The sequence below is a fragment of the Catharus ustulatus genome, chromosome 5 (assembly GCF_009819885.2).
Source record: "Catharus ustulatus isolate bCatUst1 chromosome 5, bCatUst1.pri.v2, whole genome shotgun sequence".
Classification (NCBI taxonomy): Eukaryota; Metazoa; Chordata; class Aves; order Passeriformes; family Turdidae; genus Catharus; species Catharus ustulatus.
The window spans coordinates 68,819,362-68,891,061 of NC_046225.1; the positions used below are offsets into that span (position 1 = coordinate 68,819,362).

The 71,700-nt window shown below is 45.7% G+C and overlaps 1 protein-coding gene across 3 annotated transcripts; it reads right to left on the reverse strand.

Moving 5' to 3' along the window:
• Positions 1 to 3,580: 3,580 nt before the first annotated feature.
• On the reverse strand, positions 3,581 to 58,678 carry LOC116996619 (fibroblast growth factor receptor 3). Of its 3 annotated transcripts, none has more exons than XM_033060473.1 (17): positions 58,483 to 58,678; positions 37,611 to 37,874; positions 32,692 to 32,745; positions 26,599 to 26,768; positions 22,139 to 22,262; positions 21,520 to 21,710; positions 16,881 to 17,025; positions 14,144 to 14,331; positions 13,143 to 13,288; positions 12,929 to 13,050; positions 11,656 to 11,766; positions 11,308 to 11,498; positions 10,515 to 10,637; positions 8,889 to 8,959; positions 7,335 to 7,472; positions 6,805 to 6,910; positions 3,581 to 6,719 (listed from the first exon to the last, which is right to left on the reverse strand). In XM_033060473.1, exons 1-17 carry the CDS (start codon positions 58,661 to 58,663, stop codon positions 6,555 to 6,557), a joined length of 2,490 nt encoding a protein of 829 aa, XP_032916364.1. In that variant the 5' UTR covers positions 58,664 to 58,678; the 3' UTR covers positions 3,581 to 6,554. The 3 variants fall into 3 exon arrangements, with proteins under 3 accessions (XP_032916364.1, XP_032916363.1, XP_032916362.1); XM_033060472.1 differs by having other exon boundaries at positions 13,143 to 13,291; XM_033060471.1 differs by having other exon boundaries at positions 14,138 to 14,331.
• Between the last annotated feature and the right edge of the window lie 13,022 nt (positions 58,679 to 71,700).

The window sequence follows — 71,700 nt, forward strand, 5'->3', positions numbered from 1 at the left end:
GAGATTCCCTGTCAGCCCTACTAAGCAGGTTTAATAGCAGGGTCTTATTTATATTATTTGTTGTTTGGGAGAAAATTGGCTTTTTCTGCCTCCTCTGTTTTACTGGTGTGAAAGTGGAAAAATTGGCTGAAATCAATAAATGTGTTTTCTGCCTTGCTGAGCAGACTGAGCAAGTGTCTGATGGAAGGTCAGCAGAAAGACTAATTTCTTTACTAAGTTATTTTCTCTACTGGGGGAAAAGATAACTGTGCTACCCAGGAAAGACAAGGAATTATTGTGTTGGGTTTGGGCAGTTTTGGCAGGATCTGAGCTACCACATAGAGCAACATGCTGGTTCCTGGGAAAGTGGCAAGCTGCTGGCTGGATCCTGGCTGTCCAGGCAGCTGTTTTGGCTGTGCAGGAACACATCAGGAGTGCATGACAGCCCATCTTCAAGGAGCTCTGTGCTGTGTCTGTGCAGGATGTGAGCGCTAAGTTATTCTCCAAAGCGTGTGGTTCCTTGAGGCAGCTTCACTGAGAACTTGCAAGAATTCATTTGGGTTTTTTCTCCAGTTCTACCAGTCTGGCAGAGCCCTCAGGGGATGTGCTATGTTTTATATTGTTTTTCTCAGCGTTGATTTTCTGCTGTCCATACTTCAGGTTCTGCTCCTCTCCTATTAAGAGGTTTTTCTGCTATGAGTCAAAAGTTTCACCACTCCTGCTTGTAACCTGCTCTTTAATACAGTTTGTAACATCTGGAAGTCTCTCATTACACCAACATCCATGTTGCCTTTGGCTCAGAGCTGGCTGTGGGCAGACCCAGTGCCTAGCTGGTGTGGAAGGCAGGGGTTCCACCTCCCACCCATCTCAGTGAGCACACAGAGGGCAGCCAGGCACCCCAGGGGTGAGTGCATGGCACTTAGCTAAATGCCAGCAGCAAAGGCAAGGCAGGGGGTGTTATCACCAGAGAGGATGTGTGCTGATTATCCATCTTGTTCTGCCCAGCATCACTTTGTGCTGCCTGATTTTCTGGCCAAGTGTGTAGGGAGTGCACCCTGGTGTCCTGGAGATGGGGAGGTACCTGGTGGTCTCCTGGTGCCACATTTCCTCTTGCTTTTACTGCTTAAATTTTGTGCCCAATGCCTACATGAATGTAGCACTGAGTTGGAAGATGCACTTGGCTTGGTCCCTTATTTCTGTTCTCTTCTCCCAGCTGGGGTCCTTCCTCCTTGATGGAAATGCCAGTTTTTCCTGCACTGCTGAGGAACCTGGAGCAAACCAGACTTTGGCCTTTAGCAAAATCATTCCTGTGCCAATCCCACTTGCACATTTCCTTCTGCTTGCATGTTATCCCATCCCCTGCTCCTGCCAGACACCACCATCCAAGAAAGAAAAATATCTGGGACAGGGCTGCTCTTCAATGGGCACCATCAGAAGTGGTCACACAGAGGTGTGTGGGGGCAGAAATGTCCCCACGAGACTCTGATTGCAACACTGCACACTACAACAATGATTTCTTGGTTTTAGATAATAATCTTGTTGGGACAGGGCACAAAGCTTTTTCAGCTTGACATGTTACTGACACCTGAGATGCTGTTTGTGAAAAACAACATGATGGTTATGAAACAGAGAAATGAAATGAAAGCTAACATGTCTGAGAAAGTGAAGGAAAAAGAGGGTATAAACAAGAGTGACAAATCCTTTCCCTGTCCCTGGTGAGCCCATGGTGCTGGGCCACAAAGCCCATGAAAGCTTTTCAGCTCCTGGCGTCTCCTCTGGCCGCTCCCTCATGCTCTCCTGTTGGTAGCTCTGTGTTGAGCAGAGCCATCATTCACCCTTTATTCTCCTTTTTCATACAAGCACAACACATGCCTCCATATTCCCTTTTCTGGAGATGATAAAGCCCCTGGGAGGGATGAACTTGCTCAGAAGAGTCACCAGCAGGAAACACCTCCTGTGAGAGTTTGAAATGGCACCAAACCACCAGGAAACTGCTGTTATGGTTCTAGCTGCCTTCTCCTACTGACACTTGCAGGGCTTCAGACTTTTGTTCCTTTTGCGAAATCCTCCCTGTCTCACCATGGAGCCATGACCAATGGAAATAAATCACAATTTTAGGAATTTATTTGAATGTTGCTATGAAACAGGTCACGACAGCCAGTGAGAGGCTCTATTTGCGTAGTCACCCACAGAGGAAAGAAGACATCTGTTATGCTTTGAAAAATAACTCTTTCATGTGTAAAGGGCATTTTGGGTTTGGGTGGAAGGCTGCAGCCACTGGAGGGGAGATGAGCTGCAGTGGGAAGTTCACTCAGTCACACAGCCCAACCAAGTCAATCTGGAAATTTTCCTTGAGATCGTTTTGTGCGTTGCTCAATGCACATCACACGCTGCAGCCAAATCTCCATCCCAGGCTTAGAACTGGATGCATTGTAGGGCAATTAAAGTAAAATATTACCCTCTCCTCCCTAGGCCACAAGCAAACATGGCTGTGGGTGAAGGCCAGCAGAGGAAGAATGACATCATGAAACCCAAGAGGGAAAGCAAACACCAAGGCAGCGCCATGTGCAGGTCAGCCACTGCACCAGGACACGCTTTCCTCTTTGTCACTTGGACTTCTGAGCTGTTTGCCCAGTGGACTTCTATTGGAAGGCTTTCAAGCACAGGTGTGCTGCACACCACAGCTCACTGCAGAAGGATCTGCCCCTCTCCTGCTTTTCCAGTCCTGGTGGTGGCAAATGGAGCACACCATCCCCAGCAGCCTGCCCTGATGAAGCAAGTTCCTCAAGAGCCAGCAAAAGGTCATTTAGTGACACTGCCTGCAGCCCTGGATGGCCAGGGCTGGTCCTCTGTCCAGGCTGCTCCTGCTGGGACAGGGCTCAGGGCTGGCCACCAAAGTGTCCTTAAAGCATGCAAGCAGCTCATTCCAGGTGCAAGACTCCTCTCACAACGCTGTGGTGCCAAAAGAATAGTGTCTGTTCTTGCAATGGCAAGGAAATAACCTGAACCCCATGTAATTTATTATTTATTTTTTTTTAAATCTATGATGGAACAGTGCTGCTGCCAGTCCCAGTGCCACAGACAACACCTCCCTGGATGCATGCCATTCCATGCCCAGCTACCTAAAACACCAAGGTTTGCTACTGTAGGCAGGCTGTGCATAGGGAGGCAGACTTGCATGCCAAGATCCAGTGTCTGGGATGCAGCTCAACAGGATCATTGTATCAAAGTGCTGGGAAGACTGGCACAGGTTTTCCTAAGCTGCAACATGCCCTGCATCATCTGCTACCAGCAAAACCAGGTTTTACTGAGCCCCCAAAGTCAAAGCCAGGGCTGGCACCTTTGGGCACACAATGGCTTGTGTGGCTATAAATATACCCACTAACAATTGTAGAGTACTGCCCTTCTACCAAAATTGCTATGAATTTATTATGAATACAAAACCTGAACTGGCCAGGACTCGCAAAGCAGAATTATAGAAACAAAACCTTCCTGGCCTGGAACACTTAGTTTTGCAAAGGACCCTCACAAGTGGGAATAAACCCCAAAATGTATCAATTTGTTTATTTTTTTTTTTTTTGGTAGAAGTAAGTTTCCCATGTTAACAAAAGCAGAATAGTTTTATTTAGTGTTCATCTCACACCTTCGACAGCTGCAGCTGTCAGGCACAGAAGTACAGTATTAAAATAAACTGAACAGAGTTGCTCATTGCAAAAATCACACTATGCAAACCTGTGGATTGTAACATCAACAGTATAAAATGTAACAAAATTGGAACTTTTAATTTTTTTAAGCTTTTAAAGATAATAGTCCAGGCTATAAAACTATATAAGCATTGAATAAGAAATGTTAAAGTCAACAAGTCTACAACAGATACATCTTGTAAAAACTCAATAAATTATATATATATTTATAATATCTAGTAACATTTAAAACCATGCACAGTTTTGTACATTTTCTTTTTTCAGTACAGGAAAACTTTGCTTCGAGTACTTGGAATGTACACAATTAGCAGACATTTGTAAGAAAATACCAAAAAATTCTTTTTTTTTATTCCAACAAAACAAAAAATCTATAGAAATCTACCTTCTCAAACTTCCATTGAAGTAACCTCAAACTATAAATTATTTATTTTAGGATAAGGATTCTGTGGCTCTAAGAAGAAAAAAAAATCTTTAAATGAGATGTTGTCATCCTGTTTTCTGCAACATTGATATGCAATATGCACCAGAGAAAAATGAAAAGAAGGAATTCAGGATGCAATTTGCTTTGCCTCTTTCTGGTATATAAAGAAGTACATAAAGAAGTACTTTCTGGTACATAAAGATGTCTTCTGGACAAAAAAAAAAAACCCACCCACAAAAAATCCTCAGCCCAAACCTCCCCCACTGTCAGCTTGATCCATGCTAACCTGCTTTAGCTCTCTCCTGTGCTTTTCCACAGCTATCTGGCATTGAGGAACAAAATAGCACAGCACTCTAGACACCAAAAATCACTGGCACTTTCCAATGTGTCAGATGCAAAAGAAGTATGCAGCTGTAGCAGCTCTCCTGCAAACAGTGTCACTATTTTGCTCACATGGCATTTCTGAAGCCCAAAATACAACAGGACTGGCAAAGGGGAGAGAAAAAAACCTACCCTGCACCATCCAAAGTCAACATTTCACTTTGCTGCATACTTGTTATTAAATCGACCACAAAGAATACCTTCATTTGAAAATAGAAAAATAAACACCCACACCCCCTTAATGCACAGTGGTTAAACTGATGGAAGAATTCTTGGCCCTGTTTTTCTGAAATATGTAAAAATCATCTCTCTGCTGCTATTTGTTTGGTTTTAACCACTGGTGATGTATTGAAAAATAAACTTACCTTTGCTCACTGCAATCCAGGATAAACTAATATTTTTTTAATGAATACATATATATATTTATAACATTAAATGTAATTTGTTAAAGGACTGTACATCTATACATTCTTTCAATATTTCCCATAAACACAAAGGAAAAACTTGATTAATATATTTTTTCTCCATTTTTAATAAGTTAAAAAAAACACCCTTAAGTTTGGTGAAATTTAAAGTTTACAGTAACACTATGCTATTTAAACCAATGAACAGATATGTTAATGTCTATAAATAACTTTACAAATATACATGTTAAGGTACAATTTTTAAAACAAAACTGTGAAGATATAAAACAAACAATCAAAAACATCTTTTTTTTTCCCCAGATCAGTATATCCTAGATTGCAATGCTCTTATTTTGAGACACTCTCTCTCTCTCAGTACTGCTTTATGTTGCATTAGTATTATACATTCTTTTCTTTTAATATATTTATTTATATATATACACGATATATTTATAGATATATACACAGATTCTCTGGAATAAACCTTTTTGATATAAGTTAAAGGCTCTTGCCTACAGGTACCCGTAACTTCTTTCTCCGAGTCACTGCACGTGGATGGAGCCAAACCTCTGGCGCCGAGGGGTGCACGGAGGAGCCGCTCCCCCCACTCACCCTTGGCAAGCAAGAACAGGCAAACCCCAAAAAGAGATTTATTCCTTTTTTCCCCCCCAACTGGCTGCTCTCAAAGGTCAGGATGTGAGTTGAGATGTTGTGTGGGCACCCAGGAGCCAGGTGTCAGGGCACCCTCCGCTCTCAGGTGGGTGATGCTCTGCTCCCCAGGGACCCCACAGGGTCTCTGCCCATCCCTGGGCTCTGCTCCTGCCTTGGCACGGACCCATCGCTGCCAGCCCCGCGCAAGGGCCAAGGCTGACACTTCAGATGACTTCACCATCTCTTTTTACTATTTTTACTTTCGTTTCTCCATGACAATTTGCATTTTACTTAGCTCTGTTTTCTCTTCTTCCAAAAAGGATTCCTTCTATGTAGCTGGGTAGTACGATCATGAAGCTATAAAAACGACGACAACAAAAATATAGATATTTTTATAAATATATGAATCCCTGCAGGCAACGTGGCTTTTCAGCTCCACCAAAAAGGTTCATGTACAGATTGCATAAGCGAAGAATTTCCACATTCTTTACACCTTGTTTTTTTTTTTTTTGCATGTGTTTCTTTTTTTTTTTCTTTTTGAAGGAAGATTTCTTTTTCTCTTTTCTTCGTATTGCAGGCACAGAACGGTTACTCTGGCACTCGGGAGGTCAGCACAGCACCCCCCAGGTTCAACATTCTGCGTGGTAAAGAAAAATCCCTAACAAAATGGAAAGTAAACAAAAAAAAAACCAACCAAACAAAAAAATCATCTAGGATAGATCATCTTGGCAAGAGATTAGTTCCTTCAGGCCAAACAGTGCTTCTTGACTTTTCATACAGCAATAGGGAAAAAAAAATTAAAAAAAAAAATTATAAAAAAAAAAAAAGTTATTTTTTTTTGTTTTTTACCCTGAACAGCTTGTCAACAACACAAATCTCCAGGCACCATGACAGAGTTCCACTGGAAGATCCTTCACTACGGTTTCACGCTCGGCGCCCCACACTGGCGCCTGCACGGGCACACTGCCCACCCGCCCGTCCGTCCGTCCGTCTGTCCGTCACGTCCCGGGGCGCTCACGTCCGGATGACGCCGTTGCAGGGCGGGTGCTTGGGCAGGCAGGGCTCATCGGGCAGCAGGTCATGTGCAAAGACCGAGTCATCCCCTGAGGAGCAGGTGCTGTGGGTGTCCTGGCCGGCCGGCGAGTACTGCTCAAAGGGCACCGAGAGGTCCAGGTACTCCTGAGGGGTGACAGAGCCATCAGTGCTGGCTGTCCCCGTGCTGGGGACACAGTGACCCCTCCCACGCCCACCCCACCACACTCACATCGGTGGATGTCACGGTGAGGACCCTGTCCAGGTCTTCCACCAGCTGCTTGAAGGTGGGTCGCTGCGAGGGGACGGCGTGCCAGCACTCCCGCATGATCATGTACCTGCACACGGGGACAAGGGACACTCGCACGTGCTCAGGCCGAGTGACACCCTCCCACCTGCCCACCCTCCTCCAAACCGCCTGAAGGGACAGCTGTGGCCAACACAACTTCAGCCACGGGGAAGGGGAGGGTTTTGTGGAGCCATGGTTCGTTCTCATTACAGACAGCTGAGGCATGACCCTCAGGGCAGGAGGAGGACCTGTCCTGAAGGTGACACACCAGAGCTACACCAAGTGCCACCAGCCCAGCGAGGGGATGTGCTGCGTTCACTCAGCAGCAAGGGCTGAGGAAAGTCTGCCTGGAGATGGCCAGGCAATTTCCCAGTGGGAATGTCCCAACAGCCTAGACCCAAGAGCCCAGGGGGTGCGTTTGGCCTCAGAGGAAATGGGGCCAGGAGCAAGGTCAGCCCCCACCACACACTCACAAATCATGGGTGCAGTTTGCAGGCTTGTCCATCCGATGGCCTTCCTTCAAGAGCTTGAAGAGCTCCTCAACGGGAATTCCTGGGTATGGAGACCCTCCCAAAGTGAAGATCTCCCATAGTAGCACTCCAAAAGACCAGCTGGAAACCAAAGAAAGATCTTTAAAATTCAATGAGGTTTTTTTTTTTCCAAGCCCCCCCATATCCCATCCCCCTTGCTTGGCTTTATTTCTGTGCAGCCATGCATAGCTAACAAAGTCATCAATAGCATGACTAATTGCCTAGGCCATTTTTACTAGTTACTTGGAGATCTCTGCTGATCCAACTCAATAGCAAAGAAATCCCAGGCACCAAGTCTGAAATTGAAATGAGCATTTAATCAGATAGGTGACAGCCCATCTATCACCGCCAGCTCTTTGTTAGGTCTTCCACCAGCTCCACTGAATGGAACAAATCAAATTATTCATGCACGGCTTCACTGAATTGCAGGCTTGGAACCACAGGCCACTAATTGTGCAAGCTGATACCAAAACTTGCTTGTTACAACACTCATTTCACTGGCCAAGCCGGGAGAAAAATACCCCAACAAAAATCAGCAGAGCACTAATGTTACACACTTCAGTCCTGCAGCTGTGCTCTGGTTAAAAGTCCTTTTCTTCAAAAATATCTCTTGCCTTCCTTCATTTTCTTTCTAAAAACAGGGATTATCTGTCTCTGTTTCGCTTTCACGCACACTCACTCTCCCCTTCTCTAGCTTTGATTTATCTGTCATGCTCTCTGCAGCATTACCTAAGCATGGAAACTATGATTTAAGATTAATAAAAGCCAAAATATCTGAAAAATACAGAAATAGAAAAGATTCGTTTGTCCAGTTGCGAGCGGTGAGCTCAGGGGAGAAGGCAGGCTGGCTATAAAAATGCCATTATTGATCAAATATTACAATAAAAAGCTAGTGTACATGTGGAGCTGCTTTAGCCCTTGTAAAATTCAGATGTGTTACTGATTTACATGTAACAAGTGCTCTGCTGTTTGCTTACTGTGCAGAGGCACTAGAACAGATGAGATAGGATTAAGAAAAATAAAGTAAATAAATGAAATGGCAAAATTAATCTGAGACTATATTTGCTGAATATTCTTTGAACAATTCCAACAGCAGACAGAATATTTCAGGCTCATTCCACATCCTTGCTGAAGTATAACTGTCTGGGGCAAAGCGTGGAGAATGCCAAGGGTCATTTTTTTTTTCATGAGGTTTTTTTAGCACAATATTTTTCAACTGCTGGATGAATCACCTCATCTATAAAGTGCACAAGAAATACCTGCCTGCTTCCCAGTGATTTTTCAGCAGCTCCCTAGAGATCCTCAGATGAAAGCAACCCAGATAACAGCAAAATAAAACCACGTGTGTGAAGATGCAGCTTGGAATCAATTCCTGTACTTCTGCATCCCCAGGCACTTCAGCAGGGAACAAGCCCTGGTCATGCTTAGTCTGTAATATACTATAGGTGTTGATTTCCCTGTTGTATTATTTTTTTTTATAAGTGTGGGTTTGCTTACACATCGCTCTGGTGAGTATAGACCCGGTCAAACAAGGCTTCTGGAGCCATCCATTTCACAGGCAGCCGACCCTGTAATTAGGAAGACAATGGGAACATCCCATCAGCATATTCCCCCAGCCACCACGGCACCATCTGAATCTTCTTTTCTAATCCAGTTTGAAACATTTTCATTAACAACCACATCTGCCTTCCCGGTCACTGGGCAAAGCAGCAGTGGCCACATATAAACAGATTAGAGCATTTGATCCCTGGATCTTCACTGACAATCTTTGCAGTAAATGCTCTCTATAGAGGACTGTATTTCATTGCCAAGGCAGGTTTAATGTATCAGTGCATCTAAATCTTTGCATGGGAACACAGATGCAGTGAACTCTGTGGCAGAGCATGGGACAGCACTTTCCATCTCTTTGTGTGGAAAAGCACAGCTGACCAAGTCCAAACCAGTTTAGGCTCAACTTGAAGGGAAACTTCCAAAGGCTGAAGGCAAGGGCCAGGTCCTCTAAGAAACAAATCCTGATCCTGCTGGAGGCTAAAGGAGGAGATCTGATCCCATTCTACATCAGGGTCATAAACACAGACTGTCATATCAGAAATACAAGATGAGAAAGACTAGATTAATCACAATTCTCTGGGGCTTTGTTTGGCCCCTGGAGGGAGACAGAAAGTACTGTTTTATGTTTGAGCTATAATTTGGATATGGGGGAACTTTGTCCTCTTCTCACCCGCTGTCTCACTGAGCAAGACAACTAGAGATGGGGCACAGGCAGGATATACAAATGGGATTATGCTCTCAGTTGTCCCACACAGCTCAAACAGGGAAAAGTCCATCTGATCTGTGATTAAAATTCCAAAGAATTGTTATTAATTTATGATTAAGAAATCCTGGCAATTAAGAAAGGTTTCTGATGTGCTATTGAAGTGGATCAGTATGGATATGGTGGGTTTCAGAGGAGTGCTTGGACATTTAAACCCTTTGCAATCCCAAGACCCGCAGGTTCTGCCCTGCATTCTGTCCTAGTTAAGGTTTTTCCTCAAGGCTCAACATCTGCTGCAGGCTCTGAACCAAGACACAGGGCTTCTCTCAGCCCCTCATTTGTAAATTCATCTCTACAGACAATACAAACAACTCCAGGTCTCAGCCCTTGTCTGGGACCATCTCACTCTTGGCAGTGGAGTCAAGGAGCTCAGATGTAAAAAAGACAGAAATGCATGAAAGACAGGTAAATCCAGGTATGCAAGAAGTGACATTCCCCTGTCAAGGGCTTTGATGAGACAGAGGTTGGCACCTTGGGACCTTTATGAACAGCAGTGGAGCAGACTGGAAAGGGCTCCATGGCTGTTTGGGAGAAACCTCAGTTTCTCTTAGTCTAAAGCATCCTGGCCAGAGCTGAGACCTCACAACCAGCTGCTAGCAGGATCAGGATCTGTCAGGAATAAAACAGATGGTGGACAGACTCCTGGGACCAGCCTATCTATAGTCCCTCACCAGGTGAAGTCCCTGTCAGATTTCTTCCTCCTCAGTCCCTCTAGAAAGGGAGATGCAGGACAAGGGCATCTTGCTGCAGGGATGACCGCGTTCCCTGCCGGGAGGAGAACTGCGTGTGCTTGGCAGCTCTGTACTTACATTGGTGGTTTTCTTGTAATAGTCAATGTTGTGAACGTCTCTAGCGAGGCCAAAATCAGCTATTTTCATCACATTATCTTCAGTGACTAACACGTTCCTGGCTGCCAAGTCACGATGGATGCACTGTGAAAGGTGAGCAAGCCAATAAAGAAGGGCTCGTTAGCTGCTCGCGCCTGGAACCAACAGCCCCGTGTGGTTTATGAGCTGCTGTTTCATGGACTCCCAGCTCATAAAGCTGTGGGCACTGCTCAGCTCCTGGCTCTGTGTGTGTGTGTCACCACCCCACCGTGCCTGCTCAGTGGGAACCACCTCTTAGCAACACCTAATCAGTGGCCTTGGAGCCCACTCCAGACAGGATGAGAAAACAAACTCCCCTCCTCTGTGGGTTCTTAAATGGGATGTGCTGCTGCTTCTCTGTGCTGTTTCCCCCAGGAAGAGGAGTGCAGGATAAAGGGGAAAAAGATCTTCAAGTTAAGGTATCCCAAATACATCCAAAATACACAGACTCACAGAATGGTCTGGGTTGCTTGTGTTTTTAGAGGCATTTTGTGGGTGCTAATGGTCCTGCAGGTGACAGCCATACAGCTGCAAGGTTCAGGAATGCATCCAGCATATGGGGACTTTGCATAAGGATGAATCCTCCAGCTTCAAAACCCCAAGATACATCATCCAGCAAAATTTGGTCTCTAAAGGGAGAAGCCTGAAATGTTTTGCCTGGGGTTGTCCCACACACAGAGCCTTTGAGCACGTGGCTGTGACCGAGGCTTCCACCAAACGAGGCTTCTCAACTCACCTTCTGAGATGCCAAGTACTCCATGCCCCGTGCCACCTGGTAGGCACAGGAAACCAGGTCCTTAAACGTCAGCTGCTCCTCGGGCAGCTTGCAGGTGTCAAAGGAATAGTCCATGCCAGGTGGGCGACGTGCCCTGAGGTATTCCCGCAAGTTCCCCTTTGACGCGTATTCCACCAACACATAGAGTGGTCCTGCAAGGAACAGCACATCAGCACCCAGCAGAGGAAGAGCTGCCCACCCAAATCTCATTCAGGCCATTTTGGGCAGCCAGTGAGTAATTACAAAGAAGGGACAGCCAAATCCGAGCCTCACACAACGCTGTTAGCACCAGGCTGCTCTGCTACGTACCGTCCTGCGTGCAGGCACCAAGGAGGTTAATGATGTTTTTGTGCTTCCCAATCATCTTCATCATTTCCATCTCAGAGACCAGGTCAGAAAGGTCTTTGTCTGTGGCATCATCTGGAGAAAGTAGAGGAAGAAAGCAAAAAAATGTCAGGAAGAAAAGAAGTGTTTAGGGGTATAGTTACAACTGCTGTACAGCCATGTGGGGCTTTGATGGGGAAACAATACTCAGATTATGGCTGTATTTGGCTTTATTCTACTTTGGGAAGAAAAATCAAAATAAAAACTAAACCTACCAGCATGGCAACAAAAAAGCCCCAAAAGAACAAATAAGTGGAGGAAAATGTTCATATGGAAATCATCTTGTTTCATCCTCACAAGTATTAATTAAAAAAAAATCACATTTTGGTACCTGGCACCTGTTTTTCTTATAGTTTCTGTCCCTCATCTCTAGGGGCCAAGAGTAATGATGGTGGAAGGTCAGGGCTGGGAGGGAATGTGTTTTTTGGGTGAAAAGTTGCAATTTCTCTGCAAAAATAGAAAAAAACTATCTACAAAATTAGAAAAATTAGGGAAATCATCCCCAAAGGAACATTTTGGTTTGGAAAGATGGAAATGCTCCTACTTCTAAAACCAGCTTCAAAAAGGACTGCAGGAAATGCAAATCAAACAAACCTGTTTTTGATAAGAAATATTACTTTATTATTTTAACCTCAAGCCCAGGCTCCTCACTTGCTCCAGGTGAACTCCTCAGCTCCCTGTGGTTAGTGTGTCTGGGAGCAGGAGCAAATGGAGACCTATCCAGAAGCACCCACTGAATCCTCCATTTCTGGTCTCCCTTTAACCTCTCAGGTGTCTGGGATCATGTTTCTTCAATGAAAAAGTTCAATAAGGAGTTTATCAACTGAAGTTCTGCAGACTCCATCGAGATTGCTGCATTAGCTTTTGGTAGAACAGGCAGCGCTGGTTAGGGGAGGAGTAAGGAGTGGGCTGATTCATGGAGCTGGCTACAAGTGAGGGGGATTCCCCTTCTTGCCAGGGATGCTTGGCAGAGAACTGGGTTAATTCCCAGTCCCTCTTCCTGATGGGATTTGCACTTTTGCCTGCTCTCCAAGGACAGCCCTCGCCCCCAGGCTATGTGGGTAAAGGGGAGGAGAGGCTGCTCCCCTCCTGCAGCTTTCTCCCGCTGTATCTAGTCTGTATAAAAGACTTAAAAGAGAAGCAAAGAGAGGAAATCCCAGCACAATATGCTCTTCTGTCCTCTGGGGACTCTCCATACCTTTTAACATCTTGACAGCAACTGTGATGGCCTTGTTTGGCTTGTCCTTATCAATCCCAATTGCTTCTGCCATCACCACTTGGCCAAAACACCCCTCGCCAAGCGGCTTCCCCAAGGTCAGGCTGCAGGGAGGAACAGACAGGTATGTTAGGGGGTCCTGGTGTGGGGGCCCTCCCAGCAGGCACTGAGATCCCAACCCGTGGCTTTGACTGACCGAGAACGTGTCAATTCCCACTTGGGATCTGGAGGCAGCTCCAGCTCGGAAACGTTGGCCAGCATTGGCCCGTCGCTGGAGGAGAGGCGCGTGATCCGCACCAGGGGCGTGTTGGAATTCATGGAAGAGTTGGACTCCAGCGACACCTGCTTGGGTAGAGCAAATGAAGTGTTATTGCCAACTGTATCTCCAGGGCAGGCAGTGCCCGGGGTGCATCACTGAGGAGGTTTGAGCTCTGTGCCCATGGACAGATTTCTGGGAATTTCTACCTGGGAAATGCCCCCACCCTTGCAGAAATCCACTCATTTAGGCACTTGTGGTCATGTTTAGCAGGTGGAAAGGAGGGACAGGTCAGTCAGTGCCCCCCAGCATCAGAAGTATAACCCATTCAGTTGTTCTGTTGCATCTCCACAGCCCATACAGGCTATGAAGTGACTTCTCCCATCCTGGCACTGTCAATGCCCATTGTGAGTTTGCAGCCAAAGCTTGAAATCTGTATCCCTCACTGTGGGGTTTCACATGGTGACTTTTGCTCCTGCCCCTCTGCAATTTCATGCAGCAGAACATCTTTAACTTCACAGAGGATCTTCTGCCATCTCCATAAAAACAGCTGTGAAAGCAGGAATGAGCACAACCAGCGCTCCTTCTCCCCAAATCCCTGCTCCTCCAGGGAGCCTGGACTGGATTTCCCCTGCCAGATGTGCTTTCTGTGGCACCCACAGCTGCACTGCCAAAACCTCTTGGGCAAGGCCAACAGCAGTGGATCTGCTCATGAGCCAGAGCCAGCTCAGCTGCCACCTCAGCCAACGCTCCACGGCCATAGAAACAAATAAAAAGGGGTTACACTTCTAGGCTGCAGCCAAATTATGCCTCTCTTGAGCAATGTTTTTCTGGTGGAGCTTCTCACCTAGAGAGAGAATTTCAAAGAAAAGGAGGAGAGAAAAAAAAAATAGAGGGATACCATAGGGGGGAATAGGAATCTTGTATCTACTTTCTGTTACCTGTCTCTTGAGTGGGAATTTGGAGACTTTCTGAACAGTGGGGGTGTTCATGGCTTTTTTGTTTGGCATTTTCATCCTCCAGACAATCACCAAGACCAGCACCAGGAGAAGGAAGAAAAAGCCAGTGCCATAACTGAGAATGCCAGTGTACACTGAGCCCGAATCATCCATCTCTATGAGCTCCTCAGCTGCAGGGTGACAAGAGAGGGCAGTCAGGACAGGGTGGGCAGCTGCCCACACACAACTACACACATACAGCACAGAGCATTTAGACAGGATTTGTTCAGCTATGTCACTGTCAGTGACTTCAGTAAGGGGACTCTCCCAGGCCAGTGGTTTTCCACCTGCAGCTGTAGCTAAAACATCAGTTCAGTTTGCCCTTTTTGGGATAATTTTACTTTGGGTTTTTAAGAGCCCCCAGCCCACAGACTGAAAACCACTGCTCTAGGCTGAAGGCATCTTCACACGTCTGTGCTGTCCCTCTGACCCAGAGCCTGCTCTCTCCACACACTCACACAATGTGGCAGGACTGGGGTTTGCTGCACTTTGCTGATTCAGATCCTCCAGCTAACATTTCCACCAGACCAGTGCCTGCCCTGAGGAAACAAGGGGCTTGAACAGCACCCAGCAGTAGGCAGTGCACAGGGAAAAATCTGAAGATAAAAATTTGCCTAATTATGTAATGAAAAGTTAGCTGTGCTGTGAAGAGGCCAGAAGGTCTGGCCCAGAGAGGTGGGATAGCCAAGAGGGTGATGGCACGAGCCCATCAGCAGTGGCTACCTTTTTGCAAGATGTCTTAGAGACCAGCAATGGTCAGCTGTGTTTTCCTCCTTGCTCCTTTCAGGACAGGCATGTTGACCATAGGAAAGAGCCATGGTGGGACTGATTTTCTGTCCCCCAAAGGTATGCTGGCATCAGAGGGACAGTCAGCAGTGGGAAGCTTTATAATGAAGTCATGCTGGTGTGGTTAGCTCAGTAATGGATCGTGTCCATTGCTGAGCAGTCCCTTCAGCAAGCAGCAGGAGCCTTTCCCTGGCAGCAGCAGGCTCTGTTTCAAGTATTTGGTGGCAGTGCACTGGAGGACATGGAGAAAGGACTGTTGGTGACATTGGGGGCTGCTCCAACCTGTGTGCCAGCTGTGAAGGACAGATCCTGCCAATGGTCATCTCCTCCCTCAAGACAGGAGTACCAGATCTCCTGGGATCAGGCACTGTGGTTGCTGCTGCAGCTCTGTCCCTGTCTCTCCTCCTGCAGCATGGACAGGGCATTTCAAGCTGAGGTTCCCCAGGTGGGCTGTGTCCTGCACCCTCTCGTGGGGGCCTGCTGCTGCACAGATGGCTGTCCTTCACTGCCTCTGACTTCAAAATAAAGTGCTACTTTTTGATTTTTGGTCGGTTTCCTCCTGTTTATTTTTTGCTTAAATAAGAGGTGTGAATTCATAAACTGTAAAAGCAGAGTATGAGTCAGATGAGACAATATTGTGATATTCTGAAAATAACAGAGACATTAGTCTTCTAACCAAAGGAAATGTTTTCTCATCCAGTGGATGTCAGAAACAGAAACAGGATCAGATCAGCTATTACAGAGCTGGCAAATAAACAGGAAAGATCAGCAGATCCCACTGGCAGCAGGGTTGGGTGTGGAGATCTTCTTAAGCCCCAGTGAAAGTGATTACATCCAAATCACCCGCACAGATAAAGTCAAGATTAGAAATGCCAAAGTTTCCAGTGCCTAAACACATCCTGAGATGGATGTGTTGTGAGATGGACCCAAATGTGGTCTATGATTGGTGAATCAAAGTGGGCTCTTTAGGATTTTGGGTGCCTTTTCAGTAAGGGTGTATTGAACATATTTGAGGTTTGCTTCTGCACTGTGTGCAAGGCACAGCACATATGAGATTCAATCTGAATATTGCTGGTACTTGTCTGGACCATGCTCAAGCCTGCCCTGCAGCCAGAGGCAGATTCAGCAGGTGAAGGGGCAGCACAGCCTCATTCTCCCTTTTGCAGAACAGATCTCTCTGCTGCACATTCTGTGCTGGCTTCATTGTCAATAAGAGCTTTGCACATGAAAGGACCACAAAATTGAGGTCACTCTGGCCTCAGGTTTCAAGCCCACTGCAGCTTTCATCGATCCCAGCTGGAGCAGGCAGCATGCAATGCCCCTGGGAGCCAGGACTCCTGTGCTCTGCCTACAGATGACTCTCCTTGACCTTCTGCTTGAGATCGCTATCTTGGCCTGCTCATCCGTGAAGTGGAAATAATGCTACAGGCAGGCAAGGGTGCACCCACAGCAGACACTTATGCATCTAATTTTAGGTTAAGATATGAGGTCAGACAGAAAGGATCCTTCATAAGATGATCCACAGTTCATGTCCAATTTAGGTGCCCTGAATCATCAGATGGGGAGGTTTTCTTCTCCCACTGTCAGTGTCAGAAGACAAAGCTCCTGGCACTTAACAGTCCTAAGAAAGAGGCTGTGAATACCTCCCAGTCATTAGACAAAAAAAGTGTATTTTACTGTATCATTACTGCAATCATTTAAATTTTGAGAAGCAATGCACAAAGAGTCAGCTGCAAGTGTGCAACAGGGTTCTGCAGCAAATCCCAGAGAAGAGGCTTCCCTGGAACACACACCTGGCTCCTAGCAAGGGGCGGTCTCTGGGAACTTGGCATTTCTAAAGCAAAACATGGAGGCGTCCTGGAGAGGGAAGGAGAGCCAGCACAGAAGGAAATACCTGGTAGCACCGTCAGCCAAGCAGAGTGATGTGAGAACCCAATAGAATTCCCTGCGAGACAAGTATATTCCCCAGCATCCTCAAAAGTTACATTTCGCAAGTACAGAATCTCTAGCTCCTTATCCGTTGTGTTAACACCTGCCGTCTACGGGGAAAAAAAACACACACATATAGAAAGAGGGAAAACAGAGAATAAGCCACATTCCCAGCAAGTGTGAGGACACCACAGGCAAATTTCAAAAGCAGATTAAGGTGTTTCTTTTTTTTATTTTATTTTCCAATGGCCCATCTTCCACATTTATTTTATTCATTCCCCTCTGCAACCTGTAGTCAAAAGCAAAAAAAAAAAAAAAAAGTTCCCTTCACCAGGTTCTTACTCTGTCCCACTAAAGAAGCATGCAAGCAAAAGCATCCAAATGAAAAATTGCCCCCACAATATGACTGACTTTGGGTTAGTGAGGTGAGTACAGGGGTGGGGAAAGAGAGATGGGAAATGAGGAAAGACAGAAAGAAAGAAGAAAGGCGGGGAGATGTAGTGGGGAAAGATTCAAGTGCTGATCAGAGGAATATACAAACATTATGGTCCATGAGTTCATTGAAAAATACAGAGTTCTAGAATTTTTTAGATTTCTTCAGTGGGCGTCTCAAAGCCATATATGATTACACAGACCTCAACACTGCGGTAGAAATCTGGCTGACAAGCAGAGGGTGCCTGTAAGGAACTTCCCTGCAGTGGCACCAAATGACAGAGCAGCCAAACCCTCTAGGCTGGAGTCAAACCCCAGAGCCCATGAGATTGGTTCTCCTCTCTAGTTAATGTTTGCTTGCATGAGCCAATGTTGATATTTATTTCTCCATTACTTCTCCAAGGGACAGAACTGATTAATTCAGTTTTGTAGGTGAAAAACTCAAAACAGTTTGGTTTTCCAGAGCTTGGAACGTCACAGGTCATTAACATGCAATTCTGTTATCAGCACTCAATTGTAAGGAAAGGAAAGGAAAGGAATAAAAGTATGAAGAGTTGATAGTAAAATTTGACAGTCATTTTATTGTGGGAATTTTTCCATGGCAATTGCTGTATAGGCGTTACAGTCTTGTTAAAAAAAAAATTAGCAAGAAAATAAGATAAAGCCATTCAGCATCAGTTGACAGGGTATAATACAAAATGAATAGTAATTTTAATCACTAGATTCTTAAAAATGTTATAGCTCATTCTTGCAGTTGCCAGGGCCTTGGGACAGAGTCTGTGGTTTACCTGGTTTTGGTTTGCGAATGTGGAGCCAAAATGGCTTTTCGGCTATGCCTACGAAATTGTTGGCTCTACACAGATATTCTCCTTCATCTTGTTCTGTCACATTGAACAGATTTAGGTTAGCATCGGCTTCAGCGTTTTTACTGATCCAAGACTGCAGGAATAGACAGAAACCTGAACTTCAGTAAACCAAACAATAGCTGCATGGCACCTACATCAGCTAGGATCGACTGCATGGCTGCGGTGACATCCCCAGCTCACCCTGGGGTGACACACCGAACCCAGCACCTGCCTGCTGAACAGGAGCTGCCTTTGGCCCCCAAACCACGTGCAGGTGAGCTCCCTTCCCTTCACACATGCAATTTCTTTTTCAAAACAGACCAGTTTGCCCCTTCTCCATCTGACAGCAGTCAAAGGCTCTGTGATTTCTTAATAACTCCGCAGACAGGAGCACCAGAGAAGGGGCTTAAGCAGAGATCTGTGCTTGCAACCCGGCTCAGCAAATACTGTTTCAATTATCAGATTCCAAAATAGAATTTGGAAACAAAATATAAGCAGTGGCGGTCTGAAACTCGCTGCTGACTTGCCTTTCAGAAATTAGCTGTAATTTTTTCCACTGCTTATAGGAGCCTCTTCTTTACTAAATAAAGTGGTGTATATAAATCAAACAAACTTCAGACTTTAAAGCAATGGGTTTATTTCTCTTTTTCTATGCTGCCACAACAGCACATCAGCTTTTTCCCTAAACACTAAACAGTTGTTTTTATTTTGGCTGAAAATGCGTAACTGTTTCAAGTGGCCTCAGAAGAAGCTTCAGTTCTGGAAATGAAAATAAAGCCATTTTCATCTCTGTTTGGGTCTTACACTCTCCAGCCAGTCTTGATGCCTTCCATTTCCAAGCCTGTATGACTTGCAGCTCATTAAAATCATTGGGGCAGCCAGCTCTGATAGGTTATTGGGAGGCACCAGAGAGGAGCCCAGTGTCCATGTCTGGACAAACACCCCCAGTTTTGACCTGAGCTCATCTCCAAGGCTTACGTGCAAGCCTGTCTGCCCTGACTAGCAGGGAAACGTGCCTGCCTGCTGTTGCTGCCTTGTTTATAATTAAACCGGGCATGTTTCAATGCAGAATGTACAATTTAGCCTTTGACAAAGCTTGGGCACAGTGTTGCCAGCCCCCCTCTGTAACCGGAATGCATTTAGTGCCCTTCTGCAAAGAAAAAGGGGTTTTCTTTGATCACAAATTAGCACAGGCTTTCAGGAACTGATGCAGGTGATGGCTTGGTTTTGTCAGGCTGTTTAAAAAATGGTTTGAAAGTACAGCATTCAACTTATCCATCTGGACTTGGGTGGGGTTTGACACCCACCCTTCCCCCTTTAGATGTGGGGGGAATTTCACACACTGGGCACCTCTCTGTCTGCCTTGCTGTGATGGAGACAGAGACATTCCCCACACTTAAACTGCCCCACAGCAGCTCCTGCACTCCACAAAATCTCCTGAAAGCAGAAGGGAAGGGCAGGCTGATAAAAAAAGAGCCTTATCTCCCTGCATGCAGCACAGCGTGGGGCAGAGAGAGCAGCTCTGTGGGCAGGGGGGCTGTGAGCAGCACCCTGCTCCTGCCAGGATGCTGGGGCAAGGGAAACAAACCCACAGAGCCACCAGGCCAGCCCTGAGACGACAGCAAGATCATTTCATCAGATCTTTACTTATAAAAAACAAGCACACCACATTTAAAAAGGAAAAAAAAAAAATCCCTGCAAAGCTGGGCCTGACACAGTTCCGTGGAGGCCCAGCACTGGCGCACAAAAGATGCATCCCAAAATGGAAATGCTCCGTGCCCCAGCGCTGATGCCGGCATTAACACAATTCAAAGCATTCCTGATTAACCAGAAGTAGTAAATAGACGTGTGCTGGTCCTATTCAGCAAAAAAACATAAAACCAAACAAAACTTGTGCTTTCAAACGCCTGCCTGCGCTCCCCTTCGAGGAATGCGGAGCCTTTGCAGTCCACAGAAGAGAAGGTATTTGGCAATTCTAATTACCTACCCACCCCGGTGCCGCTCCAACTTAATTTTAAAACACTATTTATACGGACTATTTATATGTTCCCTGCCACGGCAAAATGGGGGCTTGTGCTTGTGACACAAGGCACTGTTCGCAGCCGCTCTGCAAACTTCCAAAAGGTAGCACTTTATCCCACGGGGACCACACACGGAGCTCAGGGACTATATGAGATGGCATGTGACACAACCAGCTATTCAGAGCTTGGTACTGGGCTGTGAAACCAGGGGGAAATTCAAATATGCATAATTCAAACACTTTTGGAGAGGTGGCGAGAAATAAAAAGTTCTCTAAACTCGCGAGAAGCACATGCTGCCAGTCCTGAAGAACAGTCTCCAACCATTTCTTCCAAGCAATCTGTTATTTCAATCTGTGTAATTATTTCCAGGGTCTCTGGCTTTTATTAGAATGTATCTGGCTGCGTTACAGTTTTGTAGATACCGTCTGATAAGTGGTGGTTGTTTTTTTTTAAACTTCATACAAAGGGAAGAAAGATGTGTGTAGCAGGATGTGCACAGGGAATGTCCACACAGAGGACAGCCTCAGCTAGAGGCTTCAGAGACAAAATCTGTGTTCAGCACTAAAATGCAGAGCCAGAAAAACTCCATTTGGCTCTATATATTTTAATAAACACCACCACATGATTCCTTTAACTAATTTTTTAAAGTATTTTAGAAGTTCAACGTGCTCCTCACTGCCTATTCCCCACTTTTATATTTACATTGGTTGAGGGGAACCAAATCCTCTGGCATTGTTATAGCCATAATCCGAAAGTTGCCTTTCAAGAAAGCATTTTACCAAAGTAAAGTCTTACTATGTACTTTTTGCTCAATAAAAAAAAAAAATAAATAAAAAAAAAAGGCTTTTCTGAGCATTGGTAATAGCAATGTACACAAATTTAGTGGCTGGAACAAGATTATGTTGGCTCTCAGGTGCTGGTAGTTCAGCATTATTTGGTATGTGCACGCTGCAATGTGCTTACTTGGAAAAGGAAGAATGTGTTTTAGTTGGGAGACTTTTATTTTAATAAACCCTGAAAATACCTCCATTGAAGCTGTAAAAAAAAAAAGGGTATTTTTACAATTTTAAGTCAAATGCAATCTGACAGCTCTTTCATTATGCTGCATTTCTCACAATTGCCTCAGCCCTTACAACTTTGCTTATCTGTGCCACCACAGTAGTAGTGTTATCTCTGGCAAACAGAAGACTTTGGAACATCGATTTCAGGACATTTTTGCTGTATCCCCTCCAAAAAGCAGAGTATTCCACTGGGCAGGCTTACAGAAGGAATGCCCTGAGGGTGAGGAGGAGGAGCATGTACCAACCTTCAGCACTGTCACGTACGGGGTCCCGTCGGGTCCATATTTGCTGCCATTGACTTCCACGTGTTTCAGCCACTGGATGTGAGGCTGGGCATCGCTGTAGACCTTGCAGTGAAACTCCACATTGCTCCCTACCACCACAGTCTGGTTGGCAGGGAGCCCTGCTTGCAGGATTGGTCGGTGGGGTGACCTTTCTGAAAAACAGGAAAAAGGAAAAACCCTGATTTACTTGTCTTGTTTTCCCCCAGCAAGTATTCTCTGAAACATTCATCTTCTGGCTTTTCAGGGGAAAGGGTACAAACTAGGTTTGACCCCACGGGTGTCCTGATCACTGCTTGTCCCAGGGCTTCTCAAACCAGACAGGGAAAAACCACTTGGGAAGGAAGGAGGCATTTCAGCCCTGTCATTCCTTCTCTGAGCCCTCTGCAGACCCACTGAGTAATTTACTGATCACAGATGTGAGCCCGAATCATTGGCCAAAAAGAAGCTTGGTTGTTGGTTTTAAAAGACACATGATCCAACACTTTGGGTAAGAAACCAAGCTCCTGCTTCCCATATCCCACCATGCAGCTATTCAACATCACCACAGGGCAGCTGTTGAGGGAAAACAGTGAGATCTCACCTAACACATCCAGCTGGTACGTGTGCCTAATGTTGCCATATTTGTTCTCCACGACACAGGTGTAATTGCCCCGGTCTGACGGCACAACGCTCTCCATCACCAGGCTCCACTGCTGGTGTCGCAACTAGGAGGAGAAATCAAACCATCACACTCGTGGTCAAGCACCATCACCAAACCAATGAACAACCACTGAGCTTCCACACTCTTGGGCCCCAGAGGAAGCCTGAACATCACAAGGATCCATTTACAGGGGTCATTGATGTATTAATGAGAAAAGGCTTTAAGACCATCGCAAAAATGATGCAAAAAAAATGCAACACACTGAGATTTCAATGGGGACTCCTGTATGTTTCCACAATAATCACAATAACAAAGCCAGCTGACAAATAAATGTTGCACCAGTCATTAGAATAACAACTCCAGTATACTTTATGTGTATTATATATTTTAGTATTCTGATCCATATTTAAAAATGTGTGCGCTATGGAGGCAACAGGTTATGGCATCTGTCTGAACAGAAACAGGTTTCTCCAACAGAGTCTCCTAAATTCCCTCTAAAAAACAGGAGCAAACATAACCAGCCTCAAATTTGGTCCCAAGGATGCTTGGCCAGCTCTTCTATTGGGGCACTGATTTTTATACTGGTTGGTTTTCTGGATGTGGCTCATGTCCAGAGCTGATGGGGGTTCAGTAGCAGAAGGGAAAGCACAACCCTGACCTGCTGCCCTGTGATCTCAGCTAGAACGATTGTTTCTAATGATTATAAAGGAAATAATGGATATGGAAAGCAAATCTTGAATTAATACAGAAAGCAACCAACAGTAACAAAGATGACTTCAGGGTGCATAGCATATGAAAGCTCTCCAAATCTCTGGATATTAATTTGATGCCTTCTGCCGCCCAAAGCAGAACATTTAACTTTATTAAACATTTTGAATGTGACCCCAAAGACACAGAAGCAGGAGATTTACAATAATGCTGCACTATGGAATGTCAAGGGCTGATGGAAAAAACAAGGGTGTAATTGCTCCTGGAGATTTCTTGCTGCAGCAGGTGAACTCAAATATGAAGTCATTTAACCTCTTTTGCTACACATAAATTGCATCCACATGCTTTCTGTAAAAGGGCCAAGTTGCAATCAAAGCCAGAACTTTGCAAAGAGCAGGTTTAAAACCATAGGACTAGACAGCTTAGTTGCAAGATAAGCAAGCAAATGTCATTTTAACAATTTGTAGACCTCTGCAGCCCTGAAAACAGCACTGCTGAGCACCCCATTTTTCAGAGAATACTGAATATGGCATTTCTTTTCATTTCAGAGTACGGGTAACAGGAGGCTGTGAGCAAACATTTTGTGCAGACATCTCAGCTGTGGCAGATGTCTGGTCAGCTCTGACTGCACCTCTGCCCACCAGGACAGCACAAATGGAGGAGTTCAATGAAGGAGCAGAACCAACATCCCACCTTTTGTAAAGCAACATCCCCCTTGCTGCATCTCTGTAGCCCTGTGGCAATTACAGAGTAAGAGAAGCTCTGAGAACAGAGAGCCTGGACCCTGAGCCCACAGCTGAAAATACCAGACTGTCACTGAAGTTTCAGTGCAAATTTGTGGCTGCTCAGTGGCTCACTTCCATACTGGCTTGTGTCTAAAGGCTTCTTTAAATCCACTTTTCAGCATTGCAAAATGTTTGCATCTGGAACACCTCTAGGAGCTACTCCAAGGAAATGGGGGTCCAGACACATGGATGACTCCCTGGTCTGACCTAAACACAGGTCCAAATTAGGTGTTTTACTAAGGATGCACTTTCAAAGAACTTCATCAGGTTTGTGATGGGAGCTTTGAATGGAGAAGAAGGGGCACAGACTCATGGGGCAGAACTTGTTTGGAAGCTTAAGAAGACATTTTTAATTTTGAAAATCTTTGGCAGGAGATAATAATTCTCATGTTAGGATAGCCACTGCACTCAGTAAAACACTAGAAACATGAAGTGACTTAGTGCAGGCATTAATCAAGTGGGTGAGATACTGGAAATCCCTCTGGTTTATTTGGTGTTGTCATTCTTGGCTCCCTGTGAAACAAACATTTGCAGACACACTTGGAACCTCGTGTTTGCCAGACTGGTATGCAAGTCAGTGCACTGGTCTGGGGGAGGGATAATCCTCCATCTCCCCTCCCCCTCAATCTTCCCTTCTAGGGTCATTTAACACACACAGGCTTACAATATTAGAGATTCCAACACGGATTTAACCATTAATGCTCTTTGGGAAATTTCATATGATAAGTCATATGAATTTCTTTTCTTTACCAGTAAGGATGAACTGTAACAAAACCAGGTTAGCCTGCCCATCATGTTTTCAACACTCATCCTTCTCTCTTGCAGCTTTACACTGGACACTCACATGGGTCTAAATGCCACATGTAAGGTGCAGATGTGGAAGAGTGGTCAGCTTTCATCTGCTGACAACAGCCTTCTCACAATCAACATTTAAACATCTTTCACACACTGAAAACAAATGAGAACATTCCCAGCTCAAGGATTTCTGGGTTAAGACCAGATCTTGAGATGAAGCAAGCCAACCAAGCTCTGCCAGATCTGGATCTTGCCCATTCTTTTCAAGCTGCCTAATCCTGTTATGAAGTTAAGTTGTAACAGGGAATTTAAATATCTTAAATACATGAGATACCAAGCAGGTTTTCAATCTCCTTTTCTGGTTCAAATCTCAGCCAATATCTATCAGCATATTTATACTGGATGAGATTTACACTAGATTACTTATATCTAACTGTGGCTCATGACCAAAAGCAAGCAAATAAAGGAAAGAAAATTACAGAGAAAGATGTCTATATCAAGAATGGGACAAAAAACTACACCTAGACAGAGAGCTTAAACCAATCTTCCTGTAATTGTCCTGACAATGCCTTCAATAGCTCTTTTAAGCACTGACTTGTTGCTGGAAGGTGCCCCCAGAGAAACAAAGCACAGCATGCCAAAGACTCACTACCACGTTTCAGAGGATGAAACGTGTCAATTTAAACTCAAAGATAGATTAAAACTACTGGAAAGTGGGTAGGGGAATTGCTTTCAGCTTTGGATTTTTTTTTTCTGCAGGCATAATTTAGTGCAGCTGATGTGACACAGTTTAGTAAAGAGCCGTTGGAATGGCGCACGCAAGCCTGAAAACACTTCAGGATGATCCTCAGAGCCTGCAATTAGTAAAAGATGCTCGTGCTTTGTGAATGTCATCTGCTGAAGAGCAGTTTACCCACAGGAGTTGCCTCCCCACTTCTTCACCCTCCATGTTTTTTCAGAAGATCCAAAGCTGAGCGTGTTCTCAGGCTCATCCAGGCTGGAGCAGGGACAGGACTGAGGAAGGAGCTTTAAAGGCTTCACTGAAGCCGTCACAAAAGGCTCTTTCAGGAACAGGTCTGAGCTAACAGGAAAGAAACAGCCCAAAACTGTGGGGAGGGAGGACTTTTTTGAATCCTTCTCTGGTTTCTGGAGCATGGTATGCTTTGCATGCCCAGTCCCTTTTCAAAACACTATGGATGTGGCAGGCATCAGCACACAGCTTCCTACAAGGCACCTTCTCTCCTTAGCAGCAGAGTCCAGGGATATGTCAGGGAAAAGGTGCTATTCAGGAGTCCTTCCTGCTATGATGATTTTGTTATACAATCAGCTGCACCAGTTTTATTGTCCCCAAACAAAACCAGAAAAAAAGCATCTGACTGTGACCTCAAGGGGACAAAGTAATAACAACAGCAGCAAAATCTGAGAAAAGCTGATTTTCCTTTTAAAATCCTGCCATAATTCATCACATAAAGTAGCACAGAGATTTCTGGCTAATTAAATAATTTTACTGCAGTGGAGTTTTGTGTCCCTGAGCTCTATCTGTAAACATGAGCCAGAATGCCTCATGGTAGAAAGGAAGCAGGGAGAAGAAAGCAGCCAAGGAGCAGATGCTATTACTCTGGCGACAAGGGAATCCAACACTTGACCAAGGGTCAGTGATTTATACCACAAGAATGTTAATGACTACCAGCATGAGGATCCAGCTCTTTGGTGAGGTCTTTCCTATACCTTCAAAGGACACTGAATAGGTTTTTTTTGAGAGCTGGGAGTAGCTGTGGCTTGGTCCAACACATCTCAATGCACTGCGCTCATCTCCAGAAATTAGGACATAAGATTCTGCTCCTCCTTTTTCATCCCTGTTCCCAATGCAACCACAAACCCAGCCCCATTTTTACCGACTCCATGAATGACCACCACAGACAAACTCTGAGAGAATTAGCCTTTGATCCTGAAGGACAGCAGTCCTTTTTAACCCTTTGGTGCCAAGCAGTTCCTAAGAGCGCAAGAACCACCTTAATTTCTATATCAAACCACCCTTGTTAATCACTGCGCAATACAATTTTCTAGTTGGTAGAAACAATAAAAAAATTGAGATCCAAACCAAGACCTTACCTTAATGCCCCCAATCCTGTGCTCCCCTTTGAACTCCTTGCCATTTTTCAGCCAGTAGATGGAAGGAGTTGGGTTTCCACCCGCCGGACATCGGAAGCGAACGGTGTTGGCGGCGGGAACTGCCAGCAGCTTCTTCTCCATCTTATCTGGCCGGGTCCAGAAGGGGACACCTGGGAAAGGAAAAACCAAGCTGAGCAGGCCCCTTTCTGCCACAGAGGATATCAGCTGGTGAGCAGATGCATTTGAGGAGTCTTTGGCATGTGCAGATTGACAGTTAAATTGCTACCTGCTGCAGTTAAGATAAATGACACAGAAATGCTTTCCAGCTAAATGACTCTCCTAGACATAGAGAGGGTGTTAGCATTTCAGTTCTGTGATGAAAGGTTCATGGCCAGGTTCTTGTCTTGGTAATGCCAGTATAAATCTAAAGTGGCTGCTTTTAAATCAACAAGTAGAGTTATCCCAGATCAGGATGAGAATCTGGCCGCAGCGTGTAAAAAGATACAGATGTACCTTTGGGACATTAGTAGCCAAGAAGCATAAACAGCAGAAAGATGTTAGAACTGTAAAAGAATGTTGATGGGCCAGCAAGGGAGCAGAGAAAAAGCATGAGCTGAGTGCACTGGAAAATGTTCCTCCTCAGTGAGTACAAATGTAGTGTAGCCTCCTTAAGGGAAGGAAAGAAAAAACCGCGCCAGTGCCAAACTGGTTTATCATGTTTATGTTCTTTAAGTACGAGTGATTTTAGTTTTAAAGATTCATGTTACCTTTGAACAGGGATAAATTTTAGAACACCAGTGTTAGCATGAGATAGTTTTTATAATCTGCCTCAAGTACAGCTACGTTCCTTGGCTGTGTTACAAACATTACATATTAACTCCAAATTAAGGCAGCAGCAGCGGCAAACTCATTATACAGGGAAGAAAGAAAAAGTTTTTTAAAAAACCCTCCCGAGCTTTCATTTCTGCTTAAGGAAACACTGCAGAGCTGCACATGCTGTGTTTCCCCCGGCACGCCAGGGCCACATCCAGCCCCCAGATCTGTGCTCCAACCAAAGCCAAAGGGAGATGGGGCAGGCAGTGTCTGGGCTGCAAAACAGCAAGGAGGGCAAGGAGTGTAAATGGGATCTCCTCCAGTTGGGCAGGAAAACCTCACAGACATGGAGCACCAGTTGCAGTGGTGTGTGCTTGTGGCCAAGACAACCAAAGGCACACGATGGCCACCAAAGCTGTTGGGAAAGCCTTGCTGCTGGCTTCTCCTGCAGTGGTGACAATGCTCAGCAACACCACCCAGCATCACAGCCCCATCTCACTCTGAAGCCCCTGTAATCCCCTTCCCCTTAATGACAAGGGTGTACAGTTTTCCCTCTAGTTGCATCCCTTGGAGATGCATGGGAGCTGCCCCCTTTCTCCAGCACTCCTTAGCCCTGATGCACTTGGCTGCATTGATACCCATCCCATTGCAATTCCAGGCAGATCAGTGATTGATCCCCTGGTGTGAGTCCCCAGTGTTCCCCATGCAGGCTCCCTGCTGCATTCCAGCTCCAAGGATATTGCAGGAAAGGTCACACAGCTCAGCCAAGGCAATCCATGCACACGCTGGTTTTTAGCACCTGCCAACACTCTCCTCACGTTTTCCTCTCCTTGCAAAGTCCACGAATAACTGGATATCAGGAGTTCCATCCAGGATGCCCCTCCCTGTGCTAGAGACAGCCCTGTTGGGCACATCCCATGTCCCATCTGCCTCCCCCACTCTGCAGTGGCATGGCTGGACATAGTGCCTCAGTAACACCATCCCAGGGAGGGAAATCCAGCACTGAGGGTTTGCATCTGCCCTCAGCCTGCCTTGCACAACAGTGTGATGCCTATCAGAGTGAGCCCCACGTATCAGAGGGATCTGCGCTCACCCATCCCGCCTCACTTTCCAAATAACGAAACTGCTCAAGGCCCTTCCTTGCCAGGATGGCACCGGATCCAGCAGGAACACGGCTGGCACAAACAACAGCAAAAGGAGGAATCCCTGCGATTCCCATGGTCCTGGAAAATCCCAGCTACAAGCTTTGCTGTGAACACAGAAGTACTACATGATAAGGTGAGCTAAAATGGGACATCATGCAGCCATCTACCATTTCAAATGGCAGAACTGAACAAAAATGGAGAATATTTAAAAAAACATTAGAAGAATGGGTGCAACTGCTAAAGGAAGAACATGTCTTGATGGTAAAAGGATGATGCTGTTATAGCAATAAGGAAGGGCAGAAAGCAAGCAAAGACTGGGCAAATCCCCAGGCAGCAGCAGGGGAGTGAACACAGAGGACACTTGGGGTGGTGTTGGGAAGGCTGGAGAAGGCTCCAGAAACCTGCTGGGGGAGTCTGGTCCTTGGTTTCTGACGCCTGGGCTGTTTTCTGGCCAAATGCTTCCTTTTGGCAATGCACCTTTATTTTCTGGGGATGTTACAAGAGGTTAATGGAGCTAGAGGGGAGAGATATGGAAAAAGCCAGGCACAGATGGAAAAGTCCCCTTTTGCCACCACCACGGAGAGCAGCCAAATAACCTGCTGATTGTTGTTTGATTAACATATCTGCCCCCAGTAAATCCCATTTCATGGTGTTGGTGACAATCACCCAGACACTGAGGTGTAATTGAATCACACGGCCAGGACCAGGTTCCTCCTTTTTCTTTGTGGGGCTCCTCCCTTTCACACAACATCTGCATGTGCTGCAGGATGATGTTTTATCACGTTTTTTCACTCAAAAGATGAGTTTGAATCTCACAGGAGATCCATCAACCCACTGGCTGCAAATGTTGTCAATGAAGCCAAAGGAGATTTTGCTATCAGACATCAGAGAGGAGCTCAAGATGGAGCCCAGGAAAGTTTCCAGCTGGGGATATTCTCCATATGGAGCAAAGGCAGGATTTGCTCCTGCCTGCTGCAATTAGACACGACTTCTTCCCCGAGTGCTTTCCCTCGTTTGGGTGCTCTTCTGTGAGATTCAGGGCTTGCCAGGGCTGGGCACCCCTGGATTATTGTGCCAAAACTCGAACAGGGCATTGCTCTCAAGTCAAACTGGAACTGGAAGAAAGCGTCTACACATTGAAAACAGTGCCTTTGTTCTCACTTGCAGGAGCAGCGAACAAAACATCCCTGCTTTTGCTTTGCTCTGCCCTCCGAGTCCTTTCATTACCACTTTTTAAGGGGCTGAAAATGTTTCTAACTCTTCTTTTCAAGCAAAGCTTGCAAAGCTCCAGAGAGTTTTGGGAGCGGGAAAAGAGGATGGATGAAAGACAGGAAAATTTTCTAGACTAGCTCTCTCTAAATTAATTACCAGTAATGGTTTTGCATGTGCAGGTGTGGAAAAAGAAAAAAAAAAAAGGGACCCACAAACATTATCACCAGCCCTTTCCCATCATCAAACACTAAGCCTGACGGTCCGTTTTGTTCGTCAAAGACACCGGCCACCCATCCAACTGGAATGACCAATTAAAAAAAACCTGAGAGCAATACTTGGAATAATTAATACAGCCAAGCACTCATTTAGCAATTAGGAGCTGCCACCAAATTCTGTGGCAGACAGAATCAACCCTAATTGTGTAATTTCCCCAGCTGACGCCTCCGAGGACAGAGCCAGATTTAATTGGAGATTATGGGGGCTCTTTGAAGGTGCTGGGGCTGCGCAGCGGGGGCTCCAAACAAACAGATACAAGAGGGGTAGGGAGCACTGGGGCAGAAGCACAGTGTGTGAAAAGGGAGTTTTGTTTTTGTTTCAGGGCCAGGAAAAACAGCTGTGGAGAACAGAGGTATCAGAAAACCTCTTTCTGCAAAGGCAGATCACAGTTTGTGACAAGGCTGCAACAAACGAGCTGATTTGAAGTTGCTGAAGTTCCTCCTTATTCTTTCCTGCTGCCCATCCCTAAGGGATGCCCTGCTTCTGTACTGCCCTTCAGAGAGGGAGCTGAGAGTGAGCAGAGCAGGGCATTCCACATGGAATTTGGTATTTCCAGTCCTTAAAATTAACAAGATTAGCTTCAAACTCATGATGCCATTGGAACCAGCTTTCCAAACTCTCCACAATTAAGCCATAAAAGTAGCTTATCATCACAAGAGACCAGGACAAGAGGATTTCATTCAGTGATACACAGTGAGGCAACACTCAGTGAGCCAGTCTGGGATGGACTGCCTTCCCTAAATACAAAACACATCAGTTATACTGACTGGATACCTTTAAGGTCCTTTCCAACCCTAACCATCCCATGAGTCTGTGGCACTTCTCTTTTGCATGAAAGCATTTTTTGCCTCTCCTCCTATAACTACTGACCACAGCTGTGTCTGATGCTTATACAGCCCATTAGTAGGACACATTTTTGGCACAGGAGACAGAGGACCTGGGTCTTTGGGCTGCCCACAGAACAGGGCACTGCCTACACCGTGTCTGCCTGCCTGGGATGGTCCTTCAGCCCCTGCTCCTGGTGGGATGTCCTGACTGGTGGTACCAGGGTTAACAACAGCTCCCCAGACTCAGGAGCCCTCAGAAGGTTAAGTGGAGGATCTGACATCAAAGAAAGCACCACAAAACACACCCGTGTCACGAAACGCCGTGAGGTTTCACTGCACTGACACATTAAGCTAATCAACCATTTTTAAACCAGAAGAGAGTCTAACTTCTTATAAGGAGACCTTTAAGCAAAGCCAGCCGTTACTTTCAGGTCTAAAAACAGAGACAGCCTTAAAGTCGAGAGGACCCAGAAAACAGGCTATAAATACATGTGGTGAAAAGTGTGTTTTCCTTTTCAGTGAAGAAACGTCTTTCTGTACCATAAGCCAGCTGATGTTTTGTGATACCTGTTGCTAAGAGATTGAGTTCTTTATAAACCACATTAAAAATGTACAGAACCATCAGTTGTGCTCATCAGAAGCCACACTGCAGCGGGAAAAAATCCTGACCAAACCAGACCTTCCCTATGTCTGCACCATTCTTCAGCAGGCACCAGGAGCCCTGAGCACCTCTGCAAAGGTGGCTGTCACCTGGCAGGATTTGGGCCCTAATTAGAAGCTATCAGAAAACCACTAACTGCTGCTGCTGGCTCTCCTGGCACTGTAACTCACCATTACTGTCCACACACTGCACACACAGCACTATTAACTTGTTGCAGCAGCAGACCTGTTTGAAAGGGTCCTGCATGTTCCAATGCTATGGGCAGGAGAGATTTTCCAGTCATGTTGAACTTCTGCCAATGTACATAGCGGATTGGGAGTTCAAATGCAAGCCATTTATTTTTTAAGAACACATACACATGGGGCAGCTCACTCTGCAGAAGTATAAAGACCAGAATAAAACACAACACTAACACCTCTGAAGCCTGTAATGATCCTGATTAATGCTATTGCACTTAAAGAAAGCAGCACTGGGATTGAGAGATTCACTGTGAAAGCATCAAGCACTGTCCTGAGACTCTCCTCCTCACAGGAGTGAAAGAAAAAGGCAGTAAAGCCAAAGATAAGCTCCCACTTACAGCATCAGTAAATCTGGCCCTTTGGCTAGTGTACATTTTGTACTCTTGAGCCCTGTCAAGATGCTGGTAAGGACCAGAATCAGAACAGTTAAAAGTAAAGCAGTCAAGGTTTGATGGTATAAAACTGGTGTAACATCAGTGTAGTAAAACAAATATCTATAAATCTATATATCTATATATAGATATGCAGATAGAGATAGATAGATAGATAGATAGATAGATAGATAGATAGATAGATAGATAGATAGATAGATAGATAGATAGATATAGTAAGTGGGTTTGTCTGGATCTTGACATACAAGGAGAATTTATAATTTGTACTCATCTACTCAGATTCTCAGCATCAAGTCTTCAAAACACAGTACTGCTGCTGTGCTGCTTCAAAACACAGCAGCAATACCACTCTGGCAGCTGTTTCTAAATTTTTAGATAAATTTCCTCATGGTTCCATCCTAAGGTCACTGATTTCAGCACAAACAGAGAGCTGCTGTATGACTGTGTGAACACCCAGATGAGCTGCACTGCTTGGGAGCCAAAGCTGTCTCAAAGGAAATGCCTCTGTATCCCAGAAAAACAAATTACCTGTATCTTCTGACTCATCATCGTCATCCTCATCATCACCTGACGAAGGGGAATCTGCAAAGAGACAAGAGAGAGGTGAAGCAGAAAGAGGATGGTACATGGGGACACCACTCTGGAGGAGGCTGCTGGTGTCACAGGCTCCAGCAAGGGAGGGCACCCAAGTGCTGGCTCACCCTCAGCAGCTCCACCAGCCCACCCCCCTGATGCTGCTGGGCCAGGCACAACTGGGCAGAGCTTTCTCAGCTGGGACAGAGGTGTCATGAGTCTGCCAGTGCTCTGAAAACGTGGTCCAATGTCAAATAGTTCTCCCTGTGTGAGATGTTCTCTTCTTCATAAATACAAAAGAAATTCTAAGCTGGAAAATTTCTTCCTGCAGAACAAGCTCTCTGTTTTTTTTCCCTTGCCTCTAGCATTCACTCTGAAGACTTTATTTTACCATGTCTCAAAACTACAGGTCAGCATTTCTAATTCACTTTCCCTGTATTTTTTTTTAACTCAATATCCCCCTGTCAGGTCTCCCTTCATTAACTCCTTGTTCAAACACTAAGACCCAAACTTTCGAACTTTTTGAAATGAAGCCTCTCTCCACCGTTTTGATGGCCATTCCATGAACCAGCTCCCTTTAGTTATACTCCTCCCACAGAGGTACCTCAAGGCTGTAACTCAATAGAGGTAAACAGGTGGGAATTTTCCATCTGTGTCTCTCCAAAACATCCTGAACTGTTTCTTTTAATGTGGTCTAACATTTCACCTTCTCCAAGCTGTCCACAATGAAGGCTCAGTCCCTCTTTCCCCATCAAGAGACTACTGTAAATGTAAATGCCATTATCAAACAGCAGCTTAGGGTTTGATTTAGTTTACACAGTTCAGTTTAGTACAGTTCAGTGAATGGAAGATTTAGCATCACTGATGTTACATAATCTCCAGGAATTTTTCTTTTAAATAAAGGCAAAATGCTATCAGCCCAGCAGCCTTTATGTTCTGAGACAGTGGTAAAGAACTTGGCCTTAAACACCAGAAAACAGGAAACATTTTGAGTGTTCAACATGTGGCCAGAAATGTGAAGTTGCTTAAGACTGAGCCAGGCAGAACATCCTTCATTGCAAGATGCACTTGAGTTTTCTGACCACAGTGGAGGTAAAAATGGAAAAAGAAAAAGGTGGGGAGGGGACAAAAGGAGGGGAAAAAGAAGGAAAGGTAACAACAAATAGGTCTTCCCTGCAGAACCTGGAAGACCTTCCAGGCATTTTCACCATCCAGAGAAGCAACACATGAAACCTGCCTTAGACTGCAGGGGCTGATCTGCTTTGCACCTTCTCCTTGGCAAAGCCTCAAGGACGAATTTTAACACGTATCTAACTGCAAATCCACAGTTGAGGTCCTGCTGGCAGCAGAACTAGGGAAATGCCACGGGGCTTGCTGAAAGTGAAGTGGATGTTTAGGTGTTTTGGCTGATCCAGCAGGTTTACTCAAGTCCTGGCGAAGGCAGAAACTGAGCCAAACCCCCACCAGCATCGACAGAGAAATCAGCACCTTTTCAGCTCTGCTCTCAGATTTGGTTATCCATACATTAACACATGATTATAGTTTACTTCTGCTTTCCAATGAATCCATCATGACCAGAGGAGTAGAATCAATTTTTAAACTAATTCAAAAACATTTTCACAAGGTTGAGGGAAATCTATGACTTTGTTTGTTTTTAAGATGAGATGTGAAGCTTAGATTGAAATATCCTGTATTCATAGCAACTGACCTATTCAGGTTGCTAAAATATCACATTTTTCAAAAGATGACTAAAAAATTATAGGCTATTTGTTTATCATTTACTAAAACAATCCTTTGCAGAAGTTGTTGAGTGTTGGCAAGAACTGCTCAAAAGGGCTTTAATTATGAATGTAAAGGGACTTAATTTTGTTCAGTCACCTGTTTTGTAATGCTTGGCCTTGGGTCTTTTGAAAGCTCTGTTTGCTGGTACCAGCCTGCAGTCCATGCTCATCACAGGGGAGATGCTCAGCCACTAAATCCAAAGGCTGCTCTATGCATGAAATGGTTACAGAAATGGAGCTTCTGCCAACAGGGCTGGGTATCAGTTTGGGCACGCAGGCTCTACACCATCCTTTCCAAGTGCTCAGGTTTTAAGGGGACAGTATGTTTCTTTTTGTAAACTAGCAAAACACTCAAGCCCCTTGTCTGTCAAGAGAGGGATTTTAGAGATCAAATCCTGCTATTAACCAGCCTGGTTCTTGGTCCTTGAACGCCAGCTCCAGCATCTACTAGCTCTGCTTCCAGCATCAGACATCCCCCTGTGCAGTCAGAGTCACTGCAGAGCACAGTTTGCTGCAGACTCAGTTCTCATGGCTCTGTGTAGGAAAATCCTGACATGCCCCTAGGACCTGGAAGCATCTCTCAAAATGGAACTGAAGTGTGAATCAGCTATTCCAAACACACCTAGTGTAGTTTTGCACTTAAGAACACACATCAGAGCAATTCCAGTTTGTTAGTACAGTTTTAAACCAGTTTAACACAGAGAATAACTCCAGCCCCAAACATCAAATAACCACATGAACACCTGACCAGATACCTGAGCTAATTGCTGGCATTACCTTTAAGAATAGGGGACACAAACCACAAATCTGTGATCACAGTCTCATCTCTGCAGTGCCACACTGAGCAATCAATACTAATTATGAAGAAATATCTGAGTACATGAGAGGCACCACTATTGCCACATAAAGCAGGGCTTCAAAGTTTAAAACAAGTGCTGCTGACAGCTAAAAAGTAGGCTCCCACATTACCAGCACTTTGGTGGTAATGACAGTGGGCTAATAGAATCAAAGACTCATAATGTTGTCAGAAAGTAGGTTCAGGTTACTTGCTAGTTCTTAAGCTGTTATTAGCTATTATTAGTGAAGAGGAAAAATACAGGGGCTTAAACTTTTTAAAAGCAGAGGATTATCAGACCTTCCACTATTAAAAACAATTTCTCACTTTACAAACTTTGGGGGCTGGCAGCTGTTTCATTTGAGCATGTAACCAGCTGCCCTCTCTTGCCTCCCCTGCTGCCCCTTGAACTCAAAAGCATTTTCATGTCACTTAGGAAAAAAAAGAGAGTAACATTTCTAACAACCTGCAGTTTGCTGGATAGCCCCAATAATCTTACCTAGCTCAAGAAAGCCTTTCAAGGGCCAAATACTTCTTTAACCATTTAATTGATATGACCTTGAAGCATTCACAGCAATCTCCAGTAACGCTCAATAAAAAGCAGATGTTGCTAAAGGCTTGGTGAAACGAGCTTTTATTCTCATGATGGTTTTCTCTCACACAGTCCTATTGCATGAGAAAGCTCTTTATGGAGTGGATGTGATTCACAGTCACAAACATCTCAGTGTTTGGGTTTCAAACAGAGACCCTTACTTTTTGAGGGAACTCAACTTTTGGAGAAAGGACCTGCTATTCAAGGATTTTTGAAAAAGCTCCAACAGTACAAGGGCAAATGAAAGTTTTCGAATCCTGAGATCCACAAGGGGCTAATTCACCTGAAAATTCAGGCTTATCACTTGTGATCAGGAGATTTTTTTATCTGCTCACAGTGATAAGCATCCATCTACTAATGCATCAGCCTGAAATAATGAAAATGACCTTTGTGTTGGTGGTTAGCTATCTGGAAACAACAGATTTTTTTGGCACTCTGTTGTGGGTTGGCGAGGTTTAGAAATTTTTTCCATTATTATGTTAAGCTAGCCGGGATGGCTCTCCTATTAGCCGTTAAGAGCTGGAGATAAAGGACTGCTGAAGCAATGATGGCCCATTAGGGAAAGGTGGAGTCCTGCTTTTGTGTTCCGCAAGTAAGAGGACACTGGGGGTAGGAGAACTACACAGCTCGCCGGCCGAACTCGAGGAGAGAGGTTCCGTTTCTCCTGTTGGGATCAGGCTTCTTGGATTTGGACTGCTAAAGCTTGCTGTTTCCTCTGAACAACTGGGAACTGGGACGCTCACGGTGAGCAGAGCTCCTTCCTCACCCTTTTCTTCCACCTGGGGTGGTGAAGCTACCTCGCCCCCTCCCCTGCCCCTGCAGCAGCCGCGACTAAGAAGCCGCCCGCCCTGGTCCATCGGAGAGCCATCGGTGACTGAAAAAGGGACTGGGACTGAATTCCATTCTGTTCTGTCACTGGTTTTTTTTTCTTTCGTATAGCTGATGCTGTTTTTGTTTGTCTTATAAATATTTCAGTAAAGAACTGTTATTCCCAACCTATACCTTTTTTGTGCCTGCGAGTTCCTGAATTCCCTTTTCCTGGTAATACTGTCCCTTTAAACCGGGACACACTCTGTGTTTAGTGATCCAAGCTTGGACAGCTTGTAGCTGTTCTCTTCTATTGTCCTCATCACAAAAAATATGGCCAAGCAAATGACAGCATGTGCTCTGCTAACACAGCACTTGTTTGCAATAGATGAATCCCAACAAGTACCTTTGATGAAGCACATATTTTGGATACATCACAGCTACCTCCAAAACAAGCTAGCAATTTGTGATGACTGTGATGGAGGGCAAAGATTTACCAGCTATGACAGAGAAACAGTTTTCAGGAACTTCCAGCTTTTAGGTGCAATTTAGCCACTGATTTGTCACATAACATGGAAAACATCATTTAACAGTTCACCCACTCACAAAGACTTCAAAGGCACATGTAGCATTGCATCTATTTGAGTGCTAAGGGGGATTTGAGGTTTAATCTGACTAGCACTAGTTTCTCTCAGTATTAACATCAAGCTTCAACATTTGGTATGGACATGCAGGCATTCTTCTATTGGTTTGTTTTGTCAGTCTAATCACAGACCCTCCAAGGACAGACAAACAAAACCACCAAGAAAAAAAGAAAAAAAATAGAAAATCACTGAAACAGCTGTATTTCTGCACATACCTGTAACTCTGACTGTAAAGTTTCCCAGGACCTCGTTGGAATGCCTTGGCTTGCAACTGTACAGCCCCGAGTCATCATATGACACATTGATTATCTTCAACAGTTTTTGTCCAATATGAGTTCTGTTGGTAGGTGCAATTCCAATACCATCTTTAAACCAGAAAACAGACACAGAAGAGCCCTGGGTGTTACAGGAAAGTTCAATGGTATCTCCATTTCCAAACACCAGCTCTTCCAGAAAGGCGGTCTCGCTCCTCAAGTATTCTGCAAAGGGAGAAAGAAATGGAGATGAATAAATAACAGCAGATGTCAGAGACAGAAAGGGTGTTTAAAAAAGAAACATATCTTGTATTTGCTCCACTGATGGTTCCATGTGCCCAGACCTTCCCTTTGCTGTGCAAAGACAGTCAGGTCTGTGGCTGGTCTACAAGGATGGCTCTGACCCTGTGGCAACCAAACCACGTCCACCCCACCTGGTGCATCACAAGAAACAGCACAGATCTCTAGAAGGGTCATTGCAACACCCAGTGTTGCATGTGAGGGGGTTGATCTGGCAGAAATAAGTGTGTGCTGGCAAGCTCAGTCTCTGAACCTCCTTTTGTTTATTCCTGTGAGTCTGTCCACAAACTCTAGGAGATCCAGCAAGGACAGGACACAAGAAAGAGAACCAGGGATAAACCAAATTTCTTATGTGACTCTGGGTGACCAAAAGGCAACATCTGTGGGCTGAAGAAAACAGGTGGAAGGCTGGACAGAAGATGCAGGCTGGAATAGCTAAAATTAATGAAACCATCACTAGGTTCCTGCTAAAGTTATTTTCTGTGCAACAAAAGTGCAGAATCAAAGACATATTCATAGATTATGACTTCACTGTGAAACCAATGCAGGTACAGCAGCTCCAAATGCCTGAGGATGCAGCATTGGCTTCAGGCTGCTCCTTTGCCTTGAGGTGAAAGACTTGGAGCAGGCTATATGATGAAAATGTATTGCTTTTCATGTCACGCATGTTTTTTATTCTTTTCATCCTTGTATAAATGTAAAGATTTAAAATACAAAAATGTTGCAGTCAACAGTCTTGCAGGGTAGAAAGAAAGGATTCTGGAGGCCTGAAAAGGTGGTCTGTGATGGGAGGTATTGTCTCACAGGAGGCAAAGCTCACACTCATTGGGATTACAAAGAGCCTTTCCTCATACCACAGCAGTAATTCCAACTCAAATATTTTATGGTTTGGCCAGGATGTTGTGTGGTGTTCATGCAGTCAAAGGTACAGGGTGTTGGGTTTTTTCCCTTTTAATAAAATTTTTCCTGGAAAGCATATACTTTTAGTAAATCAAAGAAGTGGACTGAACTCCATGCAGAATATCCTTGCTATCAGACCAGCACTCATTGCCACATTTGAGTGTTCACCCACGGTCTCTTCCCAGCTGGGATACATCTCTGGGGAAAATATGGTCAAGAAATATTCTGGTTTAACTGTTCAAGTTTTTTCCTCCTTCTAGACTATGAGGATTTTTTCACTGGTACCAACTTTGGCTTCAAATTAAACAGCCCTGTGGACAGCTTTGGACTTGCAAGACTGAGTACTAACTCTTGCTAATTTAATCTACAGGAAAACAAACCCCACACAACTGTACAACTCCTCCACACAAAAGTTCTACCAAAGCTGTTTGCCAAATGATCAAGACCTGTATATTTTGGCTTTTGTATTATAAACCTACTGAACAGGAACAAGAACAGACTAAACACAGGCCAAACTGTACTGGTTAGCCATTTAAAAGAAAATAACTCTTTTTTGAAAACCATAATGAACCTGGGTTAATGACAAAGCGACGAAGAATTTTTATAAAATATATACAGGGAATGTTGGAATGAAGAGGAAAGTAAGACTCAGCAGATGGACTGGGGTCTCAAGGTTCTTCTGTGGAATGAAGCAACATCTCTTCTTTCTGACAACTTCATTTTGGCATCTCTGCCCTCAATCTCCCCAGTGGCTCTCCAGCAGACATTGTGATGCAAAGTTTGGTTCTAGTGACTTTATTCCTACTGACTGGGCATAATCTTGGGAAAGATGTAGTGGCGAATTAAAAGAAGAATGCTACTAATGGTCTTAATCTCACTTCTCTTAACTGTTTTTCAAACTTTTATTTATATACTTTTGGCTTGAAAAATAAACAGGACCCAAACTGGAGATCTCCACAAAGTATTTAAATGGGCACTCAAATGCTTTCAAGCACTTTGCCAACTGTGACCTTGGAGAACCAACTTTTACTCTCATTCCTTATATAGCTTTCAAGTACAAAGATAAATCTGAAAGCAGAGACAGTCTCATTTCCATGCTTAAAACAGCAGGAGTTCAAAGCAGGGAACCAAAGCTCACATCTCTCACAGCATGGCCAGAGTCCAGCAGCTCCTTCCTGCCTTCCAGCTGCTGGTGCTGGTGTTTCCAACACCTTTTCAACCAGAGACACCAAGACATGAAGGAGAGATGAATCTGCTCCCTCTGAGACCACCTCTCCAGCGATAAAAACATGGGAGGGGACACAGCCAGGACAGCTGAGTCCAGCTGACCCAAGGGATATTCCAGACTATATGACACCATGCTCAGCACTAAAACTGGGGGAAGGAGGAGGAAGGGGGATTATTTGGAGTGGTGGCATTTGTCTTTTTTAGTGACCATAAGAGGGAGCCTGGCTGTCCTGGGGATGGTTGAACACCTGCCTGGGGAAATGGTGAAATAATTCCTTGTTCTGCTTTGCTTCTGTGTACAGCCCTTGCTTCTCTTATTAAATTGTCTTTATCACCACCTGTAAGAATTTTCACACTTTTCCAATTCTCTCCTCCATCCTCCAAGATGGGGTGAGCAAGCTGCAGTTTGCTGAGTTCCCAGACAGGGTTAACCCACAACACACAGGTATAAATTACCAGGGAGTTAACTCGTGTGGGGGTTACAGGAGCCCACTTGCCAGCAGAGCAGGGATTAACACATTTGCAGCTTTAACAGGCTCTTCGAGAGGAAGAGGCAATCTGGGCTGTGGGCTCCCAAGGTATGACTAAATTCCAACAAATTAATAGTTTAGCCAAAGCAGTAATGACTTGAGAAACACCAAGAGATGCATCTGATGGAGATCAGCACTTGCAGCATCATCACTGCTGGTAGCAAACACACTACAGAGAAAGAGACCATTTTTAAGCTGTTCAGAGGAGCAAAAAGGCAGCAACTGGCTGGAAACACCTTCCACAATGAGGAGCAGTTGGCCCAGCAACGCTGAAATGCTTTTGTATGCATTCACTTATAAGGATAAGATACTTCATCTCTGTAGCTGCTTGGCTCATCCCAGCAATAATTCACTTTCTGTGTGGTTCACAGCTCCAAGTACTTAAGTGTGTCGGTATTTCCATCAGCTGTCTGCTCCTCTCAGACATCAATACTTGTTTCTGGCTGAGCCTGGAAATGTTTTATTTTGGTCCTAATGCATACAGCTCTTAAATTATTTATTATTCAGGCATAAAAGGGTGAGGAAGAGGTGGAGGGTAGTAGACTGCCCCTGGGCTGCTAAGGACATGGAGGGTGGTGGGCTATTCCCAGGCTGCTTATAGCCCCCCAAAAATCCAAACCAACCTAGAGCCTGCCTGATTTCCTCCTGGGTGTCAGGAACCATTTCCAGATGCTGCTGGGGACTGCTCCTGGGCAGCAGAGGCTCGCAGGGAGGGGTGAGGGAGCCCCAGGGTCCCCTGTCACCTCACAGGGTGCTGGGTTCTGGCTCCAGAAAATGTCTATCTCTTCACCTTTAATTTTTCCCCCGGAATAACTTCCCACAACCCTACTTTTTCAAACACTGAAGTACTCAGGAGTGTCCTGAGGAACTGCTCTGGTGGGGTACATGCATCCTTCATCATCACCATCCTTTTCCTTCACTGGGCATCCTGCAGCAGGGGAACATCCACCACACAACCCAAACCACACTGGGACTCCCCCAACACAGCGGCACACAACCTTCAGTACCACCAGTCCCCACCCACCCCGAACCCTGGCAATTCCTGAGAGGCTTTCCAGGACTGCTTCACAGCCCAGTGCTGGAAGGGACTAAGGCTCAGTTCTGAGCAGATCATATTTTTCCCTTTTCAAGCTGGACAATTTGGCATGTTAACAAGCACAGAGACAGCAGCGCCGCACGCATTTCTCTCCTCAGGTTCATTTGAAATCGTTTCTTGTTCTATGTATTTTATTGCACCAAATCCACCGTGACAGGATACATTATAGGATCACAGGGCAACAGCCACGTCAGAGCTTTGTCCTGTTGAGTTTGTTATCCCATTCCCAGGGGATCACAGTCCCAGCCAGCAAGCTGGTGAATAATTGCTGGAGGTGTGTGAAAAAATCCAGCATTAGGGGGATGAACATAGCTGTGGTGGCAAAGAGCATTTACACCATCTCCAGACTCAGACCAGCACTGTGGCCTGTATGTTTAGCCCTGGTTTATTTTAAATAAGTGTCCTACCTGTGTTAATAGAGTATTATCCACCCAGTGAATAATATTCAGGTGTTTTTCACAATACCTGTGTGGCTGTTCTTGGGATAGAGTCACTTCCCCACCTCACCTTGGGACCTCTGCACTGAGAAGAGCAAACTTCTCAGAAGGGAAATAAAACATTTTTCTTGTCAAATATTGTTCCTTTAAGACCTGTCTAAATCTAAAAAGTAGTGAGGAAAAGTGACAAGTGGCCTCAGTGTCACCTCCCCACAGGAACCATGCCATGCACAGAACTCACATCCCTACTCCCTCTGTCTCCTTCTCCCAGAGAGGAAGACCTGGGGGAATATGAGAGCCTCCAAACAAACCCCTGTGAGAAGTGGGCATGAGGAGATTGTGGCATCACCTGTTTCCCCAGGAATTTGCCTTCTCAGGGCAGGTAAGATTGAGGGAGGGATGCAGTGTGTGCATACCCTCATTGCTCTGCAGGGAGCTGATGGGGTATTTTATATTTATTCATTTATTTGGCAGTGCTTTATGCAGGGCACAGCTTCCCCTCCTCTCTGCACAGCTGTGACAGTGCCAGAGGTGGAACATCCCTGTCTGGCTATGGTCCTATCACCCCAAAAGGCACCTCACCAGCCTGGCACAGCAAATATATCAAATACATGCGTGATATTACAGGAAGTATTTTGTGTGTATATTTTCTCTTATATTTTATTTATAAAATTAACAGGATTATATAAAGCATTCTGTTTTCTCTCTTCCCCACCTCCTTTCCCCTTCTGAGGTCAAGACCCCTCTTGCACCACACTTCCCAGTGTCAGGCTGCAGCCATCCTGGGAAGAAGGGGCTTTACTCTGGCAATTACAGCAGCACAGGATGCTTTGCTGAAGCAGTATCACCTCGCACAGTGGTTTTTTTTTACTGGGTTATCTCCCCTGCTCAGTGGGGCTCACACCCAGAAATAAAATACTGAAAAAATAAAATATCTATATCTTTAAACTCTGGTATAAAAATATGTCTTTAGATAATTGTATCTGAAAAGGGTTTGCCTCCATTATTTCACAGAATCATAGAATCACAGAATGGTTTGCCTTGGAAGGGATCTTAAATATTATCTCATCCAACACCCCTGCCACGGCAAAGACACCTTCCCCTAGACCAGACCACTCAAAGGTACCACTTTATCTTTCCTATATTGCAAATATTTGCTTGGGAGGAGGCAGTTCTCCTGGAAAAGCTTAAAACAGCTATAATAATAGTAATAATAATAATAATAATAATAATGCAAAGTAGACTGGTTATACTGTATTTCCACTGCAGTGGCCTATGCGATTGTTACCAGACATTTCTTTCAAAGACATGAACAAGTATCTGCGCTGTGTTACCACCCCGTGGGGGTTTTCTTCTATCTGCTTTAGGAGAAAAGCAAACCTTTTTCCTAGAGAATTAGCAGGACAATAACCAGGTTTAGTTCTGTCATATGCAGCTTTCTTTATAAACAAGAGATTACGGAAAGGAATTAAAAAATCTCTACTGTTTAGCTTGGCTATCCCCGACAGCGACTTTGGAAGAGCTTCCAAAATGGAAAAAGCAGATGTTGCAAATCTGCCTTATCTACGGAGCAACTGTTGACTCTGTTGTGCAAATCCTAATTTACATCTGCATGAAAGGTTTCAGAGATTAAATGGCATTCAAGAAGGAATATTGGCTTTTCTCCCTCCCTCCAGCTCTCCTTTGAATGGATTTACTACTGGCAATTAGCTTTCTGTTCCATCGGCCAAGTAGAAAACAGGATTCATCAGGACTCTACAGTATCCTCCTTTTAATGGACTGTTTTCTTAGATCACCCAATTCAGGCACAGAGAGTTTAAAGAAATAAATTGTCACAAAGCTAAAACAGTTACAAAAACACTTCGGCCAGGAGGATTTCCCTCTGACACTTGGTAGTCCTGAGGAGGACAAAAAAAACCCCACCAGAGAACAAATCAAAGGGGTCTCCTGGCTACACCTAAAAAATGGGAATGTAAACCCCTCCAAAAGGCACAAAGCTTTGGTTGCTGCTGAGAGCCCAGATCTAGTCCCAGGGACAGCCTTCAGCTGGGAATCCCTGGCTTAAAGGAACAGTGATGGGGAGTTTTCCTCAAAATCCAGCCAGACTGTGCAAGCAAACACTTGGTTCCCCACTCAGAACAGGGAATGAACACCACTTGTATGTATCTAGTTAGCTCAGAGTTCTGTGCTGAGCTTTTTTAACAGAAATAAAAGAACTGATATGAAATGTCTCCCCAGGACAGGGAGCAGTGGATGAGGTCCCCAGGCTATCAGAGCTCCCAGCTCCTGCTCTCCCAGTGCCAGAGGCTCTGTGCTCTCCTCAAGGAGGGCGGCAATGAGCTGCAGCAGTTCTCAGCAGGGTGGGGGTGACATCAGTCCCAGCCTGGCATGGCCAGCACACCCCTGCAGTTGCTGGCCACAGGTCACACTGACCACCTCACCCAACCACGGTGGCCAAACGTGGCCAATCCACACCACTCATGGCCATCCCACACCACTCATGGCCATCCCACACCACTCATGGCCAATCCACACCACTCATGGCCAACCCACTGCTCTGCGCTCAGAGGGATGGGACATCCACAGGGCTGGTCCCTGGGGAGCACAGGAGACTCTGCTGCCATCCTTCTGGTGTCTGCCTCTTGCTGCCTCTGAAGAGCAGGGGCCAACTTGGCCTCAGCTTTTCTCAGCACAGCAGGAGCATCCCAGCTTGATGCTGACAGGCAGATCCCACCACAAAGCGGCTGATGTTTTACATTTCTGCTCTACATGCCTGAGGAAGTCCAAAAATCTCTCATCATTGCAGCAAGCAAGCAGCTACCACAAGCCCTTCCAAAGCCAGTGGCAGCAGCTATGTAAACTGAGGCACAGAATGAGGCTTCCCAGCATCCCAATGGATTGGGCAAAGCTGGCCCCAGACTCCATCAGAGCAGCACCTGGTCCTGCTAAACCTGTGCTCTTCAGCATCAGTGCACCACAGCCTCCCTCCAGCTTTGCAGGGCCAGCAAAGTCTGGTTTTGTAGGTGACACACAGGAGTTTTGTAGGTGACACTCCCCAGGCAATTAGCAGAGTTTGCCACAAGGACACAGCCTGCACAAATGACTGCTCCACAAAGCACAGGGAAAGGAGAGCAGCTGTATCTTTGGAAATATTTTTTAACTCTCTCATAATGTTGCTGAATGATTCTTCCGGTTATTTTTTTTTTCCTGGGCTCTTTCTCTATACCTTCCTTCCTAAAAATCTTGCAAAAGTTCATTACTGCTGGAGTTTTGACCTCCAGGGTGGGCTTTCAGCTACTTGGTCACTTCTATCAAAATCTCACCACCTTTTAAGTGCTCTTGCCAATGAACTTTTAAGAAATACCTAAGTTTCCCAGGCTCAAAAGTTTAGGTTTACCTCAGAGGAACTTGTTAAGGGATGCAAATGCTTCTGTTCCCTTTCCAGTTCCCAAGCCAGTTTTGCCCTGGAAGCTACTTGTGATGCTTTCTGAAATGGGCTTTAAGATCACATGGCATCAGAAAAAATTTGCCATAAAGCCCCAACCTTTCCCCTTCGGTTCACAGCTATGCAGCTCCCAAATCCCAGGTCCTCTGCATTTCCCTTGCACTTTTAATGTGCACTCCTCTAATCTTCATTTAATGCAGGCAGCTGGCTGCAAATACCCCCAAACAATGACTTTAATCCTAAGTATCCTGAAGCCCTCCTTTCCTTCCCGCACCAAAACTGAAGGGAAAAAAATAAAAAGAACAGCCTCAAGACAGCAAGATGGAGAAACCCAAGCTATCCACTGGGCCAAAGGATCAGAAAGACACAATGAGCTAAATTTTGCCGGGTTTGCTAATTAAAAACGGAAGCTACCCCACTTTGGAGCCAAGGCAGGGAGGTGGGGGCAGTTCTCATGCTATTCAAAAAATCGGCTTCCAACTGGGACCATATTCACTCCACATTAATTGTCATTCCAACTACGAGTGTCCTAGTTTCAAAATGAAAACTACTCTCCGGTGTAGCTAGTGAAAACTAACACCAGTTTTGAGGCATTAAACAAAATTTATTGATTGCATTTTCCCACCCACTAAAACTTTAATAAGCATTAAACCTGAAACTCCTGGCCCCGTTTCCTCCCTCTACCCTCTCTCTCCATAAAAAGGGTCAGGCTCCTCTGTATGGAGATTAGGACTTAATGTTTGGTATTTGTTTATGAGCCTATCAATTGCCTTTATTTCAGGGGGGGCAAAAGCACATCTTAAAAAAAACCACCCTCTTGTACAGGGATTAAGAGAGGGCAAAGGTTTAGGGTAGTTTGGGTGGGTTTCTTCCCAACTGATTGCGGGTTTTAGATATATGAAGAATCATGTTCACGTGAATGAAAATAAGAAAATATTCCCCTTTTTGTAAGTTTCCCTTGAATAACACAAAATGCTGTTTCTCAAAAATCTCTATTTCTTAGTAATAAGATGCAGAACTTCAAGTCTTCTCTGCTGGCTGTTTTCAGCTGTGTAAAAGGGAAAAACAATAATAATTTGGGGGCCGCTCTGTCTGCATACTTAGTAAAGAAAACAAAGGTCAAACATTTGAAATGCAAAGGTCGGTGATTAAGTCCAGAAATCCATATCTATGCATCAAAATGAATAGCCAGATTTTGAGAGTGCTTAAGTGATTTAAATGCAGAGCCTGACCGGGCTCAGCATCTTTCAAAACCAAGCTTACTATTTCAGAGTCTCAAGCGAGATTTAGGTGCCAGGTACCCAGTTGGAGAAATTTAACAGTAATCTCCTTTCAGGAAGTCTGATCCACTTTAATGCCACAAATGACAAATGAAGATTTTGTTATTTAGAAAACACCTCTAAGGCTGCAACACTTTGTCCTTGTGCTAAACTCAGCTCTTATCCTTCAGCATTATTAGAAAGAGTTGTGAGAGATGGTAGAGAAGTAATGTCAAAAATTCTTTTATTTCTCCTCTTTAAAGAAGGCTGCTAAAGGGATTAGACAGCTTTGAGTTCACTACTCTGTTAAATCAACCTTACAATATTTTTTCAGCTTGTTTGACTTGCTGTTTCTATATACATTTGTGTTTTCACCTTTTTGCATTCAAATCCCACACTTAGTGTTTGTCCCGCGCTTCTCACAGGAAATTTAGTCAGTTCTTTATTTGTATTGAGTCTACAGGCTTATAGAAAACAGACCTGGAAAACAACCCCTGAAATAGCAGGACTCAGTGGCTTCCATGCATACAGCATACACGCAGGGCATGGCATACCATCCAACCTGAATGCAGAGGTTTATCATTTCCAGCAGCAGCACCAGGGCATCAGGTTCACCAGGAGGGACCTTTTAATGGTCTCCAGTAACCCTATCTATTACAGCAGGGTTTGGACTCCACTTTACAAATTAAGAGAGAGTTCAAGGAAGTCATGCGTGTCTCTGTCGCCACTGCCTTCAAGCAGTTTTAGTGCTCCCAAATAATCATCTACAACCTGCACCACGTTAGGATCCAGAAATTCCAGAGGCAGGGCAGACACCTCTATGCAAAGATATTTTAAGTATATTTTCCTTCCTGCTGTAAGGAAATGCAGACCCTCTGCAGAGGGCTATTTCCACCTTCCTGCAAGAGGACATGACTGGTCCTACCTGCATGAACCAGGAACCATCCACAGGCACTTTGGGATATATTCCCCATCCTTCTGACTCTGATTTTCCCAGCTTTTCCTTTCCTTTCTCCACCTTATAAATTTCTCTCTGTGCAAATGAGCCTCTAAGAATTAGATGATGCCAAAGATGGTCAGAGCAGCAGGCAAGCCAGGGGAGAAAGAAAACAGCCACTTCTCTCTGCAGGTGGAAGATATAATGATAAAAACTGATCCCAGCAGCCACCAGGGGCTGGGTTTGTCTGAAAGTCAGGCACCAAAGCTAAGCTCCTGCCATACTCCCTCGGGAGGATTGAACCACCACCCTGCACTACTCATGAAGACAAGAAGCTGAACAACCTCCCTGGATATATAACCCATAAATGGAGCAAGAGCTGCACACAGCATTCTGCCCCCTATGCTCCCTTTATAGGGGTGGGTGGCTAATCCAGGGTCATCTTTTCTTGCTGCCTGCCCTGAGACATCCCATGCCACCCCTCCAACTGCTCCTTCTCATGCCCAAAACAGCTGGGCTCAAGCACTGGGTGAAGTTATCCCTGCAAAAACTGCGCCTCTTGTCTGCACTTCATTTGCTATGCACTGGGAGGAGGGGACAGAGAGGGAGAAAACCTCTACTTCAAACATTTACATGACATGTGTTTTCAAAGCACCTGAGGAGGTTTCAGCCCTTTTTTGCCAGAACTACCACATTCCACCCACAAGACAATCTTGTTCAGAGCATGCAGGTGACTCGTTACAGGAAGGATTTGCATTGCTCAGGGTCACCAGACCCAGGATCAGGCAGTGAGCCACCACCCAGACCACAGGGGTGGGTACAAACCTGCCCCTTTTTGTGTCTGCATTGAGAGACACAGGGCAAAGGAGAACCCCTGTTGTCTCCTCTGTGCTTCCCTCCCCTTCATGAAGACTTTTCCTATGGAGAAATCCACTGCTTCCTCAAATCCAAGATGCCAGCACTCCTGCACTTAAAAATGAGGCAGAAATCTCATTCCTTCACTAAGTAATTCACAGGTTAGAACCCCAGCACAAGCCCATCAACACTTCCCAGGCATTATTTTCCTTTTTGACTGGGCAGATAGCAAAGCATTGCTGTAGTAGGAGGCTTCAAGTTCAGGTTTCCTTTGCCTCCTAGTTCAATTAATGGCAATACTAACTGAACCACTGGGCAGAAGAAAATTGAGTGTGACCTTTTTGTCAAAACTCTGGGGGTTCCCATTTGCCTTCCAGCTCTCTGCCCTAACTGCAACGAGGGCAAGAGAAGGTGCTGCTGTCAAGATGCTCTTCTCTGAGATATTTTTCTTCAGCCTGGGGTATCTGTAACCCAGTACTCTGTATTTAAACTCCACTGTATTTATATTATATCCCAGGAGTGCAGGAGAGTGTTTTATCCAGTATCTTCAAGACTAATGCTACTATCCCCCATTAGCCACTTACACCCTTCTTCCTAAGCTGGATGATCCAGGAGCCTGGAAAGCCTGAATGATAGTTTTTATACTTGATTACAGATTTCAAGTGCCTGATACCAGGCCCCCACTCATTATATTTTGACACTGATGACTTTGGGCTGAGCTGGAACAAACGCTTTGCACTCACTCATCTCTCACTACATCCACCAGTGTTTAACTGGAAAGAAGGTGGGTGATGGATTTGTAGCAACTTCGGGCAGGGATGCAGAGAGGACACCATCTGCTGTTCCTTATTTTCCCCTCACTCCCCACCCCACCCCTTCCTTTCTGCAATTCATCAACTTAGAAATCAGAGGCCAAGTTTCCTTGCAGCCTCCCCTTGCGATCACCCCTGCGAGGCAAAGGCTGGGGATGCAGCAGGGCAGCTGCAAGGTCCAAATGCTGCCTGTGGAGCTGGGAGCAGCATTTGGGCCACTCAGTGGGGGCACTGGGCTCCCAGCCCTGCAGCTCAACCCAACCAGGGGCCTCCCAGGGCCCAACCCACCATGTGCTGGAAAAAAGAGACTTTAGGAATTTTCTTTGAAAAAAAAAAAAACCTATGCTTTCACAGAAAGCTGTCAATTCATGCATAACACACTGACTGTAAAAATGAGAAGTATTTTTAATTTTTCTCCCTCAGCTGCATTCAACTCTTTTTTTACACAGTTTTTACTGGAGGCTGGAACAGGGTGATATTTAAGGTCCCATCCAACCCAAACCATTCCACGATTCTAAATCCCAGCTAATTTATGTACCTCCATTACCAGATCCCCTCACTTCTGCATCAATCCCCAGCCTATTAACATAACTATTTAAACTGGACATGTTTTCTTAAACATTCCTCTTTCATAAACTGCCAAGTGACAGTTGTTTACTGTCAACAAGCCTGGGTACTCCAAGACAGGGGGAAATATGCCCTTGCAAAAGGCAGACATATCGGCTACCAAAGGAAGATTAAAATCTGGTGCTTTTCTCCCTGCTCAGAAATGCTTTATTGGTACAGATAGTCATGATACTGATCAGAAGAGATGGTACTATTCCTAATTCCAATCATTCTTTTAATTAAAGAAAGGCTCATTGAGGATTTATCTTCACTTGAACATGCTAATTGTCAGGGCACACTCAGAACTCCTTAACCTTCTCTCTGCAATTGGGTTTCTCCTCTTCACTTTTAGCTGTGATACTCCCATCTCCCAAGGCACATCTTGGCTCATCTTACACAGATCCTGCTACTGGCTAGAAACAGAATGCTTTCCTGGGGGAATCTACAGAGAGAAGTTAAAAAATTCTTACACAAAAATGAAATCACCAGTTTGTTCAGGCCCTACAGTCTCCACACAAGCTGCTGAAGTATTTTGCTGGGAGGCAATTGCTCGTACTTGAGTCTCGCCCATGAAAGCAGGGTTATTAAAAAAAAAAAAAAAAAAGAACAAATCTATGGGAAAACTTTGTTGTGCTCTGCCTGCTCCAGGAAGGCTCCTCCACAGGCTCCTGTGTGGTGCAGGGTCCCAGGGTTCAGGCTCACCCTGCAGAGATTATTATTAACACTGTCCTGGCGCATTGTGCTGCTCACGGCGCTGGGGCTGATGCCGGTGACACTGATAAAATGGCAGTGAGGATGGGGCAGAGGGGACAGTGGCCAGCAGGGCAGCTCAGCTCCACAGAGGACTCAGGACAGAGGCACAGGGAAGCTGGGTGCTGGCTGTCCCCGCTGCCCCTGGTGCTTGCGTTTGGGTTGTGACGCTGCCGCGGGCTCCCAGCCGGAGTTACAGAGAGCAAGATGGGAAGTGAAGGTCTGAGTTACAGCTGCTCAGAGAGGAATGGGAGGTCACTGAAAGCCAGTTCCAGGGATCTCCACCCCCAAACTGGGAGCCCTTTTACTCGCCAGAGTTTCCTCTGCTTGTTAAAATGTTTGGGTCATTAGAAAACTTCCCAAACAATCCCCGCTTATGCTAAATAGCTGCTCCCACCACGATCTGTGAAGGGCTTCAGCCTGCTCTCTTGGAAATCAATGGGGGCTTTTTTTGCCCAGGCTTCAATAGGCGCAAGATCAGGACCTCATTATTATTTTTACAGGACTACAAGAAGCAGAGAATGGCAAAACCCCTAAAGAAAGCAATGACCCTCCGAACTGGGAGCCAAATTTGCTATGAAGGATCTTTACAAGCTCTGTCAAGCATCAAAATAAAATTAAAAATAACTCTTGGGATCTTTCAGTTTTCTGACAGGGAAAGCAGAAGGTTGAGAAAAGCTGGCCTCATCATTTGGATCCAGAGACATCTCCTGTAGCTCCTTTTTACTCCAAAGAAAAGCCTTCACAGATGTGTATTTTACCTTCCCCAGGGGAAGCGAGCAAGAGGGGATGAGCTGTCAGTTCAGGGTGATGCCAGTTACCCTGCAGTGCCCCATGGAACAGGAACACCACCAGGGCTTCACATGACCTCCCCAGTAAATCCCCTCCCCATGCCTGCATCCCACTTTCACAGAGCCAGGTGCTGCCTGCCTCTCGTGAGAGGAGCATCAGGGATGCTCTCACCCTCAGCATCCTCCCTGGAGCTCTCTGACAGTGAAGTCCTCCCGTTCTCGCCTGTTACTGTACATCACTCCTCCCTCCTGGTATCATGAGAACCCACCCACGCACCACATCACCAAGGTTTGGCCCCTAAGCAATACCCAGCTATTTTGCTGTCTCCCCTACACCCAACTCAAGCCAGGTCAACTCAAAAACGCTTAAAATCCATTACTTCTGGATACTAGTCCAATCCTTATAACCCAGGATTGGTCTCCAAAGCTTTACTGATTTAACTGAAATAATTTAGTGAGATTCCTTGAGCACAGCACAAGGTAACTCAGTGAAATCAAAGTACAACTATAAAAGATTTCATTTTCCAGGGCAAAAGTTTTAAATGCAGACAAACTCACAAACACTTTCATCAGTTATGAAAAAGTTGGGAAGCCACATCTGGAGGTTTCTGGCATGCCATGGTGCACTATCATTGCCTGTTACTGTATTTCCCTAAAAGCCTCATACTCAAGGAACTTAACTTTTGGCTTGGCTCCTTGGGTGAAAAGGAAATAAGGGGAAAAAAATTCCAAAGCAACACGCTGCCAAGTGTCAGTGTGACATTTGCAGGTAGTTCAGTGGGTCAGAGTACAGCCCTGGTTGCACTGGTGCACACAGCAGTGCCAGGTCCTGGGGCTGTGACGTTCCCAGGGAAGAGCCCCGGCACACACAGCAGCCTGTGGAGCAGTGCCTGCTCCAGAGAGCCATCCTGGGCTTCGTCCTTTCCTCACCCAAAAACTTGGAACCCTTCTCACTTGAGTTATTAACTCTTTTAACCCCTCACAACCTGCAGAGATGGCACAGCCCCAAAATCTCACAGATGCTAAACGTGTAAGCACATGGCAATTGTTTTGCATACAGTTCTGCGTGATAAAGAGATCTACTTCCAAGTTTTAATATAACCTTTTTATTTAACCAACTCATTATCTTGCCTTGCTCTCTGAATTTGAGAAAGCAAGGCCAGCACACCACCTCCACCTCTGCAATAAATACCACCCCTTTCTTAGATTAATACATCTGGAATTGAAGCAGTTACTGGAGAAATGTTTTCTTACTTGACTGTGCTGCTATTCTTCAAAAACAGGTTTGCTACATTGAGTAACCTGAGTGTCACTGCACAAAAAAAATAAAATTGATTTAACTACCCCCTGGTTAGTTCCTATCCACCTGAATGCAAAAGCCCTGATAGCCTATCAGAATAATAGGGCAGGTTTACATCTGATTACCTTTCACATTTTAACTAGTAAGTTTGCTAAAGGTTTTACTCAGCCCGTATCTCACCGTTCTTGTTTGCTTTTGATACTGCAGAAACTTCCTGGTCATTCAAGCCAAGGAGCAGATACTTTAGGGGTAAGCACACCAGGAATACAGCATTCACTGCAGGAATAAAAGCCCTTCTTCACACATACAGAGCTTTAAATCACACCTGTGGCACTTGGCAACCTGAGCTCTGAGTGTATGAGAAAGAGAACACTGGGGGAGTCAGCTTTACTTCAGAGAAAAAGGATTTTTTAGCAAGACCACCAGATAAACAGCCAAAAGAGGGGAAACTGCTAAACTGATAAGCTATGTAGGAGGCAAAAAAAAAAAAAAAAAAATCAGGGTGTAATAAGGTATTTTAAGGTGCTTTTGGCTTTATATGAATCTTCAGACAGGGTTCTAGCCCAGCATTTGCAGAGAGGTGCTTTCAGATTTACTCCTCCTACACTCTGGGCTGCTTGCTGCCACATACCACGAGTGGCTGTGCTGCACCAGACTCCCATCTGCTGTAAAAAACCCAGTGTAAGGCAAACTTTTACCAGGCACCATCCTCTCTGGCATACAGTCTGGTACATGTAGAATCAAGTTTATCACTAATCTCTATTAAAAGAGATGAAACGGCAAACACTGAAACAGCTCCATCAAACCACTCTATTGAATGGCTTGGAGTCAGCAGGCAATTTCAAGGTTGGAGTGTTTTTTTAAGAGTCAGGAAAAAAGGAAGAAACAGGTATGCAGAGTCAGAAACTCCCAGGACACGAAAGTTATGAGCATGTAGCCCACGAAGGACAAGACAGAAATCTATTCTAACAGGGAAACATAAGAAAAAATAGCCAGATATATTGTTTATCTGTGTATCAGGTTGAGCTGAGCTGGAAAAAAACACTGGGGAGGGAATTTTGACTTTGTTTTCAGTATAAACAGAAAGTCATATATATTATCTTATTATAATTATTATATTTCAGTATAATCTGAATTCGTTATAAGCCGATGGGTCTACCTTATACATAGTAAAAATTGCCAAAAGCTAAACCATAATCACAACACAGCCACTTCTCCATGAAACCTAATGGCTCATGCTCAGGCTCCTGCACTGAATCCTACACACTTCAATGACCAGCCAGAAAAAGCCACCAGCAGGCCATGCCCTAACCTTAGCTAAAATTAAGGTGCAGAAAACGCCTTCAGTCACAGTTCTGCATGCCAACGAGAGATCACTGTCAGAAACACTTTGATCCAACACTTTTATAAACTGAAAATTTTATTAATTGCTCAGAAACCAAGCTGATTCCCTCCCTACCCTTTAGGATCCCTAAGTGAATAGTAGGTGTATACAATAAGTATTCAGAAAGGACAGCTTTTTAAGCATTTAGGTGGATATCAAAGTTCACTGTTACTAACCATATTTTAAAAGGAAAAATTTTGTTTCTGAGCCTTATAAAGGCGAGGGGAATCCTCCTCCAGCTTTATGAAAAATTCCAGTTTTGTGTAACCAGCAGACTGGGTCCCACTGTATGGAAATGGTCTGGATAGAGTGGGAATGCTGGAAATCAACACTTCTTAGGTGTTCACCTAATTTCAAAACCCGTGTTCAGACAGGCTTCAGGACAGGTTCACCTTCCCAAAAGGTACTGAGGATTTTTTTGGAGGGAATTGTAAAAGCTAACATGCCAGTCAGAGTGGTTTACTTTAATTGCATGATTTAATTAGCAGATCAACACTTTGCTACACAATTTTCAGATCTACTTTCATCACGTTTCCTACTCAGCAGTTGCTAATAAAGTCTTAATTAAAAGAAAAATCCTCAGATTTAATTGGAGTGACCCTTGTCAGCACGTGTAGAAGACATCATGTTATACAGCTACTACTAAATGCATTGAGTCCATCTCTGCACTGGAACAGACTTTCTATTTCACTGTCTGCTAGGTAAGAAACAGCTTTTTATTTTTTTTTCAGAGCAGCGATGTTTCATCATCAGTTACCTGTGTCCTCTTATTTTATTGCATACAGTAAAACACGCTAGTCTCAATATTAAAGACTTAATTAGCTCTTTAGCTGCTGCTCATGAAAACAAATGGATCAACTTTTAATCTCAAAACTGTCCCTCACAGCTGCCCACTGAATCTCAAACATTTCTGGTGCAGGGCACAAAGTAAGCAGCACCATCAACGTACGAGAGACTCTCTGCAGAGAGTTTGAACACAGAAACCCCAAGGCCAGCTCCAGGAACAGCCAGTGCCATTTGGCACTGGCTTCAATACCCCTATAATTTCAGGATGAACTTTGAAACGCTCAGATACACAAAGCAGTGACACAGATCAGCGTACCCTACACCTTGGACCCCTCGCTGAGCTCATGCTGGAAGGCTGTGAGAGCCCAGTTGCCATCAGCTGTATGAAAAACACCACAGCCAGCACATCACCACTTCTTTCTACACAAAGAAGTCACAGCAATTGGTACTTGCCCTCCCATGAAGCAAAATCCCCAAACGGTCCTTGTTCTGCTCTTCTGGCAAAAAAACTGCCTGTGTAGTATTAACTCTCGTGACAACTCCACTCCTTGCACAAGGAAACTTCGGTTCTTGCTCCTGACAGACTGGGAGAGCTCTCGCTTCCCCTTCCCGCACAAACCTGATCAAACATTAGCAGCTCTCTGTACAACTCTTTCAATGCCCTCGGCCAGCCTCAGCAGCTAAGTAGTGCAACACAAATCCCAAAGAGCCCAGAAATTGCCTTTTCCACATACACCGTGTGCACACACACACACACACAACACACACACACAAGCCAGCTCCAGGAGACAGGATGGTTATCCGAATTTCTTAAAAGTTAAATGCTGCTGTTTCAGTTGGGCTGCTCTCTAAGAAAACAGCCAGCATTACTTGACATTCACAAATCGTACGAAGTAATATCTTTATCTGAATACTAATGCAAATTGGACGGGCTTTTTTTATATTGATGTCTATTCTGTGGCTGCTGAATAGAGTGACCGCATGCTCAAGGCTGCAAAGGAGTTCACTGACCTCCCTAATCATCTCTGTCATAGCCCCCTGAATTGACATACACATTCAATCCTGCCTCGCCTCTCTTACTTTCATTCATAAAAAAAAGAAAAAAAAAAAAAGAGGGAGGGGGGAAATTTGACATTGTTTCTTCCTGCAGCAGCCCCAAGAACGGGAGAGAAGAGAAACTCAGCCCAGATGAGGCCCCTGGTGTTTTTAGTTTAGCTTCTATTCAGCAAACAGCCCCGCCATCTGCCTCCTTCCTGCTCAACAGCCGAACACCTCCCTGCGGAGATGTTAAAACCTGCACCCCCTCCACCTCCGCTAATAGCCAGTATTCATATTAGCAAACATACACATACCTCGAGAATGCCCTCCCTTCAATGTGTGTTTTTATGTAGCTGAGTATAGGCACAAAGCAGTAGCTGTTATAGCCTTCACAGCCCCGTGTGGAGAATTAGATCACTGGGGAAAAATCCTTCCAAGCCCCTTTATGGAAATAAGGCCTTAGACTGTAAATGCAAAGCCCAGCGAACAACAACCCTCAGTAATGAGCCAATACCCATGGCCCATTTGACTAGGAGAAAGAATTTGCTTTTTCCCATTCAATTCAAAAGACTGAAAAAGTAAAATGTGTTTTTACTTGGCTCTGAAGGTTTATATTCTTTACAGTTTCTTTTGCACAACCTTTTCCCCCCCCAGGTCGGACAGGCAGCGGGTGCACCTCGCGGTCGCAGAGCGCTGGCTCTGGCACAGCTGGGGAAGCAGCACCGGCTTCACGCTTCCCCACGCACGTGGAAGGTGTGGGACAGGCACTGGCTCTGAAAGCTCTCTCTGCCCTCACAGTCCCCATCCACCGGAGCTTTCAACAGCTCCCAGTGATGGGGCAACTCTTAAAGACATGGCTAGGTGTTGGGGTGGACGGGAGCCCTCCTGGCTCAGGGAGGAATCCCTGGGAGCAGAGCCACCTCTGACAGTGACACCTCTGACAGTGCCACCGCTGCTCTGGGGAAACGTGACCCAGAAGTAAGAGCCTGTCCCGAGGATTTCCACAGGAGCCCCTGGAAATCCCAACCCATCACTCACTTCGCCAGCCATCAGCAGAGGGATGCTTCCTCCGTGTGACCTCCGATTCCAACAGCTTTAACTTGCAAAAGTATCTTGGAGCACGGGAAGGGTTTAGCACCGCTTTAACACATTATCAACCGCAGCTACGGACTGAAGGTGAGAGTGGAAGCCCAGGGACCACCGAGGCAGCCACAGAGGTTGCTCCTGGCCCCCACGGGACCGACTGTGCCCGAAGTGACAGCACCAATATGCGCTGCAGGCTCAGCCAGAGGGAGCCGGGGGACACTTCGCGTCTGTCACTCGCACCCTGCGGCCAGCACGGGCTGCCCCCTGCCTTCCGCACACCGACCTCATCTGCTCCGACCAAGTCCCCGCGATGTTGCCCCATAAATCATTTCTTTGGCTGTGAAAAATGAGCCAAAACGAGTTACACTAAGAATCTGGTGTTTTATTAGGACTTTCTTGAAAACAACCCAACCCCCGGTGTGATTTATAGCTTTAACCAAAAGGGGTATGAAAGTAATGCCCCCCACCCCCAGGCTCCACGAAGTCCATTTATTCCCCTGTCACTTTTTTGGCAAACAGGCTTCAAACCCTTTCCTGAACAATGGAAACTTTCTGCCGGGTACATGCAAACCGGAGGAACAGGGGGCTGCAAGGGGGCTCCCTTCCATTAAAGAGCTTTGAAAAATAAACAGGGACTCAGGTAGCAGCTGAGGCGGATCAGAGAGACACGATGTTTCAAAACCCGCCGTATATTACTCCGGAAAGAAGAAGGAAAAAAAAGAAAAAAACCCAGCTTTTGTCCGACGCGTTAACTTTTTTCACTTGCAACTACAGTGCTGCCACTCCAGGGGAGATCATCACCGGCTCCCCGAAAACGCAGCTCCCTCAGCACAGCCGCTTAGTCAGCTGCAACCCGGCCTGTGCCTCCCGGAGCTGAGGCAACTCCACTTTTGCTCCCAAGATGCAGATATAAATGACCTTTCCCTACTTTTCCCAGCCGAACACACGCAGTCAGAGCGTTTCCGATGTGCGCCGAAGATGCGCCGCTACACACGCACGCAAGCATCTTCCAGCTGTAACACGGGCTGCCCCGTGCACCGCCTTGCTGGGAGATCCCTGCCAGACAGGGATCCTCTCAAAAGCACTTTGTCCCTGCTGAGCGCCTCGGAGACTACCCCGAGCCACGGCGAGGTGGAGCCGCCCCGGCGCCGCGTTCGTAACTCCCGCCCGCGGTCTCCATCCATCCGCCCCGCTCCGCTCGCCCAGGGACGGCGACTCCAGCGCCGAACCCGCTGGAGCCATCCCCATCCCGGTCCTCCCCGAGCACGTGTGTGCGCGGCCGCGCAGCCCTTACCTGCCGGCTGCCCGCCGCTCCTCGCCGCCGCCGCCGCCTTGCCGCCGCCCCGCCTTGCCGCCGGCATCCCGCCGACGGCCGCCGCCAGGCACAGGCACCAGACGGAGCCCCAGGCCGCCCGCATGCCTCCGGAGCGGCGCCGGGGCAGCGCGGCCGCCGCCGCACCGCCCGCCTCAGACATCCCCCGGCCGCCGCATGCCGCTCACCGCTCCGCTCCGCCGCGCTGCCGGGACAGGGAGAGAGCGCTCAGCGCGGGCAGGAGGGCGAGAAACCCCCGCCCCCGGTGCCCGCACGGAGGAGGAAACAGGAAAAATAACAGTAAAAAAAGGCGGAAAAAAGTGGTGGGAGCAGTAAAAAAAAAAGTGCAGGGTGCCGCGCGAAGCCGTGCGCCGAGCGGCGGCGGGGCGCCTACCTGCGCAAGCCCCGCGGCCGGCCGCGCACCGCGCATCGAGGGACGGAGCGAGGAGGGAGCGACGCCCGCAGGAGCCGCCGCTGCCGCCCGCCCGCCGCCGCGGCGCTCCTGCGTCTGCTCAGCGCGCAGCGGGCGCGGAGCGGGGCGGCCGCGATGTCCCCGCCCGCCGGGCCGGACCGCCCGCCCCGCCCCGCCCCGCCCCGCCGCCGCGGGGGGCCCGCCGCGCCCGCCCCGCTCCGATCCACCCGCCCCGCTCCGATCCACCCGCCCCGCTCCGATCCACCCGCCCCGCTCCGCTCACTCCCGGCCCCGCGCGGGGCTGTGTCCGCCGAGCCCTCGGGAGGAGCGGCACCCGCTGCCCGCAGACGGGAGATTGGAGTTGGCGCGGCGCTCCCAGGGTGGATCGCGAGTGGCACCGCGCGTCACCCGCGTGTCCCTTCTCCTGGCCCTGGAACAGCGCGTTTTGTGGAGAGAGGCGGAGGGAAGGGGGATCCGTGGGTTGGGGACAGCTCTGTGTGCGTGCAGCACTTCTGCTCAGCCTGGCACTTGAGCGGCAAATGGCCCATGCACCCATTTCCCCTGCATGGCTGCCACTCTGTACCCGAAGTGGACCACCCGCTTCGAGCGCTCCCCCTCACCCTGTGGTACATTGATGGAATAATCACACATTCCACGCCACTCTGCGTGTTCTTCTCCGCCAACTGGACTAGCTGCTTTAATAAATCTGACTAAACGGATCTAGTCACATTTACAGTTACCAGAGCAATGTCTAGTCGCTGTCACAGTTATGGTTCGGGGTGTTGTGGCCATCTCAGAGACCCCCGACACGGGTGGCTGAAGTGCATGCACCGCTTACTGCTGACAGCGAGCTGAGCTGCCTCATACAGAGTCACAGCTCTGCTTTAATCCCACTTGACACAGCAGCTCATTCGCTGAAAATAGACGCAAATATTATCAGAGCTGAAAATGCTCTGCAGAAGGGGCCAAAAAATCCCGACCTGGTGAGAGTCAAGGGGAGTTTTTTGGGTCAGAGGAAAGCCGGGCGTGCGGAGGTTTGGCGAACAGCGGGGATCGCTCCTGGCGCCGTGCAGGGCTCGGAGCTCGCACTGCTGTCGCTGCAACCGGGATCTGTCTTGACACCTTTATCAGGCACAGAGACTCTGACATCTCAATACTGGGGCATTGTGTGGGGAAGCATTGAGACGGGGCTGCGGCGAGGAAATCCTACATGTCAGCGGAGACCCTCGCCGGTGACACCGTCGTTTTCAAATGAAAACAATGGAGGGAAAAGCAGACGTATAAATAAAATGTGCTTGTTTCACCGTCACAGAAAAGGCTTGGCAGCATGTCAAGCTGCACGATGTTTGCTCTCATAACTGCTGTGCTGAGGTGCCAGAAAATCACTAAAAATTAAAACAACAGCAGCGTGTATATAACGCTGCAGAAGGAATTGTTGGCGTCATTATTTTGAAGACAAAATTGCAAAAGCAGAGCCAAATTCTGCTCTCAAGTAAAGCCACCAGGATAAGATTGTAATTATTCCTATTGCTATTAATGTTAGTATTGTTACTATTACTCTCCCAATTTTCCAAGAGAAGCAGCAGAGTAGGACCAGGAGCTTTCCTAAGTCGCAGACGAAATAAAAAGGTCCGTGAGAATTCAGAGTGGCTTTTCACACTGTGGCTGAGTTTTAAAAGTGCCACAGTGATTGTTCCTTTCTGTCAGGTGAGGGCAAACACTCTCCTGGAGTAACAGGATGGAAACAGCAGACCTGAACCCGGAGAGTTTTAAGGTTGCTGGGAGATGAAAAGGTCTGCACCGTGGATCAAGTTAGCTCAGCCCTTTAATGGTTTTGAACTGGTTTTCATTTGGAAAAAAAACAAGAGCTTATAACATTTGGAAGCCCTTTACAACAGGAAATCAAATGGGTATTGAGATAGTCCTGTATGAAGGACTTCAAGGTTTGCAGTTTTCCCTACAGCGGGATATTTTTAGGTTTCCCATTTATTAACCATGCAGAGCACTCATGTGGTGTTGGGGAGCAGAGACCCGATTAAGTACAGATTTTTGATGCTGCTTTGTCACTGTGGTGGCCACCGTAAGAGAGCCCAGGATGTAGTGCTGTGCAGCAAAAACTGCAGCTCTGGACTGTGTCTCAGCCACTTTTACTATTAAAAAAAAAAAAAAATCCATGTACATAGGCTAGTAAAGCCTGCACAACACAGTTGCATTTATTTCAGCACTTATGCCATAAGCCATATATTAGCCCCAAAGTTTTTCTTCCCCTCAGGTTAGGAGCATGTACCCCCCTCCATGCAGGGATACTCTGTCTCTCTGCCAACATGTTTGTTCTCCTTTTATCCTTTATAAGAATTCCCTTCCCAGAACTTTATATTTGTTTATCCCCAATATCCAAAGCTGTCTGTGATGAAAATCAACCCCCTCTCAGCAGCTCAGGGATGGTGAGTGGTTGCCCTTTTCTGAGTGAGTGGCTCCAAGCCTGTCACTGTCCCACACCTCCATCTGCCAGACCCCACTGGGGGCTCAGCCACTGAGACTGGCTGCCCTGGGACAGGTTTTGGGGAGCCTTGCAGGCTCTGGGGGCATTTGCATGGCTAAACCCCCTCCTTCCCTTCGTGCCTCTCCAAAGCCCTACCTTAGAGGGAGATTGCTAATCTCTCTCTATGAAAGTGCAACCTGTTGATAGTCTCAAATTAAGTTAAATGAAGGCTGCTGTCAAAAAAACTGAAGGAAAATTGGCTCCAGGTGTGAATGCTTCAAGCAGTCCCTTCTGCCTCTCTGTCCAGGAGAAGATGGGGACTGGACAGGCTGTCAGATGCTTGTCCCAAAGCCCTTGGGACTGAGGATCTGGAGAGGCATGGAGGGAAAAGGGCTTTATTCATGCCAATGTCACCCTCAGTGACATTGCTGTCAGAAGGTGTGCAATCACTTCCCTTCCCCTGCAATCCCCCTCGTGCACTGTGCAAAGCTCTCCCCTGCACATCTGAGCTGTCAGATGTAGCATGGCAGGCAGAAGGCTCAGGACCAGTGCTGGGCTCAACAGTGATCCTGCAAAAATTGCACTGGGACTGGTGCCCCCATACATCCGATTCAATTCCTGAATCAACACTGAGTTGGAGCAGAGAGTGAAGTAGGTGGAACTTCAAATTTTAATATGCTGGCAAGTTTGTCAGAGACTCAGTCACATGAGCTGCTGAATCATATCAGGTTATGTACACACAATAAATATTGCCAAATATTTCTTATCAAAACTGGGTCTTGTTAGCTGACTTGTGAGCCAGACTGAATGTTGTGGCCTCACAATGCTGTGACAGGCTGTTCCTTCAGCCCAACCAAATGCTACAAGCTCACATGAAATAATGGAAATACTGGTTCAGAGATCAGTGTCAGCGTGCATGAGTAGAAGCCCAAGCTGTTCACCCTTAGCATTCAAGGGTTAAACAGCATCAGTGGATGTCAGCACTGGGGTACATTTTCCAGAGCTCATGTCACTACCCATTTATATCAATAAGGTGCATTGGAATGGCTAAACCGCTTTTTATTAGCTAGCCAGCCCTTAGAACTGCAATTCCAGGCTGGTTTATTGAATTTCAAGCTCAAAAGTCATTGTTGCTAAGATTAGGGATCCAAATGATTGTCAGGGTAAACACTGAGCAGTCAAGCACCTTGTGAAGGATCTCTCTGTGCCTGCACCCTCTGTGAGCTGGTTGCAACACAATCTTATCCTGTTGGATTTGTTTCCCACTGAACAGCATGGAACAGACAAGGAATAGAGGGCTCTGCAAGGAGTGAGCGAGTTGTTTTATTTGAAGTGAAATAAGAGGGAACAAGTGAGCTGGAGAGGCACATTGGATCTCTTCTGCAAGAGCTGTGTATGGGGAGGTGCTGACAGAGCTAAAATAATTTATCAGCCTGGAAAGCAAAGCAGGCAATTGGAGAAAGTGGGAGGGAAAAAAATATCAACAAATAAAAAACTGGAGCAAGCCTGTGTAGGGTGTGAGAAGCAAGGATTTAAAATCAGACCTGAAATAATGCTGACTCAGCACAGCAGCTGTGTGTGTGTGCAGCCAGGGCACTGCACCAGGGTCACAGGTGGCTCTCAGAGGTGTCACTGGCCACCTGCACGGGCTGGGTGTTGCCTGTCCTTGGAGTAAACCAGGGGAACATGCTGGACCTGGAGGGGACAAGACAGAGATCACTGCTGCCTTGCCAGACCTCTTAATGCCATGGCCACATAGGATATTTCAGGCCATGTGTGTGCAGCAGGGTTGCACTTGTGGGTGCAGCAGGCACCTCACTTTGAGAGGCATTTGAAATGAAGCCACAGCCTGTTTAATCCCTTAGCAGCCTGTGCAGACTGGTGCCTGAGGAGAAATCACACACTGCCAAAATGAGCTTCTGGGAGTCCAACAGCTGCCCTTGAAGTCCTCTCTCCTGGATGTGGCCAGAGACCACCAAAGGCACCAGCTGTCTGCTGCTGCCCATCCACCCTGGCTGCTCACCTGCAGCAGGGGTTACAAAAACTTCCTTTTCTGCAGCCTGCAGAGCTCACAAACATTGCACTCTTCCCCAGTCCTGGCCCTGCTGTACTGCCTGGTGTCTCTCCTTTCTCCAGGGGTTTTCCCCTGTTCTGCCCCACTCCAAGGGAGGGAAAGGGACAAGTAGTGAGTGGCATGGGGATTTTCAGAACAAGCAGCCACATCCTAGAAGAAATAAGTTCAGGTCTTCCATCTGTTAGGGATGGCAGAATTATGGTCAATATTAGCATTATTGCTGTGACTTTTAGGCAAGCTCTTTCTCAGTAATTGACTTACCTGAGGAAGCTTGAATGTGATATATAATACATATGCTCAATTCTGCTTTAATGCAGACTGTATGCTCCCTCAAGCCAGTGCTGACACAGTGCTGTGTCTGACACCAGCCCCTCCACATCTAGATTTGTGTGGCTGTCTTCTTGCAATTCCCATGGTAGTTTTATTTTTCCAAAGGGCACGGTGTAACCTCTGCTGCAGAAATAGGGTGGGTGGATCAGACATGTGTGTATTACAGAATTGGGTGACTCTGCAGCTTTTACTGGCCTTTGAAATAAGAAACAACAGATATATATTCCAGATTCAATGTGCATGTCCAGCAGCTCTGCATAGGAAAAACAATTGAGGGTCTTTACAAACAGAGATAATCCTACAGGGGATTTTTAAGTGTTACTATCCTGTGGTACACTCAGTTATTCCAAAGCCCAGGAAGGCGAAATGCCTTCCCAAATATCACTCCTGGTCTGCAGCTTGGCTTGTGGGACCATGTCCAACTGTGTCACATAAAGTGATAACTACCTCAGGGATCTTGTGCTTTTGCAGGAATGTGATCCCCCTCATGCAGCATGCTGCATGTCCACATCAAACACGATGAAGAATGCAACCTGTGGTCAGGGAGGTTTGGCCTCCATCAGCCTCAAAAGGCCTCTGAGTAGTAATTGTGGCATAAATCATTTCATTCACCATTAAGGGAAAAGCATTTGTGGTGTGGCAAGCAGCAGTTGCATAAGAAATTGGATAGGAGGCAGGTAGGCATTGTCTTTAAGACATTTCATGGAGCCAATGCTTTTAATCAACAAGGGAAATGTTTGAATGTTAATAGAGCTAACAATGAAACCAGAGTCGTGTTTTGACAAGTATTTCCAAACATTCCAGGGACACTGCGATGCTGCAGCAGCCTCTTTGCTAGGGAGGGAATTGATTGCTTGAGTTGCAGTGCAGTTTCAAACAGTTTTAATATTCAAACAGCCTTTCCAGAGGAGCTGGGATGCTGCCATGGGCAGGGGCAGGTGGTGTCCCAGTGGTACTGAGGGAGATGAGCAAATTAATGTTTTTAATAAATGAGAGCACTTTCTTCCTATGCTGGACAAATAGCCTGTAGGCTTAGAAGTGAACTCAATGCTGGGAGCTTTTCCTGTGATAGAAATTATTTTCCTTATTATTCTTTTATATGAAAAAAATTGCTCATGATATATTTTGCAAGAACATGGTGATGGCACTGTCCTCTATTGCACTTTGCCCCAATTGTTTTGCATATGCTTTCAACACATCTGTTCTGAAAGGAAACCTTGACTCATTTAAAATGTGACCAGAAAATTGCTGGGGCACAAGTGTACCAGGCCTGAAAGGCCTGCATGGATTTGCCATGCTTTTCACAGCTAATTTTGCTTTAGGTCAATGGATCAGATGAATCATTAATAAACATTTGGAAACCCTGGGTGCCAGGTACCGCTGATCCTGAGCACCTTGTAAAAGATTCACCGACAGGTCAAAGGTTTTTATTTGTGGAGAAGACCCAAGGCTTGCCCCAGATTTGCCATTAACTGTGTGACTCTAGAAACTCCCACCCTATCTGAGCATCTCCTCTCTCTGTGACACTTTGTTGCCCAGAGGCTGAAAAACTCAAATGATTTCAAGTGAAGTTAGCAAGCACCTGAATTAGGAACGTGATGGATCTGAGCTATGGTCGATAAGAACAATGTGCCTCCAAAACCTGACTTTTGAACTATATTTCTTCTGGTGGAATGCCACAGGTAGGTCCAAGGCAGGAGTCCCATGGTCCCTTAAGGCTTCACTTCTCCAAACTAGAGCCTTGCTGGAGGTCAGGATTTGTGACCTTCATTTCATACAGCACCATTTCTCATTTGTGCACCATCATTAAATCAAAGATCACAATTTCATTGCAAACCCCACTCAAATATGTTTTCAGCAATAGGGAAGGTAAATAGATCCTTCTGAAAGCATTTTCGCAGCATAACTCCAGCCTTCCTTTACAAAAACCCCCAAACACCAGAGTAGCCAGTGGTTTTCAGTCAGTGGTTTCAACCTTTTTCATTTGCAGACATTCACATTTTTTTGCCGGCAGAGCTTCAGCCCCTCATACAGTTAAATTGAACCCACTGACAATATGCTTATTTTTCTTGTGAAGTTTTGTAGACCATTCAGAAGTCAGTGCACCCCAAAGACCTAGCACTGCAGTGAAACAGATTGAAAACTGCTATCTGCTTATTCTTCTGTAACTAAATGGGATGGGTTTTGCCATATATTCATGTGAACTGTCTGCTCAGTCTCTATAGTGTCTGAGATCTGTGGCTTAGTTAGGTGGGACAGACATTTTCTCCGAGGCTGAGGGCAAATATTAGTTAGATATTTTCAATTATTTAGTGACGTCCTATGTGGATGGAACAACAGCTGTAACTGGAAATATTAATGGACAAAATCAAGATACTCCTCTTAATCACCAGTTTCTGAACATGTGGCAATGAGGGGAAAAAAGACTTTAAACTAATCAGAATAATAGCAATAATTACCAAAATGCAATGTACTTTACCCAGAAATTGTTTCTTATTTGTTCATGGTGGGCTCATGGGAGGCAGCAGCAAACAGCACCGACCCTAGGAATCCCTGTAGCCTAATGCTGGAGATAAACCCTTATTTTCTGTGTGGAAAAATGCACAAAGGCAGGCACTTTGGAAGCAATGACAAGGAGGTGGTTGCAGCATCCACTCTGTCTCATACAAGCCATTTGATTGTGACAGCAAATTCATGTCCTTCTCCAAATTTTAGGCATAGTATTAATCATTTGCCATGGTAAGACAAAAGCCTTCTATATTGCCAGGAATATATTTGCTCCTCTTTCAATTGAGAACACAAGTAGGAACTTGGTTTAAAAGGGCATATTTTCTCTGTGGCTGTTGATGCCTCAAACCATAGAAATATAAAAATATTTGTAATAGTTTGTATCTTACTACAGAGTGGAAGGGGGATAATCACTGTCAGGCTGATTTCTGTGCAGACAGCTGTGCAGCTCATAACAAGGGATATCTGCACATGAAAAAAGGATACCAAAATCAAATTATCTGAACTTTGAAAATATCTGCCTTTCTGCAGCTGACAGTGCTAAAGTTAACCCGGGAGCCAGAGAGTATTCTGTCTACAAAGAAAATTAAAACCACTATTTGCTTCCAGCCATATGACTGGCTCATGGGGTAATAAAAAAGACAAGGACACTAGAAAGTTATCATTTTTTCTTGAAGGCTGTGTGAAAAATTTTCAGTCACTTCTTTGCCAAAATAGTTTTGTAAATACTGGAGATGCTTGATTTTATCCACCCTGAATTCATCAAAATGTTGAAGCATGTTCTCACAGGTAGCCACAGTTAATCTGTGTAATCTTGAAATGGCTTCCAGCTTTTAGAAGTTTACATTAAGTAAAGATTATCCAATTATGGCTTTCCTTACAGATAAGAAAGATAAGGATGATGAAGAGACATGCTAGATGACTGAAGTATGCTGCTTTTATTTACACCTTTTTTGCAGTATGCTGTGAGATGACTCAAAATTAAAGCACCTATTTCAACTCTGCAGGAGCGTATGACATAACACAGTAATGACACATAAACACAACAAAAGATTACAATTGTGGTCATCACTGCTGGTATCTCAAACACATTATGGCACTATGGATATCATCCAGAGTTATACATTAGCTTTCAAAATGCTTCACTTCATGTTTTTATTTCAGCCAATAAATTACTTGAGGCCTGACTCAGCACTTGAAAAATAAATGTTGACTTTTCAGGAAATTGTAAGCATTACTGGAAGGTCTGAAGTCTGATAAACAGCTGGTTATGGATGGTTTTGTAGGAGCATTATTGTGTTCAGAGAAATTAAAAGAGCATTTGGGAGTTTGGTGGCAGGAAATGGACTCATGCTAACTTGGAGTTCTGTTGGTCTGTTACTATGTGTGAATTATACTGCATTTACTTCTACCTCACTTCAGCTTTAAAAAAATATTCCTTTCGTAAGCAGGCTTGGACAGATTTAAGAAACCAGGTAAACATTGGTCCCAAGAAGACCAAACATTAAGTTAATATCCATTAAGATAATATCAATTTCATTTGTATCAGTAAGGTATTTCATGGAATGACTTAAAAAATAAATATTAGTGTAATGTATCAAACTGGTAATAAAAACAACTTAAAGTATTTTAGATTGTGAGAATTAATCTTCCAGCTGAAAGCCAAATTAAAAACCTACCTGCAAGTGGAAACACAGGATATACCTTAGGGAAAAGGTATATAGGATAGGTATATCCTCTGTTTCTCCTTGTTTCCAGCTGGCCAGGAAGGCCAATAGCATCCTTGTATCAACAAGAGTGTGTCCACAGGACCAGGGCAGTGCCTGTGTGCTGGGCAGGTGAGGGCACACTCGAGTCCAGAGGTGTCCAGAGAAGGACAATGGAGCTGGGGAAGGGTCTGGAGCATAATTTTATGAGGAGCAGCTGTGGGTGTTTAGGCTTTAGAAATAGATGCTGAAATGCCAACCATATGCTCAGGCCTGAGAGTGAACAAGGAAAATTCTCCAAATCAGTCTCTTGCAGCATTTTTAACGTCACAAATGTTTGGGGTTTTTTGGGTGGATGCTAGAAAACTAGAGATCTTGATTTATGGAATCTTTGCCAAGACACTGTGATGCTTTTTGGGGGAAAAAAAAAAATTGGACTTCAGCTTCTTCCTTGTCAAAGGAGGAAGAAGACTGAAAAATGTTATTTTTCCTTGGGTTATGTATGCAATAACTACTTGTCCTTATACTTGCTCTTTTATTCTGTTGTACTCAGTCTTTTTCTCTGCCTTCATTTGAAATTCTACAGCCTCACTTGTGTGTTTGCAGTGACCCACATGAAAGGGAATAAAAATGTTGTGCCATTTTCACACCTGCAGACTAATCTTTATTTATACAAAGCTTCTGTGTTTTGGGACCTGGCTGTGCTCTGACACCCCGGTCAGCACTGGCAGATTCAAGTTAGAAGTTATTTGTGGGGGAAAAAGTGCTAGAGGGCATTGCCTGTCCCATGGCAGGAGGAGCTCAGGGATGTCTGAGGGCTGTTCTGAGAGAGGATTTGGAGAACGAGCTGTGGGGGATTCATGCTGAGTTCTGCAGATCCAGAAGAAGCAGGAGAGGTCATGCCTTGCTCAAGTCAAATGTGTTACTTTGGCTCTGGTGGTACTTGCATTGCTACTTGCTCTTTTCTGTTTCCCTCCTTGGCCTGTATTGCAATTTTTACTTCCCAAGGATGTTAAACCTTAAAGGGAAGGCCTGAGGACTGCAGTCCTGTGCAAAGGCAATGAAAGGGAACCCTTCTTCCTCAAAGCTCCAAGTGTGGCCTTTTCACTGGGGCAGAAAATGCAAGAGGTGAGCTCCAGGGAATTTGGGCCAGAATTGATGCAAAGTCAGTTTTCACATCTCACCTCCCCATTCACAGTGAGTCTAGAAACTGCCAACAACAACTTACTTTTAATTCCAGATTGAAGACTTTGCAGACAGAGGAGCTGAGCTGGGGTGAGCTTCTCAGAAATGAGAGAAGGTGCCAGAAAATGGGGAGAAGCTGAGTGGATGGGTGGATGGGTGGATGGGTGAGGTCTCTGCTCACATATTCTTCACAGGGATCATTTCCACTGAACAATGCAATGCTGCACCTTGGCAGTGCAGCGTGCCAAGGGAATAGCAGAGCCTAGCAGAAAGGCAGGGATTGTGTCCAGAGTAAATGCAGATGTGAGGAGAAAACAGGGCAGCCCAAACCCTCTGTGGTGCACAAGTCCATCACGGGTGTGTGATTCCTCAGGGTCCTGCAAAGCAGCCAGCAAGTCCCTGTGATATCAGGTGTCCTTTGCCCACAGATCTGCCTCAGGAATGGGGCAGTTTTCTGACTCCCTGCTCTGACCTCCTTGGGATGCTGTGAACCTCTAAACAGGAGAGGGCTGGTTTGTTTGCAGTTATTTTTCTCTCAGGCCCTTCCTCAGGATTTTGTTAGCATTGCAAATTCCCATTTCACAATCTGCATTCTTCCAACAGGCAGACAAAGGCGTTTGAAACCAGCTGCATTTATCACTGCTGCTCGATCTGGATGAAAGAGGGCAGGATGGATCCTCGGGGCAGGGGTTTCGCCATCCCTCCATCCACCCTGGGGGAGCCCGGCTGACTCACCCCGGCTGAGCATCCCTGTGGAATTTAACCTGGGGAGGGTTTGGTGATGATCTGCTCAAAGGCAGCCTCTGCTGAGGCTGAATTCAAAGGGCTGAAGGATGGAGCCCTGCACTCTTGGGACGAGCTCTCCTCTTCCTCAGGAGATGCTGAGCCTGTTGCACAGCAGTGCTGCTGCAGATAACAACCATCTGCACACTTGGCAGCCTCTCCACCCCTGTCCACCCCTGAGGCAATCGCTGTCCCTTGGATGGCCTGTTAGACCAGGTTTAGGCAGGCTGATAAGATTAAGAGGTGAAAGAAAAGACACTCGTTTGCTCAAGGGCCATCCTGCAGAGCAGTGCTGGGACCTTTGCTCCCAGCTCTGTGCCTGGGCAGCTGTCCACCTCAAGGGCTGGGGTGACAGGACCAGGGAGCTGGCAGCAGCTGGCAGCAGCATTGCCTCCATGCAGACATGTCCTGGAGGTCCAGCAGGTTTTAAACTCTCCAACTAGTTGCAAATATCAGCTACTGGTGATGTTTTCGAGAAGCAGAGTGTGTTTTGGGTTGGCTTGTGTTTACCCAGCTGTGCTTCAGTCACTTCGTTTTAGCTCTGAGGGCACTGAAGGACAGTAGTGGAAATAAGCTTTAAAATTAATTATTTCCTTTTGTCTTCAGCTTCTGCTACGCACTTACAAGACTGCAGAAACTGAACTTGGATGCTTCCCTCAGCATCGGGTGCTTGAGACAATTTCTTAGTCCTGTCTGGCTGCAGCTGCTCCTTGAATGTCTCTTCCTCTGAGGAGTGTGTTGCAGCCATCCCCATCTGTGTTTCCTTCCAGGTGCTTGGTGACAAGACAACCTCTGCAGATGTTCTGCTTTTATTTTTGGCATACATCTGCTGTGTGCTTCTCCCTCACTGGGTTGTGCTGGAGTCTCTGGGCTGATGAACTCTGAGAGTCCTTTCTGCCATCACTGTTGTGGCTGAACCATGAGCTGATTAATCCAAACTGTAAAGCCAGCAGCAGCCAGGTTCAAAGCAGTGACAAAACCCACCCAAAGAGGAGGTGTGGGTAGTTACTCCACTATGCTTTTGGCTTAGACTGCTGCTAATTAATGTTTAAAGCTGCTTCAAGGTATGTCTACAGCTTATCTCTTCTACAGCAGGCCCTTGATCAACTTCTGCACAGTCTGAAAGAAACTCCTATAGTCAGATATATCATTCTTCCCAAGAGTTTGCATCCAAAGTCCTTTGGCTGGCTCTATGGACCTTCAGAGGATTTTTTCTGGTTTTCTACCCATTTGTTAACATGGGAATAACATATGAACTGGAGCCTGAGTGATGGCAATTTAAGCTGTAGATTTTTGAGGCTCAAATCTTGGTTAACACTGCTGTGCTGACTGTGGATGTGATTTCCTTCCAGACATTCCTACTGAGCTGCACATTGCTGCCAAGATATGTAAATTGCCTCACTTAGATTCCTTTGCTTTCTAACATCACATTGAGTTAGGCATTACCTGGCTTCTCATTAAGTTTGCTTTTTTTTAAATAGCTAATTATTTAACTTCTTTTTTTTGCTGATCTGGACAACATTTTGAGCTCTGTTTATATGTGAGTACAACTCATCTAAAAACATGCTAGTAAAATCTGAGTGATGCAGGGCACTGCTGCTGAGCCACATGAGGCCTGTGTTGCATCTATGTGTGCTTTTTCTCCTGATGAAGTCCTGGGCAATGCCAAGGAGGAGAAGTGAAGAAAAATAACCTTGTGTGATGTCAGTTGCCTGTGTGA

What these genes read in the sequence shown, in the direction of transcription:
- LOC116996619 (XM_033060471.1), bottom strand. Translation starts at nt 58,663, where the DNA reads ATGTCTGAGGCGGGCGGTGCGGCGGCGGCCGCGCTGCCCCGGCGCCGC. An exon ending in TGATGAGTCAGAAGATACAG is followed by an intron (nt 26,769 to 32,691) that starts GTAATTTGTTTT and finishes TTCCTTTCCCAG; the next exon opens with GTGTCCCCTTCTGGACCCGG. An exon ending in TATACTCACCAGAGCGATGT is followed by an intron (nt 7,473 to 8,888) that starts GTAAGCAAACCC and finishes TTTGGTTTCCAG; the next exon opens with CTGGTCTTTTGGAGTGCTAC.